Source organism: Rattus norvegicus, chromosome Y, assembly GCF_021556685.1.
Source record: "Rattus norvegicus strain SHRSP/BbbUtx chromosome Y, alternate assembly SHRSP_T2T, whole genome shotgun sequence".
Taxonomy (NCBI): domain Eukaryota; kingdom Metazoa; phylum Chordata; class Mammalia; order Rodentia; family Muridae; genus Rattus; species Rattus norvegicus.
In genome coordinates this window covers 34,167,801-34,239,889 of record NC_141555.1, presented here as the reverse complement: position 1 = coordinate 34,239,889, position 72,089 = coordinate 34,167,801, and the positions used below count along the sequence as shown (strand labels likewise).

Here is a 72,089-nt window from a genome sequence, read left to right as displayed (position 1 = left end):
TGGTTCAACTGGAGGTCAACATGTAGAAGTATGCAGATTGATCCATGTTTATCACCCTGTAGAAAGCTTAAGTCCAAGTGGATCAACGACCTCCACATCAAACCTGATACGCTCAAACTAATAGAAGAAAAACTAGGGAAGCATCTGGAACACATGGGCACCAGAAAAAATTTCCTGAACAAAACACCAATGGCTTATGCTCTAAGATCAAGAATGGACAAATGGGATCTCATAAAACGGCAAAGCTTCTGTAAGGCAAAGGACACTGTGGTTAGGACAAATCGGCAACCAACAGATTGGGAAAAGATCTTTACCAATCCTACAACAGATAGAGGCCTTATATCCAAAATATACAAAGAACTCAAGAAGTTAGACCACAGGGAGACAAATAACCCTATTAAAAAATGGGGTCAGAGCTAAACAAAGAATTCACAGCTGAGGAATGCCGAATGGCTGAGAAACACCTAAAGAAATGTTCAACATCTTTAGTCATAAGGGAAATGCAAATCAAAACAACCCTGAGATTTCACCTCACACCAGTGAGAATAGCTAAGATCAAAAACTCAGGTGACAGCAGATGCTGGCGAGGATGCGGAGAAAGAGGAACACTCCTCCATTGTTGGTGGGATTGCAGACTGGTACAACCATTCTGGAAATCAATCTGGAGGTTCCTCAGAAAATTGGACATTGAACTGCCTGAGGATCCAGCTATACCTCTCTCGGGCATATACCCAAAAGATGCCCCAATATATAAAAAAGACATGTGCTCTACTATGTTCATCGCAGCCTTATTTATAATAGCCAGAAGCTGGAAAGAACCCAGATGCCCTTCAACAGAGGAATGGATACAGAAAATGTGGTACATCTACACAATGGAATATTACTCAGCTATCAAAAACAACGGCTTTATGAAATTCGTAGGCAAATGGTTGGAACTGGAAAATATCATCCTGAGTGAGCTAACCCAATCACAGAAAGACATACATGGTATGCAGTCACTGATAAGTGGCTATTAGGCCAAATGCTTGAATTACCCTAGATGCCTAGAACAAATGAAACTCAAGACAGATGATCAAAATGTGAATGCTTCACTCCTTCTCTAAAAGGGGAACAAGAATACCATTGGCAGGGAAGTGAGAGGCAAAGATTAAAACAGAGACTGAAGGAACTCCCATTCAGAGCCTGCCCCACATGTGTCCCATACATATACAGACACCCAATTAGACAAGATGGATGAAGCAAAGAAGTGCAGACCGACAGGAGCCTGATGTACATCGCTCCTGAGAGACACAGCCAGAATACAGCAAATACAGGTGAATGCCTGCAGCAAACCACTGAACTGAGAATAGGACCCCCGTTGAAGGAATCAGAGAAAGAACTGGAAGAGCTTGAAGGGGCTCGAGACCCCATATGTACAACAATGCCAAGCAACCAGAGCTTCCAGGGACTAAGCCACTACCTAAAGACTATACATGCACTGACCCTGGACTCTGACCTCTTAGGTAGCAATGAATATCCTAGTAAGAGCACCAGTGGAAGGGGAAGCCCTGGGTCCTGCTAAGACTGAACCCCCTGTGAACTAGACTGTTTGGGGGAGTGTGGCAATGGGGGGAGGGTTGGTGGGGAACACCCATAAGGAAGGGGAGGGGGGAGGGGGATGTTTGCCCGGAAACCAAAGAATTATTATTAAGTATTAAATAAATAAAAATAATTGAAAAAAATGGGTCACAATGTATACCGACCTTTCCATGCTGCTATGCAAATGGAATATTTTGATAATGTGACAGGTTTATAACTATTTCATCTTAGCTTCTCAGTAGTCTGTACTTTATATCTCTGAACAATAAATATGTTGCCCTATTATACACACAGAAAAAAAGAAAAGGAAGTTTCTTTAAAAATATTTCAAATTATAAATGTATTCATTTTCTGTGTTAGCTGTGGGAAGGTTGTTTATTTGTTTTTGTTAATTTGTTTGTTTTAATTGAAAATTGAGACATATTTAAAAAACATCAAAATAAGTGTGAAATCCATCACAATAGAATCCTCTGCATTCCAGTAATTTTTCTACAAGAGCAAAGTCCACTGAGAGGTCAACTATGTACAACAAACATACTGCTTAATAATTGTCAGAGCTTTAAGTCTGTCTCATGTTCTCTACACTTAGATTTTTATAACTTTTGCATGAATGGGTGCAGATCTAATGTAATAGATCTAATAAGCTAGTATACGTGATTATGTCTCCTGCCCCCATGAGAAAGTACGTATTGTTTTGCTCTTTTGTTGTTGATGTTTGGGGAGCTATCTTTTTCATTATCCCCAATAGAAAATTAATCTAGTGATGAATTATTGAATAGAAACGAAAATTATGTATGATGATGAGAAGTTCCCCAAAACAGAGTGTACACAAAGTTAAATCTGAAATGTGTGTTGGTAGACATGCACACATGCTCTTGACTCATGTAGCTGACAAGAATTCAACTCCAGATCAACTTAAGTGATTTGGGAAATTAACTTATTTCACATAGAAGCAATCCAATGGGGAATATATTTTTTCTTAGTCGCTTCTTTAAGTGATCTAATGGTGAAATGGGATGTAAACAAATACTGTTACCCTGCATTTTTGTTTATACTAACATTTTAATTCATGTTCAATCTCCATGTGCTCTTTCTCTATTTTGTTTCTCTGTGTCTGTGTTTTGCATGAATATATAGGCACACATGTGTATGTGGCATACATGTGAGTGCATGTGCATGTGTATGTGTGTGTGTGTGTGTGTCTTATATGGTATTTGTAAACATAGGTAACATGTGTATATATAATTTGGATATACTGAAACTCACGTTTGATTTGTGGATCAACCATGTGACTGATCTACTCACAAATCTCTGAAATCCCATTATATCAAGTGAATAGAGAGAGAAGCTAATAGGCAGGTGGTATCTCCTATTCTACCCTTGTAAGGAGAAAGTATTTTTTGGCAAGAAAAGCCAAACTTCAGCAAAGACATACACATCCCAAAAAAACAGGTAAGGTTATGTCATTTGAAGAGAAAAGATATCAACTGGGAGAAAAATGAGTTTGACACATCTTCAATGCTTGAGAGACATGAGATTGAACTTCAGAAGATATAATGGGATGGGACCGACAGAATCTCTAAGGAGCCAAAATAAGCTAAACACTGGAAATTCTCATTACATGAGAGCTCACGGATTGGTAAGTATGGTAAAAATAATGATAAGAACTTTGCAGACCATATTCAATATCCATATAAGGCTACAATTTGAACAAGGTGAAATGTAGTCACCACCACAGTGCTAACAACTACTTTATCAGTTACAGTATGAAATACAGAGTTTAACTGTAGACAGAAGAGAAGGATGTTATCTGAAAACAGACAAGGCTGTGCTGGAACTGAACAGTTTTCCATGTAAGTAACCAAGCAAGAATACAGCAGCTGCCTGATGCAAAAGTGAGCAAAGAGGAATGAACTGCATAGATACTATGTGTACAGAAATACAGGCAATTTGGTAGAATTTTAAGATGTTGAGATGAAAGAATAGGAAGAAATTTCTATCAAGCAAGGCTCCATGTCTTGCTCTTACAATACCCACATTTAAGAGACCGAGGGAGAGGAACTAGGAATTTCAGGTTAGCCTGGAATACATATCAAGACACCACCTCTTTTTTCTCTTTTTTAAAATATAAATCAATAGTCTGATTGATAGAATATCATGAACAATATTAAGAAAACAGTAATTTAAAGCCTACGCAATCATACTCTCTCTAAGAAAACATGTTCTATAAAGAGACTGGAGGGGTTGGGCATTTAGCTCAGTGGTAGAGCGCTTGCCTAGGAAGCACAAGGCCCTGGGTTCGGTCCCCAGCTCCAAAAAAAAGAACCAAAAAAAAAAAGAGACTGGAACTATTAAGTTACAGATAACAGCTGCCATATTGAACGATGCATCATGAAGAATTATGGTGTTGTTTGGTTGATCCTTCTTCTCTTTCATGGCTCATTTTACACTTCTTAAGATTTGTTTCTGTCCACATCATTATTGTGCAGACATCTAGATGTTCACTGCCTTTAAATTTATGTATGTAAACCAGTAATTATTTATTTATCCAATGATTATTTGATTTTAATTCATCTTCAAAAATGATGAGTCTTGAGGAAATGATAACTTTATTGTGTGGGTTTGAATATTCATAATGGCAAACAGAGAAAAATCTGGGCCCAACACACACACACACACACACACACAAACACACACACACACACACACACAAACACACACACACACACAGGGTGGTTGGAGAGACTATACCTGTGGCATCAGGAAAGCATAGAGATGAGTGGGTGGATCAGTTTTTCTGTATAACATTGATAACTAGTTAATGATAAGAATGTGTAAAAATCGAGATACACTCAAGGTTTTCTTTTCCTTCGTTTGAATGATTGCTTATACAGCCTGTGAAACTGAACTTAAACCGAAGGTAAATCTTCCGCCTGAGCATAATTAGTCCAGGACTACATGTTTCCAAATTCTTTTGTAAATATTTGGACACTTGGCTCAATGCTTAGCACACTTTGAAAAATTCCCTGGTGTTAAGAGAGAAAGTATAAGATATGAAATTATATGAGAAAAAAATCTTTTCTAAGCTTTGATTTTTGTAACTGCAGACTGACTTTGACTCTGAAGTAACTGAGGCTTTAAAATACTAAAAAATTAATATCTCTCATCTACAATAATCCTAAAAATTGCTTACTGTTCTGTGTTTCTGGAGATGAGTGTCAATTATGTCAATTGCTCTTTGTGGCAGGAGAAGGGCTTGACTGTCAAATGCTTTGCAAATGCCAAGTTCTCTGAGGTCCCTGGAGAATGCTTCCTTCTGTTCACCCACATTCTTCTCTCATTGCCTTAGCTATCTTCACCAGTCCATCTCTACACACCCACATGTACTTCTTTCTGGTGAACTTATGTATCCTGGAAATTGGTTACATGGGCTTTGTCACACCTAAGGTGTGGAGAGCCTTGTACTTAGGACTCTCTCAGGAGGGATGTACCACACAGATGTTTTTCTTCACACTTTTTGGTATAACTGAGTGATGCATATTGGCACCCATGCCTTTGCCCAGCGTATGGCCCAGCTTCACTATGCAACCCAAATGAGTCGCGGTCTGTGTGTCCATTTGGCAATTATTTCATGGAGAATGGGATGCCCTGTAGGTTTGGGACAAAACTACTTGAGGCCCAAATCTAATCACCCATCAGGAGTTGATAATCTCTTGGTCTATACAGCAGTGACATTCATGATGAACACCATCATCTAAAGCCTAAATAAACAAGAAGTCAAGGCTGCATTGAGAAAAACTCTGGGTCTGAAGAAAGTTGTGATAACAAATAGGTAATTGAGGATCACAAAGTGCTTTTTCAAAAAGGTGCATAGTCTGTGAAAGAAAGAAAACAAAACCACTGTGCTCTTTCTGGCTGTCTTGAAACAAACTTTTAGAAACATAACTTTGTTTTAGAGTGTTCTCTACATTCACCACCATTCTTAATTGCAAACAGTGGTAAAGTACGATTACTATTAAATAAGTTTAGTAGATTAGTCCAGTACTTAAATATTTTGATCTGGGCAGAGTTTAAACCACATGCTAATGTCTCAGGGTCCTTGAAAGTTCTCTGTAACCTTTCTTAGCTATTTGGAGATCTTCCAAGAAATACTTCCAAGTGATCTCAGCTCATTTTGCTACAATTCCATATTCCTCAGTACATGGAAATTCATTTCACTGGACTGGAACTCCTAAGTAGTTCTCAGGGGAGTGAATTGTTAGACTCTGCTTTGTGTACCATTTGGTCAGTCCACATGTCAGATTTGGGCACCCAGCGCCTATGATTTTGGAACAGGAGTAATCATTCTTCCCTTTTATGATTTCTAACAGGGTGTTGGAAAAGAATTTCAGCCAGGTGATTCTCAAAATCAACATCATAGTTTCAGATAAACACAAACACACACACACACACACACACACACACACACACACAAACACATCTGCATGCATGCACACATTATAAAGGAAAATAAGTGAGTTTACAAGTGACAGAAGACTAATATAAAAGGTCAGCTAGTGTTAGAAAATTAGATACTGGTTGTTATTCCCCAATAAAATAAAATTAGAATCTTGGGTCTTTATGTGTGTAATGAAAGAAAAATAGAATTCCATTTTGGTGTGCAGACAATACGGAAGATTTTAAAATATAAATTACAGTGATACTAAAACTAGAGTATTGTTTGAGTCATGAGTCACCCAAACATTAAGACATTGATTATATTTTCCTCAGAAGTCTTGTTTTGTGTCTACTTAGAGGTAGGAAGGGCCATTAAGGCCCAAGTTTTGGAAAAAAAATGACCGAGAAACTGAAAACAAAGCCTAAAATTTTGAAGAGACACACAGTCTTTTCATAGTATTTAAGTAATTCTTCTAAAACTTCTATTACTTTAAAAGGAAATCCAATAGAAAAATACATTAAAATATTTTTTAACTATCAAAGGAAAATAATTTAAAATAATTTCATTGCTCCCTAATGGGGCGATATTAAGATGCCAGGTGTCCACCTAGTGCTGAACTGAGACAAAAAAAGCAGGAAACAATTTTTGGTATCTGCATCAAGTACATACAATCTCAACCTAAAAAAGAAAAAAAAACGCTAGGCAAATCCAAAATCAGAGACATTCTACCAAAGTAATTATTTCTCTTCAAAGGTCTGGTCATAGAAGATAAAAATAGTAATGAATTATCACAGAATAGAATAACGTACAGTATGTAATAATTGAATGTCAATGGATTTCTGGATTGGATATGGGCATAGAATATAGAAAGTGTACAGTAGTACAAACATTGCTTTTATGATTTGGTCAACCTACTGTGGTACTTGTAATATGTTTTTTTTCAATTATCTAATTTTTGAGAATTAGTTATTAGATGGATTATGTAATATAAAATTCAGGAGTGGGGTACGATACAAAAGAGTATTGTTTCCTATCAATTAAATCTGATATTTTTCTGTATATTTTGACTTCTGCTTATTTTTTGTATTTATTCATTTTATTAATTTCTTTATGTCTCAAATGCTGCCCTCCTTCCTATTTTCCCCATCAGAGTCCCTTACCTCAACCCCCATCCCTTTCACATTTCTTCTTTTAAAAAGACAAAACAACAGTAACTAAGGCATGTTTACTCCCTGAATAGCCATTCATTTGAACATGTATTAGAAAGTCTACAACATTGATAGTGCAGATATCAGAAATAGTTCCTAAAATGATCTTCAAAAATTATATATTCTCCAGTTATCAGCTATCAGCTATCAGGTATCAGCTTGACAAAACTGGAAGAAATCCAGAACATGAATATCCTTGTTCATATATACATAGAGAAAAATGATCAGACAACAAGAAAAACAGATAGCAGCATTCCTGGATTCAACAGAAGAGGACCTCAGTTCCTGTAATATATTCTGCATGAGTTTAGAGACTCTATGAGCTAATACTTGAAAATAAACACCTACAATATCCAACAAAAACTAACCACAAACTGAAACCTTTATAAAAGTTAAACAAATATGTGGAAAGTATAATTTTTCAGCTATGTATGAGTATACTAAGGTATATTATATGTATATTAATAAAATTTAAATTTTATTACTGCAAATTTTTATTACAATTTTTTAAATAAATAGATTTAAAGTGACTCAGGTGATTGCTAACTTTTTCTGGCTTTGATTATTATGGATCAATACAATTTTTATTTGACTGTGATTATCACTTTGAATATTCACGTAAATCAAATGATTTCAACAAGGAACAGCTTAGTACTTTTTGTTGTACTTATGTAAGTGTATTACCTGCTTGTCTACATGTGAGACATATGCATGCCTTCTGCCCAGGAGGTTGAAGAGCATGTGAGATTCCGTGATGCTGAAATTACAGCCACCTGTAAGCTGTAACATGGGAGCTGGGGATTGGCCCTGGGTCCTCTGCAAGTACAGATAGTGCTATTAATCACCGAATCATTTCTTCATATTCAGCAAACGCCATTTTTTTTGTAAATATAGTGCCTAAGCTGCCTGTCTTCTGCATAGACCACTGTTGTCTCAAATGTGATAATTTAATATTAAATTCACAGAATTGCTTCTTACCTTCATATATATATATATATATATATATATATATATATATATATATATATATTCTCACACAGACAACACATTCACACACACACACACACAACTGCATCCTTCCTTCAAGTAGACCTAGTTATTTATATAGTTATTTGTTTATTTATGCACTTTACATACTGCACTCTGGCCCCCTCTAGTTCACACTTCTCACAATCTATCTCCCAGCCCTTTCTCCTCTAAGGAGTTTCAGACCCCACAGGGTTATTCTTTCATGATGCATGTCCAGTCTCTGTGATGCTAGTCACATCCTCTGCCACTGAGTCCAGACACATCAGTCTAGATGGATAGGGGTGGGGAGGTTGAGGTCATATACAGAAAGAGGCCTAGACCTGGGGTAAGAATGTTGCCCATGAATCAATGGGTTTTTCCTTACTTGAGACTCACAGCCTCAGTGATATCCACCTGAAGAGCCCTCCTCCTGTAGCCAGAGAGCAACCAAAATGGAGTGATAGAGACACTAACTTTTGACCCAAAATGTATTCTGACCACAGGAAATGCTGGGTCCGTGCATAGAGCAGAGAGTGAGGAATGGTCATCCAATGGTTAGTACAGATTGAGAAGTCCCCCATGGATCAGCACCGATCCTTGACACTATTAATGACACTCTGCTATGCTTGCAGACAGGAGTCTAGTCTCAGAGACTCCACAAATCTGCTCACTCAGTCAGATGCAAAAACCCATTAGTCAAACCACAGTTGGAGCTTGGGGATTCTGATGGAAGAATAGAATGAAAAAGTTTATGGCCTCTAAGGACATAGGCACTCCACAGTCTTTGTCTTCATGTGGATACCTAACAACTAGAATTGGAATTTCCCAAAACATATTGTCTGTTGATGGGATATCTGTTTCTTTAAAATTCATTTATTTACTTACTCACTTTACATCCAAAAATCGGTGCTCCGTCTTCATGGGATGGCAACACTCATTTTCGATGGCACCTGTAAAAAGACAAAGCTACACATTTGCTACCTATGTCCTGGGGGCTCAGGTTCTGTCAACTTTCACTCTCTGATTGGTAGTTCAGTCTTTGGCAGATCACAAGAATCACTGTGAGTTGACTCTATTGTTCTTCCTATGGAGTCCCTCATATCATCTGGGCCTCAATTCTTCACCTGTTTTTCTTTGTTTTTTTTTTTAAGATTTCCCAAGCTCCAGCTAGTGTTTGGTCATGAATCTTTACACTTGTTTCTCTCAGCTGTTGGGTGGAGTCACTCAAAGGACAGTTATGCTAGGAATCTGTCTACAATCACGATAGAGTATCTTTAATAGTGTCAGGGATCGGTGCTTGACCACGAGGTAGTTCTCAATCTATGCTAACCATTGGTTGGACGTTCCTTCCATGTCTGTTGTATCTATATTTGTCTCAGAAGATCTTGTAGGCTGTGTTCATTTTGGTTTGAACGTTTTGTGGGTGTGTTTTCTTCCGTGTCACATCATTGGGAGTCATGCCTGGCTACAGAAATGGCAAATTAAGGTTCTGTATCTCTATTGCTAGACTCACCCCAATAGACACCCTGGGGATTCGCCTTTTACCATTCTCTGGCAATTTCTAGAGATGTGCACCCCACACTTGTGATTTCCATTCCCTTTTCCCTGCAATCACTATACCTAATTCTTCCAAACTCACTATACTTAATTCCTCCAACATACTCCCTTCTCTACCTCCCCTTCTATTCAGTTTCCTCCCTCCCTCCATCCGCCTCAATATCTATTCTGCTGAATGCATTTTAAAGTCAATATTTAGGAAAAAACACTAAGCAAGTATAGGAAGTATTCCATAAGTACTTGTGGTGGAAGTTTAGGCAAGACATGAACATATTTAATTTTATAGAGGCCAAAATTACAACATATATTGTTAGAAGAGACACTGTCTACATTATATTCAACATGAAGGAAAACCATTTATATATTCTTTTAAGTTATACAAGAGAATCTATTAAAAGTGTTACACACATCACACAACTTTATTACTTTGAAAACTCTCTTTATTGCAAATATTTACACAATGAAAAGTACAAAGGTTTAAACTCATGTGAGTATACTTTGTTGTAAAGTTAAAGTTTATATATACGGGTTGATGACAACAGCCATCTCAGATTCACAGGGGATAAATACATCAGGGAGTTCTCTATTACCTTACCTGTCTTCTTTCCTTTATTCCTGATGAAGACTCAACTCATCGGCAGCCCCTGCTGTGAGAGATAGATCATAAAATGCCTAACGGTCTACAACCCAGAGTACATCGATAGAAAAGATAAAAGGCAACATCTCCAAATAGTATATGCAATCGAAACTTTCTTGTAGTTTTAAAAAAAAAAATTCAAAGAACAAACCACATCCGAGGTTATAACCACATATTGGAAACGGTAGCTGTAGGAAGCATTCAGGGGATTTTAAACATCTGCACCTAAGATCGAAACTGCCTCCGTCAACATGAAGGTTTATTCCTTTGGCAAGAAAGTCAGTCTTTCTCTTGACAGTCGTGCAGTCTGTCCTTCACTAGAGTGACGGCCATGCTATATGAATGTGTACAGATAAACACATACCGGTTTTCACATCTTCAAATAATTTCAAGAAGAACCTGAAAGAGAATATATAATGTTCCAGAGAAAAAAATACAGGAATTTAAATTAGCCAGCATTAATATGTTGTTAAAATTTTCTGCCTACAATATTTTAATAATTTTGACTCTTCCTGCTATAAATGAAAAGATGGTTATGTAATGTCTACCAACCCCCAAAACCTGTAATATTGTGAAAACTGTCTTATTTCTGCATAACTTGGGTCTTTGGTCACCAACCTTCTCATTGCCTATCTAAATTCTGTTCCTCAAATAGATCAGAAGACTATGTGAGGGTGTCACTCTCATGTAGAAGACCAAGGAACTTTCTGTACTTGCATGTATTTGCTCTTGGGAACATGTAAATGAAACTTTCAGTTTCAAGAACTAAAACATGGCCGTCGAATGGGACACACATGGAAAATAATCTTCCTGCCATCAGTGAACATTAGCACACTGGTAACAGCACAGACAATAAAATAATGTAATAATCCTGGAATAGTAATAATAATAATAATAATAATAATAATAATAATAATAATAATAATAGAATAATCCCCTCAAGGGATCACAGACTAAGTAAAGTAAATATTGAGACATGTTTTTCAAGGGTTATTTTACCCATGAAAGCTATTTTCACTAGGACAGACTCCTCATACATGAAAATCACTCAACCTTTCATGACTTCACAGAGAGATTTGAGAACAAGGGTGGTCTTTTCTTAGGACAGGAGAAAGATTTGCCAACTTTCCAAAAAGAAAAGCAAACCAGACAGTCTGTGTGAGGATGGTTAGCTTGTGCATGACTAACACACACACACACACACATACACACACACACACACACACACACACACACACACACACACATATCCACACACACACAGACACACACACATACACACAGACACACCAAGAGAGACACAGACAAACAGACAGATACACACACATAGATACACACACATACACACACATAAACACACATACACACACATACACACAGAGAGACATACACACATACAAACACTCACACGCATAAAAATACACACAGAGAGACACAACACAGGAACACACATACACACACATAAACACACATACACACACATACACAGAGATAGACACACACAGATGCAAACACACACAAACACTCACACACATAAAAATACACACACAGACACACAGACAGACACTTAGATACACAGACAGACACACAGATACACAGACACACACACAGACAAATAGACACACACACACACACACACACACACACACACACACACACAGACATCTCTGATGTATGCTTCTTAGAGTGTCCAGGTGCAAAAGGATGAAGTGGCCTCTGGAACTAGTCGGTCAACAGAATCTTGGTCTGCCTGCAAGTGAGTTGGGGGTTGCTCCAAGGTATTCAGTGTCACAGCTCTGTTAGAAGGTATTCAGGGACGCGCTGTGTGCATATATTTTACTCAGGTTGAACAAGGGCTACACAAACCTTGAAGAGCGGGAAGGGGTTTTCGGGTGGATTTACATCGATGGAGGCTTAAGGTACCAGAAGGGCTCATTTGCTTGAGCTTTTATAATCTTTTTATAATCTCTGTCCCAGCATCGGTCTGTTATTCAGGGATCTCCATTTGACCTCCTCAGAAACCGACTCCACTGAATGTGCCCCATCCCAAAACCTGAGGTTCCACTTGCTTGATTTCAAAAGATTGAAGGTTCGGACTCTGCGTTCTCTATCAGATTAAATACTCGGGAGGTTGTTCTCTAGACGCCATGAACTAACAAGTGCATCCATTGAGTTTCTGCATTAACCTATATGTCCCCCAGTTCTGGCCGGTTCTCTCTGCACAGCTCTATCCCTCCTTCTTCCCCACCAACCTTCAGCTCCTGTCTCAGTCGTCCGCACTTCAATCACAGAATCTGTTACAGTTTTCCTTTCAGAGAGGTTGATGCTTTCCCTCTCACCGGCCTTCTCCTTTCCTTTGTCCTCTCTCCATTTGTGGATTGTAGATAGAATATGATTTGCCTCACACCTGATACCATCCATAGGTAAACACGCGCCATGTTTGTGTCTCTAGGTCTCAGCTCGCTCTCGGGCTGTTTTTTTTTTTTTTTTCTAGTTTCAACTATTTTCCATGAAGCTTCATGATAGCATGACCCCATCCCCATGAGGATATGCCCCACTCCCATGATGTCATGCCCCACCTACACGATGTCATGAGCCACACCCATGATGTCACGCCACCATCCCCGTGATGTCATGCCTGTGCCCCTTGCAAGAATGGTTGTATATATTCACCAGGTAACATTCTGAATGCTGCACTGTCACCACACTCCTCCAGGCTCCCACCATTTACAGTCCCTCTTTCTATCCTCTCCCCACCTTCTCTGAGCGAGTGGAGTGCCCTAATGAGTGCACCCTCTCCCCTGGCACATCAAGTCTTTGCAGGGTTAGATTCATCATCTCCCACCAGGTCCTGAAAACGAAGCTCGAGTAGGAGAACAGGATCCAAAGACAGGCGACGGGTTTAGTGAACCCTCGTGAAGACCACTGTGCTCCTCTGCCTCTTTCAGTCCTTTCCTCAGCTCTTTGGTTAGACTCTCTGAGCTCTATCCGATCTTTGGCCGTGCACCTCTGCTTCTGTGTCAGTCGGCTGCTCGGTGGAGCCTTGCAGAGAAAAATAATGCTATTCTCCCGTCTGCAAACATGTCAGTGTTTGAGGTTTGCCCGTAGGATAAGTCTCACATCCGGCTACTTATCCTTTGTCCATTCCCTCATTTCTCTTCCATCTCTGTACCTGTGTCTTTTATAGAGAGGGCAATTTCTGTGTCAAAATTTTGGGGGTGGCTTTGTGTCCTTATCCTTCCACTTTTGGTCCTCTGTGGCTATGGAAAGTGACCATTTCAGTATTTGTATCCCCACTGCTCCGAGTCTCAACTAAAGTCACCCTCATACACGCTAGGGTAGCCTCACCAATCCCAGATTGCAGGCAAATCTTAGAGATAGCACCCACCCTGGACAGTCACTGATTTCTCTTTATTCTCTTGGCCCTCTGTCCCTCTTGCTCGTCTCTCTCAAGAAATGATTCTCAAACCCCATTTCCCGTCCCATCCCCTCAGCCACCCATTCCTTTCCTTCCATCTGCCTCCTCTCATTATTTTATTCCTCCTTCTGAGTGAAATTCAATAATTTTTCTTGGGTCTTTCTTCTTGTTTAGCCTCTTTGGTTCCTTAGATCTTAGTGTTTGAATTCTGTACTTTATGGCTAATACCCTCTTTTAAGTGAGTATGTACATGTTATTTTGGGACTCAGTTACCTCATTCAGAACAATACTTTCTCATTCCATCTACTCCACTGCATCTTCACAATGTCCTTATTTTTCATAACTGTGTAGTATTCCATAGTGTAAATGAACCACATTTTCTGTAGCCATTCTTTGGTTGAGGGGCTTCTGGGTTATTTCTATTTTCTGCTCATTATGAAGAAAGCAGTTAGAACATTATGGAGCACATGTCCTTGCGGTATGGCAGAGGTTTTTTCAGATATAAGGCCAGGAGTAGTATAGCTGGGTCTTTAGGAAGAATATTCCCCATTTTCTCAGAATACACTGGATAGATATGCAAAGTCATTATTCGAATTTGATCTTCCCCCAGCAAATGTTATTTGTATCCTGATATTTATCTGCTTCCTCAAAGGAGGTTGCCCCTGACTAGTCCTCTTTCATGGATTAAGGAGATCGCATATGAACCTTCTGTCCCTTTTAACTGTTCTTTAAATGTTAAAGCCTATGACAGTGAGCCAGAGGGGAAAGTTGATACTGGAGTACTGAGGGTGTGGTTAGGTAGAGAGTCAGAAGAGGGTAAGAGAGGTATAGTTTATTACTATATAATAATTTAATATACTAACATAATATATTAGTATCAATTATATTTTATTATGATATAAATATATAATAATATAATGTATTAATAAAATATGACTATATTATTTATTTTAATAATAATATTCTTTAATATGTTAATATAGTATATTATTAATTATATTATTATAATGATTGTACATATCACTTTAATATATTAATTTATTATAATAATATTTTATATATGTGTATATATATATGTATTTATATACAATATAAATATATATGTGTTTATATATATACTGCATGGTATGCAACATCCACAAAGTTAACTCCAGGTGGAGCTCGCACGTTAATGTGAAATGCTGAGGGCAGAATATTTTTTTTTCAGTTCAGTTTGCTTATATAGTGGATCACTTTGATGGGTTTTCATAGATTGATCCACTCCTGCAGCCTCAGGAGGTAGCCTACATGATGGCACTGAATGGCGGTTTTGATATGCCCTTGGATTTTATTTTCGAGCATTTTACCTAGTATTTTTTCCACCAATGTTGGTAAGGGAAATTCTTCTGAAATTCTTTCTTTGTTGTGTCGTTTGTGATTTATGTGTCAGGGCGACACTGGTGTCATGGAATCATTTTGGCGTTTTCCTCCTGTTTCTGTTTTTTTTGGTGTAGGTTGAGAATTCTTTGAAAACCTGGTAGGAGTCTGCACTCAAACAATCTGGCCCTTGGGCTCTTTCAGTAGGGAAACTTAATTACTGTTTGTGTCTCATTAGGTGTTGTAGAGCTATTTACAGAGTTTATCTTACCTAAATTTACCTGTGGTCAGTGCAATCAGTCTACACAATCATCCACTTTAAAGTGAGAACTAATGATTATGTGACTTTCATCATTGTACATTGATACGGCTCCCTGTTCATTTCTGAATTTGTTATTTGGATGCTCTCTCCTCCTATTACATTATCTGTCTGAGGATTTGTCTGTCGGATTGATGTTCCCAAGGAACCAGCTCTTGTTTTTTTGTTTTTTTTTTTGTTTTTTTTTTGTTTTTTTGATCTTTGTATTCTCTTTGTTTCTGATGGATCACCCTGAGTCTGATCATTTCTTGCTGTCTCCTCCTTTAATATGTATTTGCTTCTTTTTATTTTAGAGATCTAGGGTGTGCTGGGAAGTTGCTAGTGTGGGGTCTCTCCGGTTTCTTTATAAAAGCACCCTGTGCTGCATATGCAGGTAAGTTTGGAGAAGTTGTGCCTTCATTTTCATTAAATTCTAGGAGCACTTTTTGTTTTTCATCTCTTCCGTGAACTGGTGGATCTTAAGTTGCCAGCTATTGAATTTCAATGAGTTTATACACTTTTTCTTATTGTTGAAGTCCAGTTTTAATCCATGGTGATCTGAGAAGATCCAATGGTTAGTGCAGTATTTCTGTATCCATTGTGGCTTCTTTAGAGTGGGAGAACATGTTCATTTTAGGATAAGGTTCCATGAGGTACTGAAAAGAGAGTGTGTACTTTTGTGTTTGTGTGAACTATTCTGTAGATATCAGTGAGGTCAATTTTATTGAACCCCGTGTTTGTTAAATCATTTATTTATTTATTTTTTTAATTTCTGTCTCAATGGCCTGCCTTTGGTGAGATGGGACATTGATGTCACCCACTATTAATGTGTGAGGTTCGATGTGATATTTACGCTTTAGCAATATTTCTCTCACCAATATTTCTGCTTTTTGTCTTTGGCCTATATACATCCAGAATTGAGATGTCATTTTGGTGGATTTTTCCTCTGATGCATATGAAGTATCCTTCCCCGTCTCTTTTGATTACTTTTGGTAGAAAGTCTGATTTGCTGGATGTTAGAATGGCTACACCATCTTGTTTCTTGTGTCCATTAGGTTGGAAATCTTTTCCAACCCCTTGGTCTGAGGTTGTGTCTATCTTGGTTGCTGGATTGTGTTTCTTGAGTGCAACAGAAGGATAGATCCTGATTTTAAATCCGTTGTGTTAGCCTGTGTCCTTTTACTGTTGAGTAGAGGACATTAATGCTTAAAGGTATTAATGAGATGTTGCGGGAGCAGGGTTTTTTTTTTTTTTTTTTTTTTTTTTTTTGCTTGCTTGCATGTTTTTTTGGTTTTTGTGTTTTCGATTAGGATGTTTCAGTATGTATGTGAGTATTACATCTGTTCAGTAGGGTGCATGATTTTTTTTTGTTTGTATTTTTTTGTGTTTTTGGGGAGCTATTGGAGTATGCATGTGAATGTGAGATCCTTTCTGTAGGTTATGCTGTGTAATTATTAATTTCTAGGGGGAGGCAGAGATGTTTCAATTTCTGAAAATCCATCAATATAATTCACTATATAATGAAACTGAAAGAGAAAAATCACATGATAATCTCATTAGATATTTAAAAAGCTTGCAAAAATATTCCAACCCACCTTCATTTTAAAAGGGTGAGAGCAATCAGGGATACGAGTCCTATGCAGAAACATAATAGAGGCAATGGACAGCAGGCCGGTACCCAGCATCAACCTAAATGGAAAGAAATGTAAAGCAATTCCATTAAAGTCAAGGACAATGTAAGGCTGCACACTCTCCCTAATTAGTATAGTATTTGAAATTATATCTAGGGTAAAAGCATAGTTCAAATTTGGTTCTGAAATGGAGTATTGCCAAGGCCTGTGAAGGAGGAATGGCACAGAGCTTTAGAAATCCTGGGGTATGGCCCACTCTTCAGCACAGTCTCGTTGGACCTTGGTGAGTCATGAACCCCACGAGGATTTCAGGCAGAGTGGTGCTCAGTTATTGCACTCATCCTCTCTTAATCTAAGAAGTGCATGAAAATCCTCATGGAGCTTTCTACCACTCAGAGGGCAGTGCCATTGGCATTTGCAATAAGAGTGATACAGGTCTTTTAGCAATTGCCTCTGGGGTAGATCATTGCTTCTATCATTGCCCGAGGAAATGTAGAATGATTAGCGAGGACCACAACCCATTAAAAGCTTTTGGAAAAATAAAATTGTTTGTGAAGCTGGCTAAGATCTTTTCCCTACTGACTCTGATATAAAAAACAATGTATGGAACAATTTGTAGTTCGGAAAGGCTGGGATCTTTTAAGGTCAGGGATCAAGAACTATGGCGGCACAGGCTAATGGTGTGACTGTCACAAATGCTGGACTGTTGATGACTGCTTTCTGAACCAGTTTTACCCTCAGCTTCCTGATAGGATTTAATAAGGTTTGCCAATCACAGATGTGCATTCTGATCATTTAAAGCAGATATAACATTTTTATACAGATGTTTAGATTTCTGTTTCTAAAAGATTCTTACAAGTATCCTTTTAAGGATAAATAATACAATACTTTACCATTTCTCTGTGAATTCAAATTGCTTACTTATGAAGTTACGTTGACCTTGGGAGCAATTTGTTTTCTTTAGGTGTACTATATAATGTTTGTTCTAATACAGTACTGGGTATCACTTTTTTCATCACTAAGCAAGAGAAGAAAACTAGAATATGATCACATTTGTAATACAATATTCAATAAATTAAAGGTCTATAGGGAAAATACTGCCCGTTGCGAAACAGAGAAAACCTAGAAAATTGAACTGTATGTCACAGGAATAATCCTGGGAGTATAAATATTATCTAGAAGAATCACCTCCACTCCATCTTCCTAAATCTTTTCTACCCGTGACATGCCCCTGACTAACTTTCACCATTCAGAGCATGTAACCACTAATGAAGAAAAGAGAAGTATCTAACTTTATAGAGAGATGGAGTACGTAAATGTTTCCACTGTGACACAAGAGACTCTCCTGGAAAAGGCACTCTTGAAACTGGTCAATGTAAGGAAAGCTGTTCAGCATGTAGGCCATGGGCGTTCTAAGAGACATTATCATTAGGCCCTCTCTGAAAAATCTCTTGTAACCTAGAGAGCCCTAGCTACTTTTGTGAGGTCACAAGTGTTGTCCTGATAGCATCTGCCTCTCAGATATTTCTTCAGTACCCCTAGAGCTTACTAATTGGCCTTTAATTCAGAATAAACAGACATTTTTGAAGGGAGAACAAAGAGGATGAAGAAATCAGAGATGTTCAAAGAAAGCTTCCCTTCTGTTTTGGTATCAAAAAGGAAGAATTACCTGGTCCATTTGAGAGCTCAGTGAGTCCGGGGTAGGTGTTTAGTGGTTTCCCTGAAGAGACAGCCTTCATCTCAGCTTTCCACATATGGGAAAGAGGACATGGGTGCCTCTCAAAATCATCTGGACTTACCTGTTCTTATGGTTCCTGGAAGTCAGAGAGGTTATATCATTCATTTCTTTATTCCAAAAGCCAAGGGATGGAAAGGGCACAGTTGTTTTCCTGAGAGTGCATGGCCTTTATTCTTTTTGACAAGAAGAAAAGGGACTTAAAGAACACAGGAAGGACAAGTTTTATAACCCTAGCTCTGTGTAAACTCCTCCATGCTTTAGATTCCTATAGTGCAGTTTGTGCCTGACCCTGATATCTGGGATAGAGAAGAGCTTCTATTTTAAACATCATCATCTCAGTCCTTCAACTATTATTTCTATGACTGTCATTACCTGATAGTGACTCATTAGATTTCTGAGTCAATAGCTGTAACTAGCTGGTAGTTTTCTTTTCTTTTATTTCTTATATCTTTTATTTTTTACAAATTTTATTTCTTTTTTTAAAATGTATATTTATATATTTATATTTAAAATACTGTTTCCTTTTAGAATTTCCTCCCGTACGATCCCTAACAGGTCCCTCTCCACTTCTTCTATAAACCATCCCATTACTGTCCCTTCACATTCCCTTTAAATGCAAGTCAAACCAAGGGAGGACCAAGGGCTTAACCTTCCTTTGGTGCCCAACAAGGCCATCCTCTACTACAAATGCAGTTGGAGCCTTAGGTCTTTCCATTTTCCACCTTTGAATATTGGTCTCGTACCAGAAAGATCTGGTTCATTGGCATTTTTGTTCTTAAGGGTTGAAAGCCTTTTCAGCTCTTATTATCCTTTCTCAGAATCTACCAACTGGAACTCCATTTCCAGTTTACTGGTTTGCCATTGACATTCACATTTGTATTTGACATGCTCTAGCTTTGTATCTCAGGAAATATCTATATCTGTTTCCTGGCAGAATGCATTTCTTAGCTTCATCAATGTTATCCAGTTTTGGTGGTTGATATATATATATATATATATATATATATATATATATATATATATATATATATATACTTTAGGTGCTTCCTACACCTATTAGGTTAGGTGGAATGATTACATGGATTCTGCACAACTAGGTCAAGAATGTAGAGTTTGCAAATGAGTATATCAAAGAGACTCCCTCCTGTACTTATGAAGGTATTGAGTTGAGGTTTCACTATTCCTCAAGTCTTTCTTCCCCCTGCCCATGCTCCTGTTTCTTATATATGACATTAAGGAAGAATCATGGCAACACATCTAAAACCTTCAAGTCTGGCCATGGGAACACAGGAAGTAGATAGTGTAGTACAGATATCAAATGTGAATAGAGAAAAGAATTGTATACTCCATGTGGTCCTTTGCTTTATTGATGTTGGTAATTTTTGAATAACATAAGGATTTGGGAATTTATAATTGAAGTAGGTACACCATATTTACACTGTTATTCTCAGTCTATAGATGGGCCCACTTTGTTTCCAAAATCATAGCAGAGAATGGAATTTGAAAACAGAATTTTTGAGTACATATTCAGGAATATTTATAATGTCCCCTATGAAGGAATGTACAATAGGAAAGTGAAATACAATATTCATTCAACGAAAGGTGTGTAGGTAAAGTACTGGCCTTTATAAAATTAAGAAAACCTAGAAAATTGAACTGTATGTCACAGGAATTGACCTGGGAATAAAAATATTATCCAGAAGAATCTCCTCCACTCCAAGTTCCTAAATAATTTCTATCCATGCCATGCCCCTGACTCATTTTCTCCATTCAGAAGTCACTAGCTTTAGAGAGATGGAGAACGAAAGTTTCCACTGTGTCACAGGAGACATACCTAAATTGGCACCCTCAAAACTGGTTAATGTAAGGAAAGCTGTTTAGAGTCAGGCCATGGCAGTTCTCAGTGACAATATCATTAGGCTCTCCCTGAAAAATCTCTTGTATCCTTGAGAGCACTAGCTTCTTCTGTGATGTAATAAGTGTTGTCCTGACTGCAAATGCCTCTCAGATATTACTTCAGTACCTATAGGTTTTACTAATTGGCCTCAAATTCAGGGGAAACAGTCATTAGGGAGGGAGAACAAAGACGATGAAGAAATCAGAGATGGGGAGAACGAAGCTGGTCTTCTGTCTTGGTATAAAAGAAGGAAGAAATACATCATCCCTGAGAAATCTCACTGAAGCCTTGGTAGGAGTGGAATATGTAAGTTGAAGAGATAGAATTGATCTGATCCTTCCACACATGGGATCAGGAGCTGGGAGCCTCTCAGAAGAATCTGGACTTCCCTGCTTCTAATGGTTCCTGGAAGTCAGAGAGTTTATATCATTAATTTCTTTCTCCCAAAAGCCAGGTGTTTGGAAGGACACTGTTCTTTTCCTTAGAGCTCATGGATTTTTGTTCTTATTGCCCAGAAGAAAATGGTCCTAAGGAAGAAGTGAAAAATAAGTATACTTTCCTCAGCTCAGAGTAAACTCCTCAATTATTTGGATACTTATAGAGCAGTAAGTGTCTGATACTGGTATTTGGGAGAGAGAAGTGCTCCAAATTTGATCTTCATCATCTCAATCTTTCCACTAGTATTATTCTGACTATAAATCCCTGACAGGAACCCTTTGGATTACTGACTCAATAGGTCTGATTAGCTGCTAATTATCTTTTGTTTTTTTTTCCTTTTTTTTTAGCAAATTTTATACCTTTTTTTTTTGGTTCTTTTTTTCGGAGCTGGGGACCGAACCCAGGGCCATGCGCTTCCTAGGTAAGCGCTCTACCACTGATCTAAATCCCCAGCCCCGTATATACCTTTTTTAATTGGATATTTCTATATTTACATTTCAAATGTTATTTCCTTTCCCAGTTTCCTGTCCTTAATATTCCTAGCTGGTCCCCTTATCCTTATCTATAACCTTTACTGTGCTTTGACATTCCCTTTAACTAGGGAGAACCAAGGGCTTCTCCTTCCATTGATTATCAACATCGCCATACTATGCCACATATGCAGTTGGAGCCACAGGTCTGTACATAAACAGTCATGGAATATTGGTTTAATAGCAGAAAGTCCTGGTTAATTGAACTTGTTGTTCTTATGGTGGTTGAAAGCCCATTCAGCTCTTGTAATCCTTTCTCAACATCTACAAACAAGGGGTCTGTATTCAGTTCTCTGGTTTGCCACTAGCAATCACTTCTGTATTTGACATGCTCTAGCTGTGTCTCTCATGAAAGATCTAAAACCATTTATTGGCAGAATGCAATTTTATCTTCATCAATCTTATCTAGTTTTTGTGCCTGATATATATATATATATATATATATATATATATATATATATATGTATGTATATGTATATATACACACACATATATATATACATACATACATATATATATGAATACATACATACATATATATATATAAGTGAATACATACACACACATATATACATATATATACATATATATACATATATACATATATATACATTTATATACATACATATACATACATATACATATACATATACATATATATATATATATATATATATATATATATATATATATATACAATTTTGGTGGATCCTACAACTAGGAATTTTGGTTTAATATTTGGATGGATTCTGCATAACAAGGTGAAGACTATAGGATCCACAAGTGACAATTGCAAATAGACTCCCTCCTGTTTTTTATAACCTATTGAATTTGAGGTTTCATTGGACCACAAGCCATTCCTATCACTGCCCATCACTCAGAAACTGATGTGTGGCCTGAAGAAAGAATCATGGTAAAACATCCAAAACCCTCAAGCCTATCCCTGGGAACACAAGAAGGTAGATATTAGAGGACTGATATTTAATAGAACTTCAGAACCACATTCTATACTCCATGTTGTCCTTTGCTTTACTGATGTCTTGTAATTAATGGATAAAATATGGATTTGGGAGTTGATCATTAGAAGTAGGTACACAATATTTCCACTCTTATATTCACTCTATAGCTGAGCCACGTTTGATACCAAATTCATTGCAAAAAATGGAATTTGAAAAATGAAATTTTGAATACACATGCAGGAACATATATAATGTCCCCTGTAAATGAATTTACAATCAGAAAATATAAAACAATATTCACTCAATTAAAGTTCTGTAGGGAAAATACTGGCACCAGCGAAACAGGGAAAACCTAGGGAATTGAACTTTATGTCACAGGATTTGACCGGAGAATAAAATTAATCTCGAGAAGAATATCTTTCCTTCTGTGTTCCTAGATCTTTTCTACCCATGACAAGCCCCTGACTAACTTTCTTCATTCAGAGCATGTAATCACTAATAAAGCAGAGAGAAGGCTCTAGCTGTACAGAGATGTAGCATGTAAATGTTTCTACTGTGTCACAGGAGACACTACTGGAAAGTGCACAACCAAATCTGGTCAATGCAAGGAAGCTCTTGAGCAGGTAGGCTATGGCAGTTCCATCATCATTAGGCCCTCCTTGAAAATTCAATTGTGTCCTGGAGAGCCGTAGCTTCTTCTGTGATATCACAAGTTTTGTTTTGACAGCAACTACCTCCTTCCATATGTCTATGGTTTAGTAATTGGCATCTAATTCAGAGTACAGAGCGATTTGGGAGAGAGAACAAATAGGAAGAAGGGATCAGAGATGGGGATGAGGAAGCTGGCCTCTTGTCTTGGTATAAAAGTAAAGAAGAAATAAGTGGTTTTTGGAAAACACCCTGAGCAGATGGCTTTAGTTCTTTTGTTCTTCTATGGGTTAACCGAGCTCTTGGAGAAGTTGGTGAACATCCTAAAGACCTTTTGGCAGATGGTAAAGTTTCTAGATACCCCTTTTTGTATTTCAATGATCCTAGGGATTGTATGACTAAAGGTAATTGTTTTCTAGGACGAGTGCTAGAGCAAGATAGATTTTTAGGTGCTTTAAAAGACATGGAATTTTTCTGATATACTTGGACTAATGGCACAAGGTCTAAATGATTTTTTTTTCGATGTGGACTTTCCCTCAGACCTTTGGTAATATAAAAAAAAGGTTTTATATGTTTGAAGTCTAATTTGCACAATGACAAACCACTTTGAGCATGGAGAACACTTTCTGGAGCCCTAGAGAGGGGTGAAGAAATTCTCTTAAACCCTAGGGTAGACGGTGAACATGCCTTTTTTGTAGAAGGAGGAGTTACTTGAGCATCTTGGGACAATATGGAATGTCCAGCAAGTCCTTTCAAGGAATGACATCTTTGCAAAATTCCTTAATATTTTTTGGAAATTCCATGGCCCTTTGGACAGATGGAGAAGGTTAGGACTCACCTGAGGAGAAGATGTAGCTTTTGCTGTCTCTTTGGCTGCAGAAGATGGCACAAGATCCCTTTTGGCAGAAGGGGGATGTTTGAAACTATCTTCTTTAGAGGAAATTTCTCAAGACTACATCAGAAGGATCAAATCTTAACCTTTTTTTTATAGAAACTGGATGCCTGTGGTCCCCTTTGGTAGAGGGAGAATGTCGCCTCTTTATCCCCAGAGTGGACATGTTAAATAAATCTACTTAGGTATATGGGGATAGTTCTAAAACATGCTGTTCAGATGCAGTAGATCCTAAGACATCCTTCTCAGATGAGGAAGGTCTTAATGTACCGTGTATACGTGTAGAATCCTTACTGTGATATCAGAATGGAGGGTATGTATTAGAGCTACCTCTGAAAATGTGACCTCTCCCTGAGCATCATAGACATATTCTAGATATTGTTTTGTAACTGTGGACGTTCCAAGAGAATTTTTCTTCTGCTGGAGAAGTGGAAACCGACTTTCCTATAGAAGTGTCAGGTTCCCTAGCCTGCTTGAGAGGCAAAACAGGCTCTAAAGCCCCTTCAGAAGATGAGGTAAAATCCAGAGCTTTTGAGGTATTTGGCAGATGTTCTGGGTCTGCTTGTGGGTATAAAGAAGGAATGGCAATCTTTTCTGAATATTTGGAAGAGTGTGTAGCATCTTCTGTAGTTGGGGAAGATGGCTGATTTTGAGGAGATAAGGAAGTTCCTATAGCCTACTGTGGAATTTGTGGAGGTCGTATTCATTCTTTTACACTAATGGAATACAAGGAATCCCTTTCCTCAGTTGTTGAGGATGCTACAGACTCTGGTGTTCGCATTTCATGGTTCACATATGGTTGGGTCCATAACCTTCTCTACAGATGGAATCTGTCCTAGAATATCTTTTGTATATGTGTCACATCCACAAGACATTTCTAAAGATGTGGCTATGGGTAGACCTCCTTTTGTAGAAGTTTCTTGTCCCACAGTCTCTTTTTGAGATAGAGTAATACTCAGAGAATACTGCTCAGTTTTGGGAAGTTCTAGCATCTCTGATGTATATGTGGAAAATTTTGGAGCCTCTGATTTCAGTACAGAACGACTTAAAGTCCCCTGAGGAGGTAGGGGATATTTTATCTTCTCTGCACATTGTATAAATATGGAGTCTGCATGGCTCATTGACAGTGTGTTTTGATAAACTTGGCTTTTGTGGGCCTAATGGGATGTCAGGAGGGTCCCTTCAGTGGTAGAGGATATTTGAATAATTCTCTATTATATAGGGACATTTGAAGTACTGGGGGATATGATGAGGCTGCTAGAACATATTTTTTATGTGCAGAAGGCACAGGAGTTCCATCGGTGGATTCAGAAATTTCTACCACATCTTGCGTGGGTGTGGAACTCTCAAGAGCCCCTTCTGAAACTGTCAATGGTCCTTGATCTAATTGTGTACATGCAGAAAATTTTGTCTCTTCTTGGGCTGGTATGTGTGTTATGAGGTTCACTTGGGTATTTGTAACTGTATTTTGTACGCCTTGGATCATAAGTGATGATTTAAGCGCATTTTTAATAGTGGAGGACTTTGAATGTCCTCTTGGCTTAATAGGGTAGTTCTGCAATCCGCTTTGTCAGCAGAATCAGGTTTCAAACTCATTTTACCCGAAGCAGATTTCATAAGCACGTTGGTGGAGATAGGGCACATCTTTGACTGTCTTTGTGAATGGACAGAGCTCTCTGCCCTGCTTTGGCAGCTGGCAAAGGTATTAAAGTCTCTTCTGGAGAAGGGGCAGGACTTATTCCACTTGTGGAATATGAGAAATCACTGAGATTACCTTTAAGAGAAGAAGATTTCCAGCCCCCCTTTTTTTTTCTGATTGGGCCTGTTGTACCTCCCCTTAACCAGAGGCGTCTTCTCCAACAAAATTTGGAGGAGAACTGGAAAGACTGAGGACCTGTAAGATAGGGAGTGAACATTTGAAATCCTTTGGAAAGTCTGTGGGACAAGAGCTGAACACCCAGAAGAGTGTGCAATACTGAGACCTCAGCGAGGAGACCCTGCTACTTCTTCCCACATGTGCTCAGATCCCTAGCCCAAGAGGAAACTGCATAGTGCCACTGGACACATGAATATAGGAGCAGTCAATCTGCAGGAGCCCTGCAGTCCAAACTGCAGCTGAATCTGAACTTGTCCAAACAGTATTCTACACCCAAATGTCATGAGGGGTGGGGAAGTATTACACTGTCAGAGGGGCAGAAACCCATGAGAACTCTGCTCAAATTCCTGACTCAAGAAAAAAACACCTAGCTCCATCTGGGCCTCCTGTGCATAGGAACCTAGGAGCAGTAGGGTCAAGACACTTCTGGTTGCAGCCCTTATGGAAAGCTGAAAGTCAGCCCAACAAGTGAGTTCAGGCCTAAGAGAAGAGGTGATTCCAACTTTTCTGCTTGAAGCGAGCTCACTGGTTGACTCAGGACATGCAAAGGCAGAACTCCTCTGGGGTCAGGCATTTCCAGTTTCTAGCTGGCTCCTGAACCTTGCTGATTCCAGCACAAAGCTCCCTTCTCCTAGAAACTGTTGGAGAGAGAGCTGATCACCCAGGAGTGTGGGCAATACTGAGCATACAATGCACACAGACTACCACTTCTGCCCACAATTGCCCACATCTCTGGCCCAAGACAAAATTGCATAGTGACTCTGGAATAGAGGAGGAGTAATCTACTGGAGCACCATGTTCCAGACTGTGCCTGGATCGGAACTGACCTTGTCAAACAGCTCCCTGTACCCAAATCATGATGGTGGGGTAACTAGAGCCTCAGAGAAGCAGACACTCCTGGGAAATCAGAGGAGACTACTCTCTGCCCAGATTACTGACTCAAAAGGAAAACACCTTGTACCATCTGTGCCCCCTCCCCCCACAGAGGGACCTAGGAGAAGTATGGGAAGTTCCTTCTGGTTCCCGCCCACAGGGACAGCTGAAAGTAAGTGGACAGGAGCAACTACGTGCCTGAGAGCAGAATACTCTGTTCCCTTAACTGGGTAAAAGAAAACAGGAAAACAGGTCTACAGCAGCCCTGACACACGAGCCTACAGGACGGTCAAGCCACTGTCAGAAAGAGCAAGACAAGCTAATTCCAGAGACCACCTGATGGCCACAAGAAAGCACAGGAACACAAACAACAGAAACCAAGACTACTTGGGCTCAACAGAACCCAATTCTCCCATCAAAACAAACACTGGATATCTAAACACACCAGAAAAGGAAGATCTAAATTTAATTTCACATTTATCATGACGATGGAGGATGTTAAGAATAATAACTCCCTTAAGAAAATGCAGGACAATAGAAAAAACTGAAGTAAACAAATATAATGCAAGAAAGAGGGAACACAAAACTACCTTAAAGAACTACTTGAAAAACAGCATAACAGGAGAAGGAAATAAACAAAACCACCCAGGAGTTAAAAATGGAAATAGAAACAATAAAGTAAGCACAAGGAAGATAACCCTGGAAATGGAAAACCTAGGACAGAGACCAGGAGTCATAGAAGTGAGAATCACCAACAGGATAAAAGACATAGAAGACATAATCTAAGGAGCAGAAGAATCACACAACTGTCAAACATAATGTAAAACAGAAAAGACCTAGCTCAAAACATAAAGGATATCCAGGACACAATGAGAAGATCAAACCTAGTCTTAACAGGTATAGAAGAAAGTGAAGACTGTCAACATCAAGGGACAGTAATATCTTCAACAAAATTATAGAGTAAAACTTCCCTAATCTAAAGAAAGAGATGCCCATAAACATACACAAAGCCTACAGAACTCCAAATAGATTGGACCAGAAAAGGATATCCTCCCATCACATAATAGTCAAAACACCAAATGCACAAAACAAATAAAAATGTTAAAAACTGTAAGGAAAAATGTCAAGTAATATATAAAGACAAAGCTATCATAATTAAATCAGAATTCTTTCCAGATACTATGAAAGTCAGAAGATCATAGACAGATGTCATACAGACACTAAGAGAATAAAAACACCATCCCAGGGTACTGTATCCATCAAAACTCTCAATTAACAAAGACGGAGAATCCAAGATATCCCATGACAAAACGAAATTTACACAATACCTTTCTACATATCTAGTCTTACAAAGGACACTAACTGGCAAGACCGAACACAAGGATTAAAGTAAAACCATAGATAAAGCAAGAAATTAATCTTTTCACAACAACAAATAGAGAAGAGAAGCACACAAACATAAACTAACCTCCAATTATGAAAATAACAGAATGTGACCATCACTATTCCTTAATATCTCCAACATCAATAGACTCATTCCTCACTAAAAATACACAGATTGACACACAATATGTAATGAGGACCCAGCATTTTGCACTACAGGAAACACACTTCAGAGACAAAGACAGACACTACCTCAGAGTAAAAGGCTGGAAAACAATTTTCCAAGCAAATGGTCTGAAGAATATATAAAATCGACTTTCAACCAAAAGTCATCAAAAAGCATAAGGAAGGACACTTCATATTCGTCAAGGGAAAAATCCACCAAGATGAACTCAAAATCATAAATGTCTATGCTCCAATTACAAGGGCTCCTACATACACATAAGAAACCTTACTAAAGATCAAAGCACATATTGCACCGCAAAAAAAATAATAGTATAAGATTACAACACCCCATTCTCATCACTGGACAGATCACAGAATCAGAAATTAAACAGAGATATAGACAGACTAGCAGAAGGTATAAACCAAATGGACTTAACAGATATTTACAGAACATTCTATCCTAAAACAGAAAGATAAACCTTCTTCTCACAGCCTCCTGGCACTTTCTCCAACATTAATCATATAATCAGTCAAAAAGCAGGCCTCAAAGCATACAGAAAGATAGAAATAATCCAACGCATCCTATCATACCACCATGGGCTAAGGCTGTTCTTCAATACAAATTAGGAAAGAACGCCCACATATACATGGAAGTTGAACAATTTTTTTACTCAATGATAACTTGGTCAAGGAAGAAATAAAGGAAGAAATTAAAGACTTCTTAGAATTCACTGAAAATGAAGGTACAACACACCCAAACTCTTGGAACACAATGAAAGCTGTGCTAAGAGGAAAACTCATAGCTCTGAGTGCCTGCAGAAAGAAACAGGAGAGAGCATACATCAGCAGCTTGACAGCACACCTAAAAGCTCTAGAACAAAAAGAAGCAAATACATGTAGGAGTAGTAGAAGGCAGAAAATAATCAAATTCAGGGCTGTAATCAACCAAGTAGAAAAAAAGGGACCATACAAAGAATCAACAGAACCAATACCTGATTCTCTGAAAAAATCAACAGGATATATTAACCCAAAGCTAGACTAAGCAGAGGATACAGAGAGTGTGTCCAAATTAACAAAATCAAATATTAAAAAGGGAGACAGAACAGCAGAATCAGAGGAAATTAAAAAAAATTGCTGTACTACAAAAGTCTAGGTTCAAAAAACTTGAAAATCTGGAAAAAAAAAGACAATTTTCCAGACAAATACAAGATACCAAACCTAAATCAGGAAAAGATAAACCATTTAAACAACCCATAACTCCCAAAGGAATACAAGCAATCATCAAAACTCTCCCACCCAAAAAGAGTCCAGGATTAGATGGGTTTAGTGCAGAAATCCATCCAAAATTCATTGAAAAATTCATAACTATACTGTCCAAACTATTCCATAAAATTGAAACAGATGGAGTACTACCAAATTGCTTTCATGAAGTCACAATTACTCTTATAACTAAAACAAAGAAAGACTCAACAAAGAAAGATAACTCAGACCAATTTCTCTTATCAATATCAACACAAAAATACTCAATGAAATTCTTGCAAACCTATTCATACAACACATTAAACAATCATCTACTATGTTTAAGTAGGATTCATCCCAGGCTTGCAGGGATACTTTAATATACAGAAAACAAACACCATAATTCACTATATAAACTCCAAGATAAAAACCACATGATCCTTTCATTAGATGCTGAGAAAGATTTTGACAAAATTCAACATCACTTCATGAAAAAAGTCCTGGAAAGCACAGGAATTTAAGGCCCACACCTAAACATATACAGCAAATCCGTAACTAACATTAAACTAAGTGGAGAGAAACTTAAAGCAATCACACTGAAATCAGGGACTGAACAAGGGTGCCCACTCTCTCACAACTTATTCAATATAGTTCTAGACATCTTAGTCAGAGCAAGCAGACACTGAAGGAGGTCAAAGGGATATAGATTGGAAAAGAAGAAGTTAAAATAGCACTGTTTGTAGTTGATATGATTGTATACTTAGTGACCTCAAACATTCCACAAGAGAATTACTAAGCCTGATAAACATTTCAGCAAAGTGGCTGAGTATAAAAATAACTCTGCACAAAGCTAAACAAGCAGAGAAAGAAAGTAGGGATATGACACCGTTCACAATAGCCCCAAATAATATAAAATGTCTTGGGGTGACATTATCCAAGTAAGTAAAAAATATGAGCATATGAGCAGAACCTCAAGTCTCTGAAGAAAGTGAAGGAGATTTCAGAAGATGGAAAGATCTCCCATGTTCATGGACTGGCAGGATTAATACAGTAAAAATGGCCATTATATTAAACGCAACCTACATATTCATTCCAATCCCCATCAAAATTCCAATCCAATTCGTCAAAGATTTAGACAGAACATTCATTAATTCATCTGTAATAAAAAAAAACACAGAATAGCTAAAACTGTCCTCAACAATAAAAGGACTTCCATGGGAATCACTATCCCTAAACTCAAGCAGTATTACAGGGCAACAGTGATAAAAAAAAAAACAAAAAAAAACAAAACTGTATGGCGTTGTGACAGAGGCAGGCAAATAAACCAGTCGAATAGAATTGAAGACCCAGAAATGAACCCCTACAACCATGGTCACTTAATTTTTGAGAAAGAAGTCAAAACCATCCAATGGAAAAAAAGACAGCATTTTCAGCATGTGGTGCTGGTTCAACTGTGGGTCAGTATGTAAAAGATTGCAGATCAATCCATTCTTACTGCCCTGTAGAAAGCATAAGTACAACTGGATCAAGGACCTCCACTTCAAACCAGATACACTCCAACAAATAGAAGACAAAGTGTGGAAACATGTCAAACACATGGGCACTGGAGAAAATTTTCTGAACAAAACACCAAAGGCTCATGTTCTAAGATGAAGAATCAACAAATGTGATCTTAAAAAAACTGAAAAACTTCTGTAAGGTCCAGGACACTGTTGTTAGGATAAAATGGAAACCAATAGATTGGAAAAAGATCTTTACCAATCCTACAACTGATAGACAGCTTATATCCAAAATATACAAAGAACACATGAAGTGAGACTACAGGGAGACAAATAACCATTTGAAAAATGGGGTTCAAAGCAAAACAGAGAATTCACAACTGAAGAATATCAATTGGCAGAGAAATACCTAAAGAAATATTCAACAACTATAGTATAAGGGAAATGCAAATCAAAACAACCCTGATATTCCACCTCACACCAGTGAGAATGTCTAAGATCAAAAACTCAGGTGAGAGCAAATGCTGGAGAGGATGTGGAGAAAGAGGAACACTCCTCCATTGTTGGTGGGATTGCAGACTGATATAACCATTCTGGAAATCAGTGTAGAGGTTCCTCAGAAAATTGGACATTGAGTTATCTGAAGACACAGCTACACCTATCTTGCGCATATACCCAAAAGATGCCCCAATATATAACAAAGACATGAGCACCACTATGTTCATAGTAGCCTTATTTATAATAGCCAGAAGCTGAAAGAACCCAGATGATCTTCCACAGAGGAATGAATACAGGAAATATGGCACATCTAACCAATGGAATGTCATTAAGAGATACATTGAAATGCTAGCACTCTATACAACAGGGTTTTAGAGTCCCTTAGTGAGAGAATGGTCTTTTACAGCAAGGTCTTCATTATCAGACTTTGATTTAACCCATCTACCAATGAAGTGAAATTATCCCAGACATAAAATAGTGCCTCTCCAGAAACAGCTTTTATCCACAAATACGCATCTACTTCTATTTCATAATTGTCATGTTTATATGGGTTTAGGATACAAAATGTTCTGATTTATTAATGATATTTAAGTATTATTTGGGGTAATTTTGAAATTTTCAAAGGAACAAACCTATTTTATGATTGTATTCCATACTACTTGTAATTTGATCTTGAAGAATTTCATGAAAACTGAAGTATCGAAAATGTATATCTTCCCATTGAAAATTTGTAACATCAATCATGTGAAACTCCCGCTGAACCTCAGTGTATTGATTTCTCTGAAAGCATTTATAGACTCTCCTACTGCATTATTGCAACTCTACAGAAGCTTCACTCCCATAGTGGCAGTTCCAGATCAGATGTAAACAAACAATTTTCTTTGCCTTGGAAAAGATTTAAAATATTTTCATTAACTTTTTATATGAAACTAGTAAGGATTTTGAGAAAAGGGGGCAGACAGGCCCCAGAAAGTATGTTCTTAAAATTCTTTTCTTAAAATTAGACTTTTTCATGCAATATATTTGAATTATGATTACTCTACCCTCTATTCCCCCCTTCTATTCCTCTCCTATCATCTGTATCTACATCCTTCTGACTCTCAAAACAAACCATCATCTAAGGGATAAAAATAAAATGAAAGTTAATGAATTGGAGTAGAACAAAACAAGCATATAGAAAAGAGCCAAAACAAGGGTCAAGAATCAGATACAGACACGGAGACCCAGACTTCCATTCACACACTCTGGAATTCCATGGAAACATAAAACCAGGAAAAATATATACACAAAACATACAGAGAAAAAATTAATAGATAAATAAACATAAAACAAAATGAAAAAGACATTCTGAAGAAAAAGTCCTGACCCATTATGAGACAAGGATCCTCCAAAGATGATGTTCAGTTCCCTTAGTGCTTTATACGCAGTCTACCCTTAAAATTAGTTTGTGTACCCAGTGATATTCCCTTGGAGAAAACTAAGTTTTCATTTTCACATGATTATCCAATGGAGATAATTTCCAAATTAGAGATAAGGTCATATGCAGGCCTTGGGTTCTTTCAAGGGCGTATTAATAGGTAAGGAGATCTGTGAGGTGCTGTCCACTGAGCATGATACAATTGTGGCCCTCCAGAACTCAAAATACTTACATCTATCTGAACAGACCCTATATAATATTGACACTGCCTATTCAAAAGAACTAAGTGAAGGGCTGGAGAAGAGAGAATGATGTAGCCATGGGTGTCTTACTTCATGAAAAAAGATTTTAAGAGACTAAAATTTACTATGAGTTGGTGTCTCAAAGTAACACCAGAAATTACATTGTTAACGTCTCACTAACACAACTGCCTAAACAACAGCAGAGGAAGAGAGGGAATGGGGAAGAATGGAAGTTTAGTTCTCTTTCTGTTTAAATTCCTTCTTCCTCTTCTTCTTCTTCTTCTTCTTCTTCTTCTTCTTCTTCTTCTTCTTCTTCTTCTTCTTCTTCTTCTCCTCCTCCTTCTTCTTCATCTTCATCTCCTTTTCCTCCGTCTCCTCCTCCTTGTCTTCCTCCTGTTCCTCCTTCTTCTTCTTCCTCTTCTGCTTCTTCCTGCTCTTCTTCCTCCTCCTCAATCTCTTCTTCTTCCTGTTCTCCTTCCTCCTCCTCCTCCTCCTCCTCCTCCTCCTCCTCCTCCTCCTCCTCCTCCTCCTCCTCCTCCTCCTCCTCCTTCTTCTTCTTCTTCTTCTTCTTCTTCTTCTTCTTCTTCTTCTTCTTCTTCTTCTTCTTCTTCTTCTTCTTCTTCTTCTTCTCCTTCTCCTCTCCCTCTGGTTTGATGTGTAGGTCCTTGATTCACTTTGACTTAGGCTTTGTACATGGTCATAAATGAGATAATTTGCATTCTTCTTCATGCTGATTTCCAGTTGAACCAGAAATATTTTTGGAAAATGCTATGTTTCTGCCTTTGAATGGTTTTTATCTACTTTTCCAAATATCAAATGATAGGTGTGTGGGTTCATTTCTGTGTCTTCACTTCTATTCCACTGGTCTATCCATCTGTGTCTTTACCAATACCATGCAGTATTTATCACTATTGCTCTGTAATACTGCTTGAGTTCAAGGGTGATGATTCCCCCAGAAGTTCTTTTCTTGTGGAGGATAGTTTAAGCTCTTCTAGTTTTTTCTTATTCTAAATAAATTTGGAAATTTCTCTTTTTATCTCTATTAAAGAAGTGAGTAGGAATTTTGATGGAGATTGCATTGAATGTGTAAAATTAAATTGATTGGCAAAATGGTCATCTTTACTATATTAATCCTGTCTATCCATGAGCATGTAAGCTCTTTCTATCTTCTGAGATAGTATTCAATTTCTTTCTTCAGATACTTGATCTTTTGTCATACAGATCATTCACTTGCTTGAATAAACTTAAACCAAGATATTTTATATTATTTGGGACTATTGTGAAGTGTGTGATTTCAATATTTTCTTTCTCAGCCTGTTTATCCATTGAGGAGAGGAAGGCTACTGGTATGTTTGAGTTAATTTTATACCCTGACACTTTGATGAAGTTATTTATCAGGTTAAGAAGTTCTCTGGTGGTACTTTTGGGTCACTTAAGTATATACTATCATATCATCTGCAAATGGTGATATTTTGATATCTTCCCTTCCAATTTGTGTCAGTTTGACCCCCTTGTGGTCTGGTTTCTCTGACTATAACATGGAGTCCTGTTTTGAATGAGTAGGGAGAGAGTGGGCAGCCTTGTCTAGTCCCTGATTTTAGTGGGATTGCTTCAAGTTTCTTTCCATTTAGTTTGATGTTAGCTACAGGTTTCCTGTATATTTCTTACACTATATTTTGATATGAGCCTTCAGTTCGTGATTTTGCCAGGACTTTTATTCACATGGGTTGTTGAATTTTGTCAAATGCTTTCTCACCATCTAATGAAATGACCTTGCGCTCCTTATCTTTGAGTTTGTTTACATGATGGATTACATTTATGAATTTTCCTATATTAAACCATCCTTCCATCCCTTGGTTCAAGTCTACTTGATCATGATGGATGATTTTTTTTGATGTGTTGTAATATTCGGATTGCAAGAATTTTATTGAGAATTTTTTCATCAATATCCCTAAGGGAAATTGGTCTGAAGTCCTCTTTCTGTGCTGAGTCTTTGTGTGGGCTAGGTATAAGAGTAATTGTGGATTCATATAAGGAATGTGGTTGTGCTCCATCTGTTTCAATTTTGTGGAAGAGTTTGGACAGTATTAGTATGAGGTTATCTTCCATTCTCATTTCCCTGCTTTCCCTATACCTAATTCCTGCAAAGGCCACTCCCTTCCCAACCTCCCCTCTCATTCAGTTTCCTCTCTCCTGCCATTCTCCTCAATATCAATTCTGCTAACTGCATTTTAAAGTCAATATTTAGGAAAAAACACTGAGAAAGTATAGGAAGTATCCCATAAGCAATTGTGGTTGATGTTTTGTCAAGATATGAACATATTTAATTTAATAGTTGTCAAAATTACTACATATACTGTTAGAAGAGACACTGTCTTCATTACCTTCAACATGAAGGAAAACCATTTATATATTCTTTTAAGTTATACAAGGGCATCTGTTAAATGAGTAACACACATCACACAACTTTATTACTTTGAAAGCTCTCTTTATTGCATATATTTACACAATGAAAAGTACAAAGGCTTAAACTCATGTGAGTGTACTTTGTTTCAAATTAACGTTTAGATATACAGGTTGATGACAACAGCCATCTCAGACTCAGAGGTGTTAAATACATAAGGGCATCATCTATTACCTTACCTTTCTTCTTTCCTTTATTCCTGATTAAGACTCATCTCATTTGCAGCCCCTGCTGTGAGAGATGGATCAGAAAATGCCTGAGAGTCCACAAACCAGAATCCATCTATAGGAAAGAAAAAAGACTACATCTACAAATAGTACACGCACTCAAAACTTGTTTGTAGATCTTAACACTTGAAATAAAATGCAAAAAGAAACCCATTTTCTAGGATATTACAATATACAGGAAATGGTACCTGTAGGAAGCATTCTCAGGGGATTTTAAACTTCTGCACCTAAGAATGAAACTGCCTCCATGAAGGTGAAGATTTTTTTCTTTGGCAAGAAAGTCAGTCTGTCTCTTGACAGTTGTGCAGTCTGTTCATCACTAGAGCAACGGTGATGCTTTATGAATGTGAATAGATAAACACATACCAGTTTTCACTTCTTCAAATAATTTCAAGAAGAACCTGAAAGAGAATATATAATGTTCCACAGATGAAATATGGGAATTTAAATTAGCCAGCATAAATATGTTGTTAAAATTTCTGCCTTTATTAATTTTGACTATTTCTGCTATGAATAATAAGATGGTTATGTAATGTCTACCAATCCCCAAAGCCTGAAACATTGTGGAAAACTGTCTTATTTCTCCCCAACTTGGTTTTTGATCACCCTACTTTTCATTGCCCATCTAAATTCTCTGTTTCTCATGTAGATCTGAGGACTATGTGAGGATGTCACTCTCATGTAGAAGACCAAGGAACTTTCTGTACTTGCATGTATTTACTCATGGGAGCATGCAAATAAATCTTTCAGTTTCAAGAACAAAATCGTGGCTGTCCAAGACCCACATGAAACAATATCTTTCTTTGTGCCATCAATGAACTTTAGCACACTGGTAACAACACAGATAACAATATAATGGAATAGTCCTGTAATAATAATAATAGTGATGATGATGATGATGATGATGATGATGATGATGATGGAAAAATCCCCTCGAGGGATCACGTTATAAGGAAAATAAATGTTGAGATGTGTTTTTTTAAGTGATATTGTATCCAGGAAAGCAATTTTCAATAGGACAGACTCCTCTCACATGAAAATCACTCAAACTGTCATGGCTTCACAGAGAGAGTTGAGAACCAGAGTGGTCTTTTAGGACAAGAGAAAGATTCGCCAACATTCTATAAAGAAAAGCAATCCAGATATTCTGTGTGAGGATGGTTAGCTTATGCATGGCTAACACACACAACATATACACAAACACACAAACGCACACACCGACACATATGTATGTACACACACACAGATACACAGAGACACACAGAAAGAGACATAGACAGTTAGACAAACAGACATTCACACAGAGAGACTGACAGTAACAGACAAACACACAGACACAGACACACATAAACAGACACAAACACACAGACACACACACATATTCAGAAGCACAGACACAGAGACGATAACCAATATACAGATACACACACAGACACAGACAGACACACACACACACAAACACACTTATGTACACACACACACACATACACACACACACACACACACACACACACACACACACACACACACTCATCTCTTGTCTCCTACCTAGAGTGTCCAGGTGCATAAAACGTGTGAAAGGATGAAGTGGACCCAGGAAACAGTTAGTCAGCAGAATATTGGTCTGCGTGCAAGTGAATTTTGGTGTCTTCCAAGGATTTCAGTGTCACAGCTCTGTTAGAAGGTATTCAGGGACACGCTATGGTTGTGTGCATATAATTTACTCAGGGTCAAAAGGGCTAAACGAACCTTGGAGAGCAGGAAGGGATTTTTGTGTGCACTTACATCAGTTGCAGGCTTAAGGTACCAGGAAGTCCTCTATTGCTATATCTTTATAATCTCTGACCCAGCATCGGTCTGTTGTTCAGTGATCTCCATTTTACCTACTCAGAAATCGACTCCACTGAATGTGCCCCATACCCAACCCTGAGGTCCTACTTGCTCGATTTCAAAGGATTGCAGGTTCATGTTCTGCATTCTCTGTCAGAATAAATCCTCAGGAACGTGGCCCTCTAGACATCATGAATTAACCAGTGCTTCCATCGAGTTTCTGCATTAACCCGTATGTCCTCTATTTCTGGCCGGTTCTCTCTACACCCCGCTATCCCTCCATCTTCCCCTCTGAACTTCTGCTCCTGTCCTCAGTCGCACTCACTCACTCACAGAACCTGTTCCAGTTTTTCCTTTCAGATAGGTCGATGCTTTTCTTCTCAAGGTGCCTTCTCCTTTCCTTTGTCCTCTCTGCATTTGTGGATTGTAGATGGAATATGATTTATCTCACAGCCGATACCATTCATAGGTAAACGCCTGCCATGTTTGTGTCTCTAGGTCTCATTTCCCTCTTGGGCTGATTTTTTTTTCTAGTTTCATCTATTTTCTCTTTGGCTTCAGGATATCATGCCTCGACCACTATGATGTCATTCCCCCACCCCTATGATGTCATGCCCCACCCCCATGATGTCATGCCTTGGCCCCTTGTTAGAATGGTTGTATATATTCACCAGGTAACATTCTGAATTCTGCCCTGTCACCAGACTCCTCCAGGCACCCACCATTTACAGTTCTTCCTCCTATCCTCTCCCCTTCTACTCTTATTGAGTAGAGGACCCCTCTGGGTACACCCCGTCTCCTGGCACATAAAGTCTCTGCAGGACTAGACTCATCGTCTCCCACTAGGTCCTGAAAACGCAGCCCGGGTAGGAGAACAGGATCCACAGACAGGCGACGGGTTTACTGAACTCATGTGAGAACCATTGTGCTCCTCTACCTCTCTCAGTCCTTCCCTCAGCTCTTTAGTGAGACTCACTGAGCACTGTCTGATATCAAGCCCTGTGCCTGTGCATCTGTATCAGTCGGCTGCTCGTTGGAGCCTTGCAGAGGACAATAATGCTACACTGCCGTCTGCAAACATAAGAAAGGACCATTAATAATGTCAGTGTTTGCCGTCTGCCCATAGGATAAGTCTCACATCCGGCCACTTTTCCTTTGGCCATTTCCTCATTTCCTCTTCCATCTCTCTCCGTGTGTCTCTTATAGAGGGGGCAATTTCTGGGTCAAAATTTTGGGGATGTGTTTGGTTCCTTATCCTTCCACCTTGGGTCCTCTGTGGCTACAGAAATTGACCATTTCGGTGTCCGTATCCCCACTGTTATGAGTCTCAGCTAAAGTCACCCTCATGGACGCCAGGGTATCCTCACCCATTCCAGATTGCTGGCAAATCATAGAGATAGTACCAACCCTGGACAGTCACTGATTTCAGTTTATTCTCTTGGCGCTCTGTCCCTCTTGCTCATCTCTCCCAAGAAATGATTCTCAAACCCTATTTACCTTCCCATCCCCTCAGTCACCCAATCCTTTCCTTCCAACTGCCTCTTCTCATTACTTTGTTCCTCCTTCTGAGTGAAATTCAAACATTTTTCTTGGCCCTTTCTTATTGTTTATCCTCTTTGGTTCCATAGAACTTAGTGTGTGAATTCTGTACTTAATGGCTAATACCCTCTTTTAATGAATATATACATGTTATTTTGGGTCTCAATTACTTCATTCAGGACAATACTTTCTCACTCCATCTTCTTGACCGCAGCTTCTCAATGTCCTTATTTTTCTTTCTTTTTTTTTCTTTTTTTCAGAGCTGGGGTCCTTATTTTTCATATGTGTATAGTATTTCATAGTGTAAATGAACTAAATTATCTGTAGCCACTGTTTGGTTGAGGGGCATCTGGCTTATTTCTATTTTCTGTTCATTATGAAGAAATCCACTAGGAACATGATGGAGCACATGTACTCTCTGCATGGCAGAGGTCTTTTCAGATATAAGACCAGGTGTAGTATAGCTGGGTCTTTAGGAAGAATATTCCCCATTTTCTCACAATCCACTGGACAGATATTGATAGCATTATACAGATTTGCTCTTCCCAAGCAAATGCAATTTGTATCCTGATATTTATTTGCTTCCTCAAAGGAGGTCTCCCCCCACCAACTAGCCCTCTATCATGGACACTGGTGATCACATATGAAACTTCTTCCCATTTTAACCGGTCAGTAAATGCTAGAGCCTATTACAGATAGCCGGAGGGGAAAGTTGGTACCGAAGGTATGACAGTGGGGTTTGGTAGAGAGGCAGAAGAGGGTAAGAGGGGAAGGGAGAGGACTGAAGAAAAAGAGGAGGAAGTAATGATGGAAACAATCCATGTGGCCTGAAGAATGCACATGTAGCAGGGGTTTTATGGTTGGAGTATAAGTTATGATAACGTTGGATCTACCCAATACACGTTTATAGATTATAATTATAATAACCAAATTGTGTGTTTTCTTTATGGGTCATTGGGTTTGGAAATTCCAACAAGCTTTCCTCAACAGTATTTCTGAATCAAATTTTCTGTTAATAGAGATCACCCCTTGTAGGGGCTCTAACTATTGCTCCATAGTCCAGTAGATACAGCTGTTTCTTCCTCAGTCATGTCTCTTGTATTTTCTGTGGATATCTGTTTCTTCAGTGATCCATGCCCAGTGTTCCTTTTTCTCAAGGTTTTCAATGATCTCACCCAGAGGAGTTTCAGGTTTCTCAACTTGTTCCACTTAGTTAACTGCAGCTTCACAATGTCCTTATTGCTCATACCTGCATATTATTCCACTTTAAAAATTTTCTGATAACAGTGAACCGTCATGAGTAGGCTAAAATTTCACAAGAAAACATTAAACATTCAGTCTCTAAATCTAGATCTCCTCATCCCATTATGCTTGCTTGGCCTGAATGGCCATGGCATGAGCAGTTTTTTCTTAGGGACATCAAAGCCATTTCCTTCTCCAGTAATGGCTGCCATCCCTCTGTCACAGGTTTTTACCCTGGTTATTTTTGGTGATTGATGTGATTTAGAAATTGTAACACCATCTGCATGGTAGAAAGCCAGAGATGTTTCAGGTTGACCCTGCTTCCACAGCCAATGATGTCACATGTGCACAATGAGCAACCATATGACACCCAAACAGCAAGATGATGTCATCTTTGACTCCACATGTGACTGCAAGATTGCCTCTTCTCCTGCATGCACCTTGGCAACCATGTCATCCTGACTGCAAGATAGGAACTTTGAATCTACACCCAAAACTAAGATGGCCTCTTTAACTCTCTTAATCCTACCCGTCTGTGAGCATGGGAGGTCTTTCTGTCTTCTGCTACCTTCCTCAGTGTCTCTTTTCAGAGACTTGGAGTTCACACCAGAAATGCTTCTGATGTGCTAGGTTAGAGTTAATTTATATTTCATAATATATATATATATATATATATATATATATATATATATATATATCCATTGTGATTGGCATGTCTTCCATAATTTCTTCTCAGCCTCTCTGTCATTTGCATGGCATATTATTTTCATTTAATTTTTCATCCATCCACTTGGCTGAAGGTGTTTTTCATATGTAGGTCATTTCTGGTAAAACTTTTGGATCACATATGTTCACTATTATATGATGTGTGAATGGTGATACACTGAGTTCTCCTTTTGCGATATCATCCCCTTGACCTCCTTTGGTTGTCTTATTGCTCTAGCTGGGAATTTAAGGACTTTACTGAAAGGATGCTGCGAGGTGTGCAGTCTGTTCTCATTCTCCAATTTAGTAGAATTGCCTTTTGCTTCCCTACCCCTTATTTAGATATTAACTGTTGGCTTGCTATATTGCATTTTATGTAATATTTTTTGTATTTATTTTAGTATTTTATTACATTAGGTATGTGCCTGACATCCCTGGTCTCCCTGAGACCTTAAATATGGAACGACGATGGATTTTGTCAAAAGCATTTTCAGCATTTAAGAGATAGTCTTGCATTTTTTCCTTCTTTCTTTAATTCTGCTCCTTCACACCATTGAGTAATAGTGAATATTAATAAATCATATTAAATATGTTAATAATTAATATATTATTTTTGATATATTAATGTAATATATCAGTTACATTATTATATCAATATATATTAATTTAATATAGTAAAAAATATATTAATATTAATTATATTTACCTTATTAATATAATAATTTAATGTATAAATACATGTTAATATTAACATAGTATATTAATATTAGTTATATATTATGATGTTAGGATATAACAATTTAATGTTACTTTATTAAAATATATATGTATTTTATTAAAAAAATATATATTATGATATGCAACTACCAAAAAGTTAAATCCAAGGGGAGCTCCCACGTTAATTTGAAGTGCAGAGGGCACAATTTTTTTTCAGTTAAGTTTGTTAATATGGTGAATCACTTTAATGGGTTTTCATAGATTGATCCACTCCTGCATCCTCAGGAGAAAGCTTACATGATTGCACTGAATGGCAGTTTGAAATGCTTTTCATTTTGTTTTTGAGCATTTTACCTAGTATTTTTTCCACCATTGTCTGTAAAGAAAATTCGTCTGAAATTCTTTCTTTGTTGAGTCATTTTGTGATTTCGGTGTCAAGGCGACAGTGGTGTCGTGGAATCTGTTTGGTGATTTTCCTTCTGTTTCTGTGTTTTGGAGTAGGTTGAGAATTCTTTGAAAATCTGGTAGAAGTCTGCGCTCAATGAAACTGGCCCTGAGAATTTTTCAGTGGTTAAACTTTCAATTACTGTTTGTGTCTTTTTAGGGGTTGTACAGCTATTTACATAGTTTATCTTACCTTAGTTTACCTGTGGTCAGTGTTATCCATCTACACAAACATCCATTTAATTCAGAGATTCTAATTTTGTAGAAAGCAGGTTTTTGAAGTGAGACCTAAGGATTCTGTGACTTTCATCTTTGTCTATCGATGTGTCTCCCTGTTCATTTCTGATTTTGTTATTTGGATGCTGTCTTACCTCGTATTACATTATCTATTTAAGGGTTTTTCTGTCTGGTTGATTTTCCCAAGGAACTAGCTCTTGTTTTTGTTAATATTAGTATTCTTTTTGTTTCTGGTGGATCACTCTCACCCTGAGTCTGATCATTTCTTTCTATCCCCTCCTTTAATATGTGTTTGCTTCTTTTTATTCTAGAGATTTCATGTGTGCTGGGAAGCTGCTAGTATGGGGTCTCTCCAGTTTCTTTATAAAATTGCTCTGTGCTGCATGTGCACGTTCCTCTTACACTGCTTTCCTTATGTACCTTAAGTTTGGAGACAATATGCCATCATTATCATTGAATTCTAGGAACTTTTTATTTCAAGTCTTCTCTGAACTTGTGGTTCTTCAGTTGCAAGCTATTGAATATCCATGAGTTTATAGACTTTTTGTTATTGTTGAAGTCCAGTTTAAATCCATGGTGATCTGAGAAGATCCAATGGTTAGCACAGTCTTTCTGTGTCTGTTGTGACTTGTTTATTGAGGGTGAACATGATCAGTTCAGGATAATGTTCCATGAGGTACAGAAAAGAAAGTGTGTACTTTTGTGTTCATGTGAAATATTCTGTAGATATGAATGAGGTCAGATTAATTGAAACCCCTGGCAGTTATATATTCTATTTTTATTGTTTTATTTTTAGTTTCTGTCTCAATGGCCTGCCCTTGGTGAGATGGGACATTGATATCCCCCACTATTAATGTGTGAGGTTCGATGTGATATTTGAGCTTCAGCAATATTTCTCTCACCAATGTTGCTACTTTTGTCTTTGGGATATAGACATCCAGAATTGAGATGCCATTTTGGTGGGTTTTTCCTCTAATAAATATGAAGTGTCCTTCCCCTTCTCTTTTGATTACTTTTGTTTGGAAGTCTGATTGCTGGATGTTAGAGTGGCTACACCATCTTGTTTCTTGTTTTATTTCTTGGAAAATATGTTCCAACACCTTAGTCTAAGGTTATGTCTATCTCAATTGCTGGAGTGTGCTTCTTGAATGCAACAGAATGACAGATCCTGTTTTTACATCCATTATTTTAACCTCTGTCCTTTTGTTGTTGAATAGAGGCCACTAATGCTTAACGGTATTAATGACCAGTGATATTAACTTCATGCTATTTTGATGTTGTGGGTGCAGGGTTTTCTTGCTTGCATGTATTTTGGTTTTTTGTTTTTTTTGGGTGGGATGTTTGAGTGTGTATGTTAGTATAAAATCTGTTCTGTAGGGTGAATGATTTTTTTTTGTTTGCATGTTGTTTTTGTTTTTTTCGGGGGGGGGGGTTGTTAGAGCATGCAGGCGAGTACTTCCGTAGGTTATGCTGTGTAATTTTTAATTTCTAGTCGGAGGTTGGGATGGTTCAAATTCTGAAAATCCATCACTATAATCCACTATAAGTGAAACTGAAGGAAAAATTACATGATAATCTCATTAGATGCAGAAAAAGCAATTCCAGCCCCACTTCATGATAAAAGACGGTGAGTGATAAGGGAGACAAGTCCTATGGAGAAACATAGTAAAAGCAAGGGAGAGGAAACCTGTAATGACCGTCAAGCTAAATATAAAGAAACTTAAAACAATTCATTAAAGTGAAGGACAAGGTAAGGCTGCCCACTCTCCCTATTCAGTATAGTATTTGAAATTCTATCCAGGGTAAAAGCATGGTTCAAATTTGGTTCTGACATGGAGTATTGCCAAGTGCTGTGAAGGAGGAATGGCACAACATTTTAAAAATCCTGGGGTATGGCCCACTCTTTAGAACAGCCTCATTGCTCTTTGGTGAGTCATAGCCCCAAGGACCAACTGTACTGAGAACTTCATGCAGCGTTTCGCTCGGTTGTTCCCCTCATATCTCTCTAATTCTAAGAAGTACATAAAAATCCTCCTGGAGCTTACCACCACTCAGGGAGCAACATCATTGGCATTTGCAATAATAGTGGTCGAGGTCTTTTAGGAATTTCCTCTGTGGAAGACCAGTGCTTCCACCATCACCAAAGGAAATGTAGAATAATTAGTGACGACCAGCACCCTTAAAAAGCATTTGGAAAAATAAAATTGTTTGTTAAGCTGGCTAACATGTTTTAACTACTGCCTCTGATGTAAAAAAAAAATTAGGGAACAATTTGAAGTTCGAAAAGACAGGGACTTTTTAAGGCCAGGGATCAAGAACAATGGTGGCACAGGCTAATGGTGTGACTGTCACACATGCTGGACTGTTGAGGACTGATTTCTGTCCCAGTTGTACCCTCAGCTCTCTGATAGGATTTAATAAGGATTGACAATCACAGGTGTGCATTCTGATCATTTAAAGTAGATATGACATTTTTATACACATATTTAGATTTGTGCTTTTTAAAAGATTCTTATTAGAGTACTTTTAAAGATAAATGATACAATATCAACCATTTCTCTGTAAATTCAAAATGCTGCCTACAGTGAAGGGAAACCGAATGAGAAAACTACTTTGCTTACTCTTTGTTACTCTATAACAAATTGCTTACTTATGAGCCTTGTTGGCCTTGGGAGTAATTTGTTTATTTTACGTGTACTATGTAATATTTCTTCTCATACACTATCACTCTTTTCAGCATCAAGCATGAGAAGAAACTAGAACATTATCACATTTGCAGTTTTACTTGGCTTGAAAGATTTCACTAGGATATCAAAGCTATTTGCTGTGGTTTGCCCTGAAGTTATCTGTATTTTGATGCTAATTCCACTGCCCCAAGGACAGCTGCCTACTCATGTACTCAGAACTCAGGTGACTTCACCAAAATCACCTCCCTATTGAATTTGTAAAGTACAGGTGTGGGGCAGGTACATGATAGAAGGATGCTTTGGGAGTAATTTGTTTTCTTTACTTGTACTATGTAAAGAACTTTTCTTTACCATGTAAAGAAGGAGGTCATTGGAGGAGAAGGAAGAATGGGTGAGAGAGATGTTTGAAGAAAGAGGAGGAGACTGGAGGAAAAAGGGGAGATAGGAAGAGGAGAGGGTGAGAAGTCATGGCAGGTGAGGTTACAATTATGGTCTGTGTATTTACAGGTTATTATTAATGTTCCTAAGGGATGGATGGTAAAGGGCTTTGTATATTTAAGTGCGCAATTATATCTTAGCAATTGGGTCAAAATTTTTGTGATGTGTGTTTTCTATGTGAGGGATTGAGTATAGGAAATTGTGTGGCAGCAAGGGACACTGGGCTGACAGGGAATAGGGATGTGTTTTCACCAAGATATCTACCTATTATATTAGGACACTATGGTGCTAGTGATAGCATGGTAAAAGACAAGTTTTCTTTTTTTTTTACAACAACAGATGGCAAAACAAGGTGATGGGCAAGAATCCACTAGTAATCAAAAAGTTGAGAGAACCTTTTTATTTTCTAAGTAAGAGGACACCTGTGCCATATTAATTCTTGATAACTTAAGAGCAGAATATAAAACAAAAATGGGGAAGAAGCAAGGGCTGACAGGCTGTTGGTCCCCTGCTGTGTGATAAGTAATGGCAGTTCAGAGAGTTAAGAGATTAAAGCTGCTTTTTAATGAGAGTTGTTTAGTAAGTCTTTCAGGATACACATTTTCTTTTTAACATAGGCTCCACAGGGGAATTTTGTGTGGAAATCCTAGTTACACAAGATACTTCTTCTATTAAGGTATTATTAACAAGTGATTAAGTTTTATTTAAGAAAGAAGAGAGTATTTCAACACCCCACTCTCATCAATGGACAGATCATGGAAACAGAAATTAAACAGAGATGTAGACAGACCAAGAGAAGTCATGAGCCAAATGGACTTAACGGATATTTATAGAACATTCTATCCTAAAGCAAAAGGATATACTTTCTTCTCAGCTCCTCATGGTACTTTCTCCAAAATTGACCATATAATTGGTCAAAAAACGGGCCTCAACAGGTACAGAAAGATAGAAATAATCCCATGCGTGCTATCGGACCACCACGGCCTAAAGCTGGTCTTCAATAACAATAAGGGAAGAATGCCCACATATACGTGGAAATTGAACAATGCTCTACTCAATGATAACCTGGTCAAGGAAGAAATAAAGAAAGAAATTAAAAACTTTTTAGAATTTAATGAAAATGAAGGTACAACATACCCAAACTTATGGGACACAATGAAAGCTGTGCTAAGAGGAAAACTCATAGCGCTGAGTGCCTGCAGAAAGAAACAGGAAAGAGCATATGTCAGCAGCTTGACAGCACACCTAAAAGCTCTAGAACAAAAAGAAGCAAATACACCCAGGAGGAGTAGAAGGCAGGAAATAATCAAACTCAGAGCTGAAATCAACCAAGTAGAAACAAAAAGGACCATAGAAAGAATCAACAGAACCAAAAGTTGGTTCTTTGAGAAAATCAACAAGATAGACAAACCCTTAGCCAGACTAACGAGAGGACACAGAGAGTGCGTCCAAATTAACAAAATCAGAAATGAAAAGGGAGACATAACTACAGATTCAGAGGAAATTCAAAAAATCATCAGATCTTACTATAAAAACCTATATTCAACAAAACTTGAAAATCTTCAGGAAATGGACAATTTCCTAGACAGATACCAGGTATCGAAGTTAAATCAGGAACAGAAAAACCAGTTAAACAACCCCATAACTCCTAAGGAAATAGAAGCAGTCATTAAAGGTCTCCCAACCAAAAAGAGCCCAGGTCCAGACGGGTTTAGTGCAGAATTCTATCAAACCTTCATAGAAGACCTTATACCAACATTATCCAAACTATTCCACAAAATTGAAACAGACGGAGCCCTACCGAATTCCTTCTATGAAGCCACAATTACTCTTATACCTAAACCACACAAAGACCCAACAAAGAAAGAGAACTTCAGACCAATTTCCCTTATGAATATCGACGCAAAAATACTCAATAAAATTCTGGCAAACAGAATTCAAGAGCACATCAAAACAATCATCCACCATGATCAAGTAGGCTTCATCCCAGGCATGCAGGGATGGTTTAATATAAGGAAAACCATCAACGTGATCCATCATATAAACAAACTGAAAGAACAGAACCACATGATCATTTCATTAGATGCTGAGAAAGCATTTGACAAAATTCAACACCCCTTCATGATAAAAGTCCTGGAAAGAATAGGTATTCAAGGCCCATACCTAAACATAGTAAAAGCCATATACAGCAAACCAGTTGCTAACATTAAACTAAATGGAGAGAAACTTGAAGCAATCCCACTAAAATCAGGGACTAGACAAGGCTGCCCACTCTCTCCCTACTTATTCAATATAGTTCTTGAAGTTCTAGCCAGAGCAATCAGACAACAAAAGGAGATCAAGGGGATACAGATCGGAAAAGAAGAGGTCAAAATATCACTATTTGCAGACGACATGATAGTATATTTAAGTGATCCCAAAAGTTCCACCATAGAACTACTAAAGCTGATAAACAACTTCAGCAAAGTGGCTGGGTATAAAATTAACTCAAATAAATCAGTTGCCTTCATCTATACAAAAGAGAAACAAGTCGAGAAAGAAATTAGGGAAACGACACCCTTCATAATAGACCCAAATAATATAAAGTACCTCGCTGTGACTTTAACCAAGCAAGTAAAAGATCTGTACAATAAGAACTTCAAGACACTGAGGAAAGAAATTGAAGAAGACCTCAGAAGATGGAAAGATCTCCCATGCTCATGGATTGGCAGGATTAATATAGTAAAAATGGCCATTTTACCAAAAGCAATCTACAGATTCAATGCAATCCCCATAAAAATACCAAACCAATTCTTCAAAGAGTTAGACAGAACAATTTGCAAATTCATCTGGAATAACAAAAAACCCAGGATAGCTAAAACTATCCTCAACAATAAGAGGACTTCAGGGGGAATCACTATCCCTGAACTCAAGCAGTATTACAGAGCAATAGTGATAAAAACTGCATGGTATTGGTACAGAGACAGACAGATAGACCAATGGAATAGAATTGAAGACCCAGAAATGAACCCACACACCTATGGTCACTTGATTTTTGACAAAGGAGCCAAAACCATCCAATGGAAAAAAGATAGCATTTTCAGCAAATGGTGCTGGTTCAACTGGAGGGCAACATGTAGAACAATGCAGATCGATCCATGCTTATCACCCTGTACAAAGCTTAAGTCCAAGTGGATCAAGGACCTCCACATCAAACCAGACACACTCAAACTAATAGAAGAAAAACTAGGGAAGCATCTGGAACACATGGGCACTGGAAAAAATTTCCTGAACAAAACACCAATGGCTTATGCTCTAAGATCAAGAATCGACAAATGGGATCTCATAAAACTGCAAAGCTTCTGTAAGGCAAAGGACACTGTGGTTAGGACAAAACGGCAACCAACAGATTGGGAAAAGATCTTTACCAATCCTATAACAGATAGAGGCCTTATATCCAAAATATACAAAGAACTCAAGAAGTTAGACCGCAGGGAAACAAATAACCCTATTAAAAAATGGGGTTCAGAGCTAAACAAAGAATTCACAGCTGAGGAATGCCGAATGGCTGAGAAACACCTAAAGAAATGTTCAACATCTTTAGTCATAAGGGAAATGCAAATCAAAACAACCCTGAGATTTCACCTCACACCAGTGAAAATGGCTAAGATCAAAAACTCAGGTGACAACAGATGCTGGCGAGGATGTGGAGAAAGAGGAACACTCCTCCATTGTTGGTGGGATTGCAGACTGGTAAAACCATTCTGGAAATCAGTCTGGAGGTTCCTCAGAAAATTGGACATTGAACTGCCTGAGGATCCAGCCATACCCCTCTTGGGCATATACCCAAAAGATGCCTCAACATATAAAAGAGACACGTGCTCCACTATGTTCATCGCAGCCTTATTTATAATAGCCAGAAACTGGAAAGAACCCAGATGCCCTTCAACAGAGGAATGGATACAGAAAATGTGGTACATCTACACAATGGAATATTACTCAGCTATCAAAAACAACGAGTTTATGAAATTCGTAGGCAAATGGTTGGAACTGGAAAATATCATCCTGAGTGAGCTAACCCACTCACAGAAAGACATACATGGTATGCACTCATTGATAAGTGGCTATTAGCCCAAATGCTTGAATTACCCTAGATCCCTAGAACAAAGGAAACTCAAGACGGATGATCAAAATGTGAATGCTTCACTCCTTCTTTAAATGAGGAAAAAGAATACCCTTGGCAGGGAAGGGAGAGGCAAAGATTAAAACAGAGACTGAAGGAACACCCATTCAGAGCGTGCCCCACAGGTGGCCCATACATATACAGCCACCCAATTAGACAAGATGGATGAAGCAAAGAAGTGCAGACCAACAGGAGCCGGATGTAGATCGCTCCTGAGAGACACAGCCAGAATACAGCAAATACAGAGGCGAATGCCAGCAGCAAACCACTGAACTGAGACTAGGTCCCCCGTTGAAGGAATCAGAGAAAGAACTGGAAGAGCTTGAAGGTGCTCGAGACCCCAAAAGTACAACAATGTCAAGCAACCAGAGCTCCCAGGGACTAAGCCACTACCTAAAGACTATACATGGACTGACCCTGGACTCTGTCCCCATAGGTAGCAATGAATATCCTAGTAAGAGCACCAGTGGAAGGGGAAGCCCTGGGTCCTGCTAAGACTGAACCCCCAGTGAACTAGACTATGCGGGGAGGGTGGCAATTGGGGGAGGTTTGGGAGGGGAACACCCATAAGGAAGGGGAGGGGGGAGGGTGATGTTTGTCCGGAAACCGGGAAAGGGAATAACACTTGAAATGTATATAAGAAATACTCAAGTTAATAAAAAAAAAAAAAAGAAAGAAGAGAGTAGAGAGATTACCTGAATCAGGTGGGGATTTTCATCTACTGCTCAGAACTTAGGGAAAAATTAGGCACTACCAAGTAGAGAGTTTTGATGAAATGTCTGTAACAACAGGGAAAGTGAATGCAGACATATATTGTAGAAGTTATTAATGATAAAGAAAAATCTGTGGCTGCAGGTAGAGAGCTTAACAGACTGAGATATTTTGGGCAAAAGTCCTGGTTTGAAGTTTTCTTATTGATATTAGAATTGATAGACGGTATTCGATTAGTTTTATGAATTATCCCACTATATGGCTCGTTGATGACGCTTAGCGATGATTTGTGGTTACTTTTGATATTTACGACAATAGCAAGTTCAAATTCTCTTAACGTGGGCTCCATGGTAACTTTGGGTTTATTTCCTGATATCACCAAGTACTGAGTTATATCAGGCTCATTTTATACATAAATTCCTTTTTTAAAAAATTGTTTAATCTTCAGGATGGGTGTGACTTTGAGTTTTATGCTTATATTATTACTCTGGGAGAGAGTGCAAGATACAAGCTTCTCTGGTTTCAGATTAAGAAACAGAGTATTTTGGAAGAAAGATTTTGTCCTTGTGTTTTTAAAAATTGTGATTAGGATTCTGGAAACCTCACAGAGTCATACTGATCAGGTTTGATATCAGTAGACGGCTATCAAATATATATTCGGGAGAATCAAACAAAAGATATATCGATTCTTAACCTTTTTCCTGAGAGTTGTATTTTGTAGAGTGTACCTACTTGGAATCCTGGTTTCAGTGAATTTCAGCTGGGTCCAGTCAGGACATATCGGCTATCGCATTTGTTTCATTTTTCCTAACCCCTACACCTAAGGATATCTCAACGCCCATGTACAACTTGAAGAAGTTATGGTGGATCCATTGTCTCAATTACCTGGAATTTGTGGGGTGGGGCTGGAAGTGGTTATTCTAAAGATGTTTTTATAAAGATTTGAAAATTGGTTGAAATTTAGCAGGGAGGAATAAGCTAGATTTAGTTATACAGTCATAATCGTATTTGGTAACTAAGCTTAATCTTATCTTTGTTTGGGTATAGAAATAATTGGAAAAAAATTTAAAATTACAAGAGCCAGTTCTATTATTTTTGTCATTACACACTTCTGAGTTGATTAAACCTGTGAGTCAAGATTGAAATATTAAAGTCATGCATCTGACTTTGTAAGAGTACTATCAAGAAAAAATTAAGATATAAAGACAACAGTCCAGATTGTCTTAGATAGATAGATGCTTTTCAAAAATGTAAGAAATCCACAAAATTTGAGATTTAAAGTTATTACGTATCTTTTGTTGAGTCATATCTTCTCCTAACTGTTCCCCTTTGGCAAATTTAATGAAGAATTTGAACATCTCTACCTCCAAATGAGGCAATACTTTGTGGTTAGGCAGTCACTGGAAAAAATGCCTGTTTCATATGCAGATTAATACTATCCAGAAAAGGACAAATTATGCAGAGGATTTGAGGGTTAAACCCTGCCAATACAGGGTAATCAGCCCTTCCAAGTCTGCCTTTCAATAGGCTGTCAGTTGATCTTGTGTCAGGAGGCTGAAGACTTAAGCTCACATGTTGCTAACAGGGGATTGTGCTATTGGAGATTTGTCTCTACAACCTCTCAGTTCTAGAAGCCCTCTAAGACATCCTATGTGTATAGATATTTTGTCACTCTCAGATTTCTGACGGAGTAGGAGACGGATTATAGCCTCATTGCTTATCAGGCTGTATAACTCTGAATATACATATTTTACTGGATAGTTATCAGATAGTATACAAGCTAGCCAAGACATAATATAGATTTTAAGCCTTTCTGAAGCTGGAATGAAGAACTAAATGCTCTTTCTAACTGATATAGTGACAGACTGGGTTTTGAGTATATCAAATGCTTTATAAATTGTAGAATAGTAATAATCTTACTCAATTGATATATATAAATGAAATGTCTGTTTAACTGGACAAAAAGGGGGAAACGTTGTTTACACTAAAGTTATCTGTATTTTGATGCTAATCCACTGCTCCAAGGACAGCTGCCTTGTCCTGTACTCAGAACTCAGGTGAATTCTACAGAACAGCTTTCACATTAAATTTGTGAAGTACAGGTGAGGGGCAGGTACAGGATAGAAGCAGGCCTATCATTGGAAGAGAAGGAAGTATGGGCAGGAATGAAGTTTGAAGGAGGTAGAAGAGACTAGAGGAAAAAGGAGAGACAGGAATAGGAGAGGGTGAGAAGCCATGGCAGGTGAATTTAAGATACTGCTCTGTGTATTTACTGGTTGTTATTATTGTCCCTAAGGTATGGATCGTACCAGGCTTTGTATGCTTATGTGGGCTACTATATCTTATCAATTGGGTCAAAGATTATTGTGTTGTGTGTTCTTTCATGTGAGGTTTTGAGTGTAAAAACATGTGTGGCAATAAGAGACACTGGGCAGCTGAGGAGTGGTGATGTATTCAACCAAGATATCTAGCAGAGACTTGGGAAACTACAGTGCCAGAGATAGCGGGATATAAGACAACTTTTTTATTTTTATATTTTTGCAACAACACATTCACTTCTGTATTTGACAAACTCTTTTTGTGTCACTTAGGGAAGATCTATATCTGGTTCCTGACAGAATGTGCTTCTTAGGTTCATCAATCTTATCTAGTTATCTAGTTTTGGTGGCTGATTATATATATATATATCGGTGGTTCCTACAACTATGAGATTACGTGCAATTTTAACATGGATTCTGAGCAGGTATGTCAAGAAGGTAGAATCCACAAACGGCAATGCCAAATAGACTCGCTCCTATTCTTATGACCCTAATGAAGTTGAGGTTTCATTGGACCTCTAGTTCTTCCCTCCCTGCCAATCCTCCTGTATCTTATCTTTGGCGTGAAGAAAGAATCATTTTATAACATCCAAAACCCTGAAATCTCACCCTTGGAACACGACAAGGTTGATATTACAGAGATCATATCTAATGGGACTACATAGTCCACACTGTCCTTTGATTTACTCAGGCAGTTATTTCTTTGCACAAAATAAAAATTTGGGAGTTTATCATTTTAAGTAGGTACACAATATTTACACTGTTAAATTCACTTCATAGCTTAGCCACGTTTGTTGCCAAAATCATTGCCAAAAAACTGGAATTTGAAAACAGAATACTTGAGTACACATTCAGGAATATCTATAAAGACCCCTTTCAAGGAATGAACAATTAGAAAATGAAATACAATATTCACTCAATTAAACATCTGTAAAGAAAAAATGGCCTGTGGGAAACAGGGAAAAAATAGGAAATTGATCTGTTTGTCAGAGGAATGGAACTGGGAATAGAATTATTATCCAAAAGAATCTCCTACATCCCATGTTCCTAGATCTTTTCTACTCAATACAAGCCCCTAACTGAGTTTCTCCATGTAGAGCCTGTAACCACTGATGAAGCAAAGTGAAGTTTCCAGCTGTAGAGAGATGTAGTACATAAATGTTACCAATGTGTCACAGTAGACATTCCTGGAAAATGCAAACTCGAATCTGGTCAATGTAAGGAAAGCTATTTAGGAGGTAGGCCATGGCAGTTCTCACTGACATCATCATTTGACCCTCCCTGAAAAATTTCTTGTACCCAGGAGAGCCCTAATTTTGTGATGTCACAAAAAACTGCATCACATATATTCCTGCAGTACCTCTAGGGATTACTAAGTGGCCTCTATTTCAGTGCAAACAGCCATTTGGAAAAGAGAACAAAGAGGATGTATATAACAAAAATGAGTAGAAGAAAGTTGGCTTTCTGTTTTAGTTTGAAAAAAATGAAAAAAATATGTGGTACATGGGAAAGTGCAGTGAGTGCTGTGTAGGGTTTGTGAGGGTTCACTGAACACATGAGCCTTCCACATATGGGATTCAGGAAGTGGGAGCCTCTTAGTAGCAACTGGATTTCCTTGCTCGTTATGGTTCCTGAAAGTCAGAGGTTTTTTTTTTTTATCATTAATTTCATTATTCCAAAAGTCAGGTGTTGGGATGGGTACAGCTTTTTTTTTTTTTTTTTTTTTTTTTTTTTTTTTTTTTTGAGAGCACATGGCTTCTATTTTTTCTTCCAGAAGGAAAACGTCCTGAGGAGGAAGGGAAAGACAAGTATTGTATCCTCAGCTCAGAGTAAACTCCTTCGTGTACATGATTTCTACACTGTAGTTTGTGTCTGACACTGATATCTGGGAGGGAGAAATGCTTCTAGTTCAGACTTAATCATATCAGTCTTTCCACTAGTGTTATGCTGACTACCATTCCCTAACAGTGTCCCTCTAGATTTCTGAATCAATATGTCTGATTACCTTGCAGTTTTATTTACTTTTATCTCTTTCATAATTTTTTTTTAATTTAAGCTAATTTTAATATTTTTTGGATATTTCTATATCTACATTTAAATGTTATTTCCTTTCCCAGTTACCTCTCCATAAGAGACCTAAATGTTTCCATTCCTTGACATTTAAACCACCCTTACTCTCCCTTGACATATCCTTGAACTGGGAGTCAAACCTAGGGAGGACCTTCCTTTGGTGTCCACCAATGCCATCCTCTGCTACATATGCAGTTGGAGCAATAGGCCTGTCCATGTACAGTCTTTGATTATCTGTATAGTACCAGAAAGTTCTTGTTCATTGTTCTGATGGGGTTGATAGCCTCTTCAGCTCTTGTAATCCTTTCTGAAAATTTATCAACAAGAGGTCCGTTTACAATTCTCTGGTTTGCCACTAGCATTCACTTCGGTAACTGACATGCTCTAGTTGTGTCTCTCAGGGAAGATCTATAAACTGTTACTGGCAGCATGCACTTCTTAGCTTTATTAATCTGAATCGTATCTAGTTTTGGTGTCTGATCTATTTATTTATCTATCCATCTATCTATCTATCTATCTATCTATCTATCTATCTATCTATCTATCTATGCATATATTTATCTATCTATCTCTGCCTCTGTCTCTAGCTCTATCTCTTTTCTATCTCTATATATCTATATCTATTTATCTATATCTATTTTTATATATATGTACATATATTTGATGGCTTATACATCTATGAAATTAGTTGAAATTTTAACATGGATTCTGAGGTCCTAGGTCAAGAATGGAGAATCCACAAATGCCAATACCAAATATACTCCCTCCTGTTCTTATGCGCCTATCGAAGTTGAACTTTTACTGGGCCTCAAGGCATTCCTCTCCCTTCCCATCATCCTGTATCTTTTGTATGGCCTGAATAAAGAATCATGGTAAAATATCTAAAAGCCTGAAGTCTCAGCCTTGGAACACAGGAAGGTAGATTTTCCAGAAATGATACCTAATGGGACTACAGAACCGCATGCTATAGTCCATGCTGTCCTTTGATTTAGTGATGTCTGGTAATTTTTGCATAAAATAAAAATTTGGGAGTTTATCACTTGAAGTAGGAACACAATATTTACACTATTACATTCACTCTTTAGCTTGAGCAGCTTTGTTGCGAAAATCATTGCAAAAAACTAGAATTGCAAAACAGAATTTTTGAGTACATATTCAGGAATATCTATAATGTGCCCTATCAAGGAATGAACAATTAGAAAATGAAATACAAAATCCACTCAATTAAATATCTGTAGGGAAACAATGGCCTTTGGGAAACAGATAGAACTTAGGAAATTGAACTGTTTGTCACAGGAATGGAACTGGGAATAAAATTATAATCCAGAAGATTGTCCTACATCCCATGTTCCTAGATCTTTTCTACACATGCAAAACCCGTAATAACTTTCTCCATTCAGAGCATGTAACCACTAATAAAGCAAAGAGAACTGTCTAGCTTTAGAGTGATGTTCTACATAAATGTGTCCACTGTGTCAAAGGAGACACACCTGGAAAGGTCACCTTAGAATCTGGTCAATATAAAGAAAGCTCTTTAGCAGGTAGGCCATGGCAGTTCTCAGTGACATCATCATTAGGCTGGCCCTGAAAAATCTCTTGTATACTGGAGATCCCTAGCTTCTCCTGTGATGTCACAGTGTTTTCCAGACTGCAACTGCCTCTCAGACATTCATTCAGTACCTCTAGGGTTTATTAATTGGCCTTTATTTCAGTGTAAACAGCTATTTGTGAGGAAGATCAAAGAAGATGTAGATATCAGAGATGGGGAGAAGGAAGTTGGCCTAGGAAGTTTTAGTTCAAAAAACGAAGAAATATGTGGTACATGGGAAAGCACAAGGAGTGCTGTGTAGGGGTTGTGAGGGTTCACTGAACACATAGCCTTGATCTGAGCCTTCCCAATATGGGATTCAGGAGTTGGGAGCCTCTAGGTAGCATCTGGATTTCATTGCTTGTTATGGTTCCTGGAAGTCAGAGGTTGTTTATCATTAATTTCTTTATTCCAAAAGTCAGGTATTCGGAAGTTTACAGTTGTTTTTCTGAGAGCTAATGGCTTTCATTCTTTTTCCCCAGGAAAAATAGTCCTGAGGAAGGAGGGACAACAAGTATTGTATCGTCATGTCATCTCAAGGTAAACTCCTCCTTGATTTGGATTCCTATAGTGCACTTTGTTTCTGACACAGATATCTGGGACAGAGATGTGCATCTAGTTCAGACATCATCATCTCAGTCTTTCCACTAGTATTTCTCTGATTACCATTCCATGACAGTTACCCTTTAGATTTCTGTATCAATATGTGTGATTCATTGACAGTTTTCTTTTCTTTTAACTCTATCATTTCTTTAGGAATTTTTATTGCGTTTCTAATTGGATACTTCTATATTTACATTTCAAATGTAATTTCCTTTCTCAGTTTCCTGTCCATAAGAGCCCTAACCTGTCCCCCTCCCCTTTTTCAATAACCCCCCTTACTGCCTCTTGACAGTCCATTGAACTGGGAATCAAATCTAGGGAGGACCAAGGGCCTCTTTTTTCATTGGTGTCACGAAGGCCATCTTCTGCTACATTTGCAGTTGGAGACATTGGTCTGCCCATGAGCAGTCTTTGAATATTGATTTAGTACCAGAAAGGTTTCGTGTATTGGCATTGTCCTTGTGGGGATTAAAGCCCCATTCAGATCTTGTAATCCTTTCTCAACATTTACCAACAAGAAGTCCATTTTCAGTTCATGGGTTTGCCACTATCATTTACCTCTGTATTTCACATACTTTAGCAGTGTCTCTCAGGAAATGTCTATATATGATTCCTGGCCGATTGCAGTTCTTAGGCTCATCGATTTTATATCATTTGGTGCCAGATGTGTGTGTGTATATATATATATATATATATATATATATATATATATATATATATACACATACACTTTTGGTGGCTCCTACAGCTAGGTGGTTCGTTGGAATATTAACATAGAATCTGCCAAACTAGGTCAAGAATGTAGAATTCAGAAATGACAATGTCAAATAGACTCCCTCCTGTATTATGAACATATTGAGTTTGAGGTTTGACTGATAAACATGTCATTCTTCTCCCTGCCTATCCTCCTGTATCTAAGGTTGCTACTTAAGGACGAATAATGATAAAACATCCAAAACCCTTAATTCTGGCCATGGGAACACAGGAAGATAGGTAGTGCAGGTTTGATATCGAATGGGACTAGAGAACCGAATTCTGTAGTCCATGTTGCCCTTTGCTTTTCTGATGCCTGGTAATTTTTACATAAAAGAAGCTTTTAGGAGTTTATTAATTGAAGTGAGTACACAGTACTCACACTGTTATGCTCACTCTATAGCTGGGCACACTTTGTTGCCAAAATCACTTTGTTGCAGATAATGGAATAGGAAGAAAGAATTTTTCAGTACACATTCAGGAATATTTATGAAGTCCCCTGTCAAGGAAAGTACAATAAGAAAGTGATATACAATATTCATTTAATTAAAGGTCTGTAGGGAAAATACTGGCCTTTGTGATACATAGATAACCAAGAAAATTGAACTCTATATCTCAGGAATGAACCTGAGAATAAAAATATTATCTAGAAGAATCTTCTACACTAGATGTTCCAAAATCTTTTCTACCCATGCCAAGCCACTGACTACCTTTCTCCATCCCAAGTTTGTAACTGCTAATAAAGCAAAGAGAAGTCTCTAGCTTTAGAGAGATGGAGTACATAATGGTTTCTACTGTGTCACATGAGACATACGTGGAATGGGCACCCTTGAATCTGGTCAATGTAAGGAAAGATGTTTTACAGGTAAGCCATGGCACATCACAATGACATAATCAGTAGGCCCTCCCTGAAACATCTATTGAAACCTGGAGAGGACTAGCTTCTTCTGTGATGTCACAAGTGTTGTCGTGACTGCAACTCCCTTCAGATATCCCCTCAGTACCTCTAGTGTTTACTAATTTAACTCTAATCGAGAGTAAACAGTCATTGTGGAGTGAGAAGGAAGAGGATGATGAGATCAGAGATGGGAAGAAGGAAGGTGGTCTTCTGTCTTGTTATAAAAAAAGGATGAAATACATGGTACTTCGGAAAGCTCAGTGTGTCCTTGTAGGAGTTGAGTAGAATCACTGAAGAGATAGACTTGTTCTGAGCCTTCTGCATATGGGAATCTAGAGCTGCGAGCCTCTCAGCTGGACTTCGCAGTTCTTATGGCTCCTGGAAGTCAGAGTTTTTATATCATTCATTTCTTTATTCCAAATGCCAAGAATTTTGAAGGTAACAGATGTTTTACTGAGAGCTCATTGCATTTATTCTTTTTGTCAATTATAAAAAGGTCCTAAGTAAGAAATAAAAGGCAAGTATTGTGTCCTCTGCTCAGAGTAAACTTCTCCATGCTTTGGATACCAATAGTGCAGTTTCTCTCTTACACTAATACCTTGGAGAGAGAAGCGCTTCTAGTAGAGACTTCATGATCTCAGACTTTCCACTAGTATTTCCACTGACTAACACTTTAGATTTCTGAGTCAATTGGTGAGATATACTTGCCGGATTCCTTTCTTTCATTTCTTCCATTTTTTCTTTATTTTTTTAGAAAAACTCTCAAAACTCATCCTGGCTGACAATGTAGATTAGACGCATCAGATGAAATGAATTGAAAAACTCTCCTGGGAATGAAAGTGGTAAGGAAATCACATTGATGTATCCTAAATGCAGTGCTAAGAGCAATATTCAGACTAGTCTGTGGAGATGCTGCTGTCATCAGAGACCACAGACAATTAGTGGAGAATGATTCAGCATTAAACTGGGAATGGAAGATGATGGTTGATATTGTTCTAGTAGATCTCACTACATTAAAAAGTGTTTCTTCCAGATAACTGAATGATTATTGTAAAGCAAATCCCGGAATGAACTTATGAGACCCACCATCAGCCTGTCAAATAATGTGCGAAAGAAGAAATCTGTGTCTCTCCAGGGACAAATTGTTGCTTTCAAACCAACAGTAAAGTGTCCATTCTATGAATGATACATTGATATATACACATTATAGAAGGATGGATACAGAGTTTCTTCAGGTCCATGAATGAGGTATTCAGCAGTTGACCTGGATCAGAAATGAAGGTAATTTTTGCCAACTCTTCAGACTTGAGCTCCTTCACTAGGATCCCCATGATTGAAGAAAAGAACAAACTTCAGACAACTTGTCTCAGATTTTTATGTAGTTAAGATTTCCTGGTCTTGGTCCTAGGAAGGAAGGATATCTTGCTTTCCAATTCTTGTTTATCCTATAATCCTCTCTGCTGCATTCATGCAAATAGATTACTGTGCATTTCTTTAATAGGTTACAATTGCTATTTTAATTATGTTGCCAAGAACTATAGAAAAAAAGAAGGACTGTATCAAAGCATCATATGAAAATCCGACTAAGGTAATGTGGCCATTGGAAATTTGTAACTGACCTGAAACTCTTACTAGAGACAAAATGCCATAAAAGGTCTTCTCTAGATATCTGGTGCAGTAGTTGGTGTTCCCCAACAGACAGTAAAGGATGAATCTCTCTGTACAGAGAAATCGGACTAGTCACAATGATCACAGACTATGGAACACATAATTTAACAATGACTGACTATTTTTAAAGTCCTAGAATCCATTAGTTTATTAGTCCAAAAGGCAAGATGTCTTATCTGGTCATTGACATATGGATAAATATTCAGTATGCAGATTCTAATGTCTATGAGGATTTGGTATCACTGTGAGTGCAAAAATGGAAAAGTAAAGGCTTCTTTCTTCCATGTTTTCTACGGGGATTCAAATAGAATGCATGGTTTAGAATACATTGGGTTTGCCATTCTCAAACAGACCAATATCTTCAACTAAACATTCTTTTCTTGGAAGCTGCACCCTGTCAGCATGGCTCACGTGTATGTGAACTGCAAGATCTAGTCTGGGAAGGCGGTCCTGTTCATCGATCCAACCTGCCCCTAATACTGAAATACCCAAGACTTCCTCAATCAACTCCTTTGCAAACATGGTCTTCTGGGATTTGAAGACATTACATCTACTAACAACACCAATGCAATTCAAGATTACTTTCAACAGCTCCCTGGAGTGAGAATTGTTCCTTGGGTCCTTATATGTAGAGAAAGACTGCATAGGCAGACACAGTGATCTAATCTACCTGCAACAGAATGAAGAGATGATGATGTGGCTGAAGCAGATTGGAGCTCTGCATTTATTAAAGGGATGGCAGTAAAAGCCCATGCTGACAGCAGACATTCAGACATGCTGAAGCCATGCTGAGACTTGATGTTTGTCACAGATGATGTCAGTATTTTCTTATGACTGGGATTTTCAACAAAGTGGCTTTCGTTCTATTCCTCATTCCAAAAAAATCTGTTGCTGTAGGCCTCAAACCATGGGGCAGGGAAACTTAAGAGACAACAGAGGATTGATAATCCAGTCTTCATTCACTGACTTGTCTCTACCTCAAAGTCCATGTTTCACAATCCAGTGCATTTAAATCTCCAGGGAATCAGTTATTGTTTCTCTACCATGCTGGTCTGCTGAAGTCATTTTACAGAAGTCCACTTCCAAGTAATTATTAAAGCAATGAATATTTTGAAGTTGTTTATGATCTACACACAGGCTTTTTACGCCCCAAGCATGTACCATCCCACTTCTGCATTTGTAGCTCTCAGCCAGTGTTCTCGACCTATCCATCCAGCAACCCTTAGATTCCACACTTTGTATGAGGATAATATTTGAAAAAACAGAAGAATAGCTGTAGCATAGTTGTTCTTCACTGAAGCCATATTAACACAGATGGCAGAGCATATGATGCATTCATCTCTGTTTGTAGTGTTTAATTCCCCGTAAAGTCCCAAACAATTGAGAGTTGATTCTGTCAGAGTACCAGCAAAGTCAAATAGGAAATGCAAAATTTCAGAATTCTCCTGCCAAAGATGTTTGTGAAAGAAGTTGTTTGCAAAACACTGTCTTAATAAATTTATTCCATTCTCACTTTGATATTTTGCTTTGGTGTCTTGAAGTGACGTTTAATTATCACTGAAATGCAGGTCCCCTCTATAGTCTCCAGTAAGAAGAATTCATTCCTCAAAAGGATGTATCTGCAGATGCCTGAAAAAATAATAGAAAGAATATTTCTTGATAAAGATCTAGGTTAAAGTTGAAACATCCTGCCACAAAGATACATATAAGAAGTTCATTTGACATTGACCTTATATTATGCAGAAATTCTTCACATATTCCCTCTATCGTTGGGGTTTAATTAATCTCCAATGAATAGTTGACAATGAAGAGTAGCTTTTAGAATCATTTTACCCTTTTCAGTAATAGTTTTAAGCAAATGGAACACTAAAAGATCACAAAGAAGAAATGGTTATAATCAAAAGATACATGTGGGACAGTCTAACTCTCATGGTCAAGATGACTTTGCACATGCTCCTTATGGTCATGGATTGCTCTCATAATACTCTGCAGAAGGTTGTTCCTACTGCCTCACTTTAAGCTCCAGGAATTCCAAGCTACAAGAGCTGTTCAAGTTCCCTTACAATGCACTTGAAAGCCACATATGCTTAGGAACTTTTGATGTGCTTTAGCTCTATTGTCAGGTTTTTTTAAGCCTCTACCAAATAGCAAGCTGTCCTTTTTACCCCCTTCTCAACACCTCTAAATCTGCCCTACTCAATTTCTCAATTGACATTAGTCATAGCTCAGCACCCCAAATATGCACTCATCTTACTGTGTTTTTAACATCCTGCCTGCTACACCAATGGCCACTCCATACTAGATCTCACATGACTGGTAACTCTTGCTCCACCCTAAATCCTTTCTCCACCCTTGTGTCTACTAGCCTGTTGGTAGAAATCCACACAACTGATTGGCCAAGAGCATCTTTATTGAACTATAGAGAATCAATTTGGGAACAGGACCTTCAGTGTTCGCAGGATGATTCCCGATCTACGAATCAAAACAATAGCAAACAAGACTCAATCCATGTCTCTGGTTTTGGGAGGGAGATAGAGCACTTTGATTCAGAGTTGAAATTTAAATAATTATAATATATATGTAGTATTAATTATGCCAGGATAAAAGGATCCAAAAAGTGGAAATGGACAACATTAAAGGCAAGAGAAAAATCCCTAGTACAGCAAACAATGTGGACCTGTTAGAAAGACTGGTCTCTTTCCAGCCATCTGAATTTGTACTTGAAATTCTTCTAACCACTCTTGATCTCTGCATGTAGAAAAGAACAAAAAGAAAAAGAAAACAAAATAAAACAAAAAATCACCAAAATGAAACCAAAAGCAAAAGCAATAGCTAATCAACCCAATCCTAAAAGAAGAGGACTGAGTGAAGATTGCTTGAGGTCCTCATTTTTAACTACAACTACAAGTCACCAATAGCTTTCAATGCAAAAGTTTGTCATTATTTTATTTGAAACTTCTCTGTGGGTCAAAGAAACAAGGTTTATAAGCTGCAACAACAGGAAAGAGAAAAAAAATCATACTGTAGAGCTCAACACTGATATTACTATGGTGACTGTGGGCAATGCAGAGAATATTGGTGTTTGACAATGGGTCTTGTGGTTTTCTATATGCTGGCAATATCTATGACTCTGAAATGAATTAGAGTCATCACCAAATCATCACTAAATGAACTGCTCCTTTCTTTGGAGCACAAGATCTGGCAAACTGTTGACTGACCATGATTTTTAACTTGGATCTAGCCTCTGTGGTAAAGCTAAGGCTTCTGATGCAAAATCCTCCACCAAAATACTGGACTATCAATTGAGCTGCCAGCCAAAAACCAAGTCCTGACTCTACCCTGCAATCCAGAAGAGGTTTCAAAGTGTCAAACATAACAATATTTTAATTGTGGCTTTGTCTTTTTTTCACTTTTTATTTTAAATAAAGTGTGATATCTGGCATAATTCCTTCTAATTTCTTCCTCACATAGAACTTCACTTTGACCTCAAATTCCATTCATGAAGGGGTACTCTTATCTTTCGTTGGCTAAGTTTTCTATTTTGCTTTTATGGCTTGCTGTGATTGCTTATTGTGACTGTCTAAATAATGCATTATTGAGCAACTGACTCCATAACAATGGCTTGCGGGCATCAGTATTTTGCATTTTCTTGATGGTTAGTTTATGTAAGGTGACTTAGCCCACTGTGGATGGTAACAGCACTAGTAAGCTGAGGAGGTTACAGAGAAAAGGTAGCTGAGCAGATTAGTAAGCAGAGTTCCTCTTTATTTTCATGCTGCTGCCTTGTGTTCTTTTCTTGGATTCCATTGATTATGAACTGGAACTTGTGAGGTGAATTAAACCTTCAATTTCCCACACTGGCATTTTTATGTTTACTATAACATAGTCATACTAACTGGAACATTTGGCATTTTCTTGAGATCTGATCTGATAGTCCATCCTCCTGCTGGCATGTAACCTACCCTTTTAAATTAATAAATAAATCCAAGTCACTCCAAACTTTTGACATATTCACTCTGCCAACAAAATCACACTGTGTATGTAACTTACTTTTTTAATCTCATATTTTTCCTCCCACATTTTTCTCTTTAAAATTATCTCCCTAAACATGTTAGCACTTTGTCGTTTTAAGTTATCTTATGTCCCATAGAAATAGTATAGTCAAATTTTTGATTTTCATAAAAGTGGGTGATTTGTAGTAGTAAAATATTCTAATCAATATTTATTGCATTAACTTTATTAATTAATCAAAAATTGACATTATTATACTATCTAGTTTTCCTTAAAACTATAAAAGATTTGATTCATTCAAGGCTTTAAGGTCCTTCAGAACATCAGCTGGAACGTTCTTATGTATAATCTGGATGTATCATGGTTACTTCATATGTCTTCTAACTCACTGTGTTCTTTCTAACAATGCGAATTCAGGGTATTTGATATATATTTTAAGAGTGTTTAAGTGGAATATTTCCCTGATGACTCGCCCATAGTTTGAAATTGGAAAACAAAAAGATAACGTGTTTTGAGTGTTCACTTTGAATTCTACTATTTCATGAATGCATTTTCAGCTTTAAGAAACTTAATCTTTTAAAGAAAAATTGTCTCTATTCAGGATCACGTCTAGCTAATTCATAGTGCTCTTTGCATTTTAAATACTTTCGTCCACAATATTTTGTTTTGTATTTTCAGAGTATTGTGAGGGAAATTTCACCCATATTTCCTCACAGTATGGTTTGGATTGGCATAAAGGAGGCTAAGGAATGTTGTGTGTTCGTATGATATTCTGCTATTATGACTGTATTTTTCAGTCTTAAGAGACTGACATATTTTTAGAGTTTTTAAAATGGTATCATGACATCTGCAAATGAGAACACTTTCATTTCTTCATTTTTCATTTTATTCCCTGGATCTTCTTCGGTTGTCATATTGCTCTAGCTAAAATTACACATACTGTAATACATAGTTGTGAAACCAGTGTTTATTCTTGTCTTCTTCCTGCTTGTAGTGGAACTGCTTTGAATTTTTCTCTCTTTAGCACGATGCTTGTGCTGGGCTTCTTGTACCTTGCCTTTATATGTTGAACTATATCCTCCATATCTACAGCTTCCCCAGGACGAATCAAACTTTTATGTTGGGATTTGAAGAAAGCTTATCTGGTAGAAGATTATTTTTAATGTTGACTTGAATCTGTTCACAAGTATTTTATTGAGAATATGTGTGTATATGTGTAAATTAGTGTGTAATTCTCTCTCTTCCTCTCTTTGTGTCAGTCGTTTGTAACTCTTTCTCCCTCTCTCATAACCTTCCCTTTTGCCTCATTGTCCCCATGTCTCATTCTCTCTCCTTATTTTGTCTGTCATTGTTAGATAATACCAGATTCAAAATACAATTTTAATGTATTCAATCCTTTTGTCTACTTTATTGAATAGTCTTAGACACTTTAAATGCTATTTAAATGTATATTCATTTCTTTTCAACTGAATACATGTGGTCCTATGATATTTCAGGTGGGAGAAATTAAAAACCTGATTCTTTGTAATTGTTTAGTATAGAGCTTTTTAAATTATGCAAAATGAGCTGATTTAATATTGGTATATAAATACATCTAGTATTTACTGTCACTTCCAACCCCGACCAGCAGGAAAGGAGAGACACCACACATTCTTCTCAAAGCAGTTTTTTCAGGAACCCTTTTGTCTGCAAGCAGGAACAATGCCTCCATCCAGCCCCCGAGCCCACTCCCTTGTATCCTCCCTCAATCACCTCAACCGTCCAGTCTGCGTGACCTCCATTCCTAGGTCCACGTCACATGGTCTGATATATCGTCATGGTGCGCCTGCACAGCTCTCACGATGGGGAATGGCTTAATTTCAGGTGCTATTAATGAGACGCGGCAGCAGTCCCGGGCTCCATTTTGGGATTGCCGCTATACCCGCTCCCCACAGTAAATCCGAATGCTTTAAAAAAATTCTAGATTTTGGACTGTAAATATAAATAATCTGTGTTTTCTCCATGTTTCCGATTTTCTCTTTCATTTTATTAATTCAAACCTTTCATTACCTAACATGGCCAGAGGTTATGACGATCCTGTTAATACTTTCCAAGAGTGACCCCTTCCTTTCATTCATTATATTGTCTACATTTGTCTACATTTTATTGATTTCAGCCATGATGAGTTGGATATACATGCTATACCCCTTCCCCAAGGCTAAAAAGCCATCCTGAAACAAGATGCAAAGAGACTATAGGTCCCCAAAATTGTGGATGGGATCAGACATAAAGCGTCTTCTTGATACAAGAGGTGCTGCCCTCATGTCACATAGCAGCTGTGGTTTCCTGCAAAGCTTCAAGCCAGTCAACAGTCACGAATGCAGTGAAAAGGCCTAAAAACTGCTGTACATAAAAAATTATTTGTAAGGGTTTATAACAGAGTTATTAAACAGTACTTTAATGTAGAAGATATACAAATTTAGGATTCAAAGAAATAGAGTGAGTGGGTAAAATAAATTGAAAGATTATCATCAAAATTCATTGGCGGAAATTCTCAAAGAATAAAATATATGAACTCTATTCCTCAATGTTATGTACATAGAAAATATTTTATTATATAGGGATACTTCATGAAGCGACCTTATGATTTCGCTTGGTTAAAACAGATCTGCCAATTCTGTGAGTTGAATATGTGCATTATGTACTTTGATCTTAATAAGTTTAAAGTGGCTATTTTCAAAAATAGTAAGCATTATTTCCATGTACATGTTCAAAAACGGGCTTCTATAAATAATAATAATAGAAAAAACTAAAACACTATATATCAAGAAAACATAATTAAATTTGGCTACATGTCTAAGCAAAATATTCAAAAGTGAAGAAACTCAAGTGACTAAGAATTGAAAGTGAAATATTTATCATCCTTATACAATACAGAAATGCAAATCAAAATTATTCTGATATTTTTTTCCTCCCTTTCAGAAATTTTAGTTTTATAACACATGAGTCAACTTATGTTTGCTGTGTTATGGGGAGAGGGGAACAATGATATTCTTCTGGTGGGAATGCAAACTTCAACAGCAACTTTGGAAATCAGTATGATGTTTCTTCAGGAACATGGAAATGTATGCACCTAAAGATATAACAAGAGGAAAATATATCCAAATGTTGATTCATGCTAGTATAGAGACTCTTGAATATTTAGAAATATTCACGTTGTTTTTTAACAAATGAATGCATAAAGAAAATGTGGTGCTTTTACAGATTGAAAAGGAAAGCATGTAATTTTCAGGATAATGAATGGATCATGTGAAAGTCATCATAGATGAGATAATCCGGACCTAAGAGAAAAATGGGATATATTTTCACTTTAATCTGAATATTAATTCTCCACACTGTATCAGTTTGATTAGTTTAGTGTAAAAGTCAAGGGATGTGGTCCAGACTATCCTCACTTTGTGATGTACAAATGTACTTATGGATTGCAGAGGAACACTGTCAGGTACAGGAATGTCAAATGTGAAAAGAGTGGGAAGAGTATGACAATGGAGGGAATGCAGAGATGTACAGTTAAATTGGGAGACGTTTGAGGCATTGAATGAAAACCATATGCAACAGAAATAAAAACTATTTTTTTATTTAATTATGTTTTTTGTCAAACTAAAGATTTAAAGCTATAAGGACAGAAGATAAAACATTGATTGGGTGTTTCTATGTGAAATTTCAATAATAAGAAACTCACAGTACTTATGGATTTCAACTATCAATAAAGCTATAGTACAGATAATGCAATATACAGTCCTTAAGGAGACAGATGGGAATATCTCTGCTGTTAAAAAATATTAATTATATACATTATATATGTAAAATAATCTATTTATTTGCTTACATTTCAAATGTCATTTCCCAAACTGGTCTTTCTTTCTTGAATCCCCTAAGCTATTCTGTTCCTCATTTTTCTAATATGGTGCTCCCCATCTACATGCGCACTTCCGCTTTAGTCCTCTAACATCCCCCTTCTCTGGGATATGAAGTCTCCACAGGACCAATTGCCTCACTTCACACATATGGCAGATGAGGCAGTTGTCTTCACCATATACTCTGCTATTTGTGTAGCAGAAGTCTTCGACTGGGCAAAGCATACTCTAGGATGTGGAAAATTTCCTGAGGCTCTGAAGGTTATATTTAGTTGATACTGTTATTCTTCAAATTGGGTTGCAATCCCCTCCAGATACTTAAGGCATTCCCCTAACTCTTCTTTTGTGGCTGTCAGGTGCTCTCAAATGCTTAGGTGTTTCTGCATCTGTCACAGTCAGGTGATGGCAGAGCCCCTCAGAGGGCAAACATATTAGGGTCTTATCTGTAAGCACATTTGAAATCAGGAATAGGGCCAGGATTTAGAGTCTGTGGAAGAAATGTTTCTTATGGTGGTGTGTTTCTGAAGGGCCTTTCCTTCAGTTTTTGCTCTGTTTTTGTATTTGTCTTTTTTTAGACCTTGGATGTATATAGGATAAAGATTTTGAATTGTGTGGGAAGCACCATTCCTTCACTGGTGGGCACGTCTAGCTACAGGAGGCAGTCTCTAATGGTTCTATCTCTTTGCTGCTTGGTATTTCAACTACCATCATCCCATTAGGTTTATCAGAACCTCTTGCATCCCTGGCACCTGGGACTTTCCTGGGGAAACCCAAGTTCACCACCAACCACTGATGTTTATTGTCATTTATTACACTTTTCCTCTGGAATTCTCTCCTGTCTCTTTTCATTGTTGCAACTCCCCCCACTTTGTCCATCATTCTCTACCTCTAAATAAGTCCCTCCGTCCCTCTGCCTTCCATGATTATTTTGTTCTCCTTTCTAAGTTGTTTGCAAGGATTTGCAATCTGGCCTCCTAACATGTTACCTTTCATGTGATAAATGCTCTCAATAATGGGAGTTCTGAGCTTTATGGCTAACATCCATTTGTCACTAAGTTCATCCCATGTTATGTCCTTTTTGATCTCTGTTACTTCACTAATTTCCAGCACCATCCCTTTGCCTACAAAGTTCTTGGTGTCCTCATTTTTAATACCTTAGTAGTGTTCCTTTGTTTAAATATAGCACACTTTCTCTATTTATTCCTCAGTGGAGTTGAGGTAAATCACGCTTGTGCCCAGCATTCGACTATTGTAAGTAAGGCTGTTGTGAACCTGTTCAACCTCATGTCCTTTTTGTATGTGGATCAAGGTTGAGTATATGTGTTGAAGTGAGTGGTAAAGCTGGGTCTTCAGGTAAAGCTATTTGCAATTTTCTCTGAACGTCCATATTGCTATCCAAAGTGGCTCTACAGGTACTAATAACACCAGCAGTGAGGGAGTGTTCCATTTGTCTACATCCTAGCTTACTCTGCTACTGCATCAGTTTTTTATCTTAGTCATTGAGATTGGTGTAATGTAGAATCTCTGGTTCATTTTGATTTGCCTTTTTCAGATAAGTATGGATGTTGAACATTTCTTGATGTTTTTCTCAGCTATTGAGGTACCTCAGTTGAGAATTCTTGGTTTAGCACTCTAACCAATTTTAAAAGTTTGGATATTTATTTGTCTGGGACATTAAGTAAGGGGATATCAATGTGGAGGGGACAATCACTATAAAAGGTGAGGGGTAGAGGTTAGCGGTGATGGACAGGAAAGTAGACAATATCATCTGTGATCTTTAATCAGTGTAAATATGCATGTATGTATGTATGTATGTATGAATGTATGTATGTATGTATGTATGTATCTATCTATCTATCACTCTGATCTATCACATATTGCAGTACTTTGATATATTTTCTCCCTCACATAGGTCTAGTATTATCTTCTAATTATATCACATGCTGGAAAAGCTAATTAGTTATGTTTCATGCTAAAAGGTATACAGTCACATAACTAAAGTAAATATTTATGTTTTTATGAAATAGTTGAGAAATTTGATAGCATAAAAATTAATTATCTTTATTGAATCTGTTTTCTGAACTGAAATTTAACCTGAATCAAAATTTATAAAGCAGCTTTAAAATTCTTGGGTACTAATGTATACATCAGAATTGTTTCATAAAATTAGAAAATAGAGTGCATTTGTATGTTACATATATACACATACAGACACACATATATATATATATATATATATATATGTACACACATATATAAACATATACACACACACACACACACACACACACACACACACACACACATATATACATGTGGCCACATACACATATATACAAATATATACATATATACATATACAAATATAAATATATGTACAATATATAAACATATGTCCTTATGTACTCATACACATATAGACATACACATACATACATACATACATACATACATACATACATGCATACATACATACATACATGCTTTTAAAAAGCAAAATCCTTGCTTTAAAAGAATTTCCCTAGGCATGATGTATATGGTTTAGCCAAATAAGAGAAAAATGATGTTATTGCTAAATGGCTCTGTCTTAGTACTCATTTCTGCTTGTTTAACATGATGATGGTTCTACCAATCCGACTTCTATGTACTTGGGGATTGAAATGATGTCCTTTACTTCTCTAACTCACTCATACACTTTCTCCAAAAATAAGTGATTCCTTATCCCTACAACTAGATGCCATGTGCCTTTAGCCAAACATAATAGGAATAATAAAATAGGAGCTTCACATCTTGCAAACATTAGTTTATAAACTTGCTTGAAATCATAGTTTTGATAATTATCATTTTGATCAAAGGCACCATCAGGCTTACACATTCAAAAACACCTTGTTTTCACCTTTTTTAACTAACTTTATTTTATTACATACAAGGGTAAGAATAAGTAACTGCTATTGAGGTGGTTTTAAGAGTTTGCAGTACCATTAAAGCTCACAGGTTTTTAAACTTCTTATTTTGGAAACATGGTCAAAGCATCTCCTCTGATCACATATTGGATTACCCATTTCACCATTAGCGGCAATAGCTCTAAAGGATTGGATTAGTCTCTATACCTCTGAGGAGAAAATGTTGTACAGGATTACTCAGCAACAGTAATATATTTGTAGCAGCAAACGTTTCAAACACCTTATATATTTCCAAGGGAAATATGGCAATATAGACTATGACAAACAAATAAAGCAGCAGGAACAATGTTTTGCATCTTGAGTCTCTGTTGATCTTCAATTCCCTGAGAGAACCACAACATAGAATGTCTCTCTGTCCAGGTTACTGACAGAAGCCTGGCTGTTATACTAGATTGTGCCACTGCTGCTCTTTCCTGTTTGTTATGACAAGTCTACAGACCAGAACTACTAGTGTATTCATGAAATGTTTGCTAATGGAACAAGCTGCCTATTCCA

General features: G+C 37.6%; 1 long non-coding RNA gene across 1 annotated transcript; it reads left to right on the top strand.

Moving 5' to 3' along the window:
• The first annotated feature begins 20,056 nt into the window (after positions 1-20,056).
• On the top strand, positions 20,057-60,240 carry LOC134484769 (uncharacterized). The gene is made up of 3 exons (NR_190878.1): positions 20,057-21,070; positions 57,285-57,342; positions 59,811-60,240. It is a non-coding gene; the product is annotated as an uncharacterized LOC134484769 (long non-coding RNA).
• The last annotated feature ends 11,849 nt before the right edge of the window (positions 60,241-72,089 follow it).